Raw genomic sequence first — 70,947 nt, 5'->3', positions numbered from 1 at the left:
CTCGCCCCAGGTTATACCTCTAGAAGCGGCACGGGCAGGAGTCGGGCGGCGCCTTTGATCGGCCATCCTCCAGCCCAACTCTCCCTCTGGCTGAGTTCCTTTGGGGTACAGTCCGCATCTTTGTATCGCCTGCAACACGCCCAGTGCAGGGCACGCAAGGCGCCCACTAGGCGCTGAATGCATTTACTGCATGTACCTCTGGGGGGGCACAAGGAGCCCGGCAGCCCTTCTGAAGAAGTCCCCCATCTAGTGGCTGCGACAGACACTCAAAAATAAAGTATGTGTACCGGGAGTCTGGCATGCTTCTCATCTCAGAATAATATTTTTCATGCATAAAAATAAATACATATTCCTCAAAAAAGCATGCAGAATTACCATACTGATCCAGCCATTCCACTCCTAGGTATATCCTGAAAAGTATGGAAAGCAGGGACTCAGAAAGATTTGTACATAACATTATTCACAATAGTCAAAAGGTGGAAACAACTGAAATGTCCATCAGCAGATGAATGTATAAACAAAATGTGATATATAAATACAATGAAATATTATTCAGCCTTAAAAAAAAAGACATGAAATTCTGACAACTGCATCAACATGGATAAACCTTGAAGACATGATGCTAAATGAAATAAGCCAGACACAAAAGGTCAAATTTTGTGTGATTCCACTCATCTGACGAATCTAGAGTGGTCAAATTCATAGAGACAGAAAGTAAAATGGTGGTTAGGGTGGAGGAGGGGGCTATGGGGAATTAATGTTTAATGGGTCCAGAGTTTCAGTTTGGGAAGATGAAAAAGTTCTAGAGACAGTAGTAGTGATGGTTGCACAACATTATGAATATACTTAATGCCATTGAACTGTACACTTAAAATGGTAAATTTTATGTATAGTTTACCATGGTTAAAAATACATAAGGCAAAGCAAAGAAATTATATTGAAATACAAATATCAAAATATTTTTTAGAAAACTAAATATTTGATGTAATAATATGTGGGCTTTTTTATTAATGCATAACATAACCAGATTTAATGGATAATCTAATAACTATCTTCCTGTGACATGAGAAATATATATACATGTATATTTGGTCTCTGCCCCTAGGTCCTGACATAGAACTCCTAAATCCTTTGGAATTTCCTGGGTGATAGGAGCATCTTTTGTGTGAACAAAGTGACTCTTGGTGAGCTCCTGAATAGCTTCAGGATGGCGGCTGGTCACTGGAAAGACTAAACCATGATTACAAGCTTGGAACTTTCTATCCCATCCCCCTCCTTGAGGGAGGGACAAGAGGCTGCAGATTGAGTTAACAATCAGTCATGCCAATGTGATGAAGCCCTCCATATAAATCCCTAAACTACGGGGTTCAGAGAGCTTCCAGGTTGGTGAATGCATATACATTCTGGGAGGGTGGCTGCGGTCTCCAAGGGGACAGAAGCTGCTGCACTCAGGACCCTCCCAAACCTCACACAATGTATCCCTTCATCTGGCTGTTCAACTGTATCCTTTATCCTATCCTTTAATAAACTGGCAAATGTGTTTCCAAGTTTTGTGAGCCATTGTAGCAAATTATCAAACCTGATGGGGTATGTGGGATCCCCCAAGGTTGTAGCCAAGTCAGACAGAAGCGTGGGAACCTCAGGGGCCCATGACTGTGACTGGCATCTGGAATGAAGGCAGTCTTGTGGGACTGAACCTTTAGACTTGTGGAGTCTGATGCTTACACCAGGTAATTGAATATAATGATAGGATTCCCAGTTGGTATCTGGAGAGTTGGAGAATTGGTTGATGTGGGGGGGAAATGCACACATTTGGTGTCAGGCATGTTGGAAGTAAAGAAAGAGTTTTCCCTTACTACCACAATGACAAAGTAGGGATAAGTGTAAATATTTCAAAATAGCTGAAATCACATAAGATGAGAAAGTCACAGATATTGCTGACTACTGTAAGTTTGTTGCCTGCATTCTTAATGGAAGGAGGTGTTAAATTTCACTTCGAGGTTAGTGCAAATAAAGATAAAAATTTTGATCCTTCCAACTTCCCAGGGTCCTTGAGTTCGTCTCCCTGAATTCTATATCTGCTGACATCTAAGGGGTCCCCAAGTCCCTGGTTAAAGAATCCTTGAGGGATGTGTCTAAGGAGCAGTCAGACCTTAAATGACTGTGTGCTGCCTTATAAGGATCTTCATTACAGCACTGGAAGAGATTGAAAGCAACAGAAATGTCCATTAATAGGAAACTGGACATTTTGGTACATCGTAAAGCACAGCCATAAAAGCAACTGAGGATATTTCTAATGTACCATATAGTAGGAGGTTCCCCTCTTGAAAAAAGCTAAATGATGAAGAGAAAAAGAATCTACATAGGTATTTCTTTATACAGAATATCTCTGGAAGGATCCATTAGAAAATGGTAACTTTGCTTGCTTCCTAGGAAGAGAAAGGGTGGAGTTCAAGAGTAAGAGAACATTTCCACCGTATTTCTTTTTATATCCATAAAATATTGAACTACACTAAATATATGTGCATGTATTACCTATTCATAAATAAGTTTAAAATTAAAAGGTTTGTAGTACGTTGGACCTGCCAGCATGCCTCAAATACCCTACCCGTTACCTAGTCCCTTTGCGAGAAAAGCCACTGTGGTACCCTACAGTTAAATTGGCTAACCTTAGATCACGTGACCTGGTTATCTTTGATTGGTCAAATGGAGCTTCACGCTCAGGTCTTTTCTGTTGGGAAATTTGTATTTGAGACACAAAAACATCAGTGAGTAAAGACACACTAAGATTTCAGTTGGTCTTACATTTTCCTACATAGCACCCTCCCAGAGAGGGTGGAAAATATAAAAGCATTCCCCACTCCTCTCCAGAATTATATATAAGGGAAACTTGAGACCCAAAAAGGTTAAGTGCATTCATCTATGACTGAGTCAGGATTGTTATTCCGGAACTAGGCCCTTTCACTTCCCCACAGTCTTAGAGCCAAAATTGGCCCGGGGAACCAATGCTGAGGACACACATTTCCTCCAACAGCAGGAAGGGAGAAGCCAGGTTTTCCTAAGAGCCGTGAGAAGCAAGCCAGAGGCACTGGCTCTCATCTGCCCCACAGATCCAACAGGGTTGGTAGGGTCAGAGAAGCTCTTTGGGACCTGTGCTTAAAGCAGGAGGTTACAAGAGGGAGCAAAGCCAGCCTCCCTTGAAGGAAGGGTAGGAGGACCCAGGAAGGCTTCCACATTGAATTCAAGGGACTCAAGAGTGAAAGGGTTTCTAGATTCAAAGTTTTGTTTATTTGCATATTGACAGACCTCAGTAACTACATACACTTTTTTCAATGTTACACATACTCCTTTAACTTTACTAATTCACACACTCATCTGTTACCATTTGATACCTCTGTGTGCAGGGACCAATTCCCGTATGTGTATCTCATGAGGATATTCTAGAGAAATCCGATATTTCAAAATCACATGTATCTCTTCCTCAGATAATAATAACTAGCATTTATAGTGTTCTTACTCTGTGCCAGACACTGTTCTACGTATTTGTATGTATTAACCCATGTAATACTCACATCTAGCCTAGGAGATAGTGCTATTATTGTCTCCATTTCACGGATAAAAAACCGAGACACAGAGAGATTCAATACCTTGTCTAAGTTCACATAGCTAGTTCTTGAAGGAGCCAGGATTTGAATCTGGAAAGTCTGGTTCCAGAGCCACTTTTCTCTGGTTTTCTCTGGTCTCGTAAAGCCACCTGCTTTTCCTGCCACCTAGTCATCATGTGCCATTTGGCCAGTGGGCTGGGTCCTGCTCTATCTCCCTAGAGATTGCTTGGTTCCCGGCTCTCCCTCTGCTACCTTTATCCATACAGGAGCTAATGAGTACACCTCAGGGTTCTGGCTTTGGCCACCTCTGGTTACCTTTGGTCCCCTCCAGTTTCTTCACTGACTCACCTTCTCACACTCTCACAGACTTACACCTTCACTGTGCCGAAGGCCAGGGACAGACATTTAGTTGGTTCTGTGGTCCCCATAGCCCAGGTGACTGGGGCCTGTGCCTGCCTACCGGCTGGAAAGTTCAGAGAAGTATGGAATGGAAAAGCTGGGGAGTGTGGTATTGTACTTTCTCTGGACTTGGCTGTGTTGTCTGCTGCCCTCTAGTGGTGTCAGAGGAGCTGGAGAAGCCCAAAGCCCGGGCCCCTTCAAAGCCTGTAGAAGGTATGACAGACAATTGGGGTCCCCACTGCCTGTCTTAGAGCAAGCACCAGGAGGGCACGCCCCCAAAGTGAGTGCAAACACACACACACACACACACACGCACACTTGCACACACTCACAACACACACTACCCACAGTTGGAGACATCAGCATCTGGGCCTCTGTTTCCCCTGCCTGGCCTGTCTACAGACGATGGTTGTTGTGTGAGAGACACCGTGGAGTCAGAGACAGGCAGAGACAGGCCTGGAAACCCAGGTCCCTCTTCTTTTCTTCTCTTCTCCTCCCCCTGTGTAGCTCTTTCCCTACCAGACCCCAGCAACAAGAGAAGCAGAGTGTTGGGTAGGAAGTTTCGAGGACATGTACCTTCCACCCCACTCCACTCCTGACACACATAACGTCACCACTTGATGTCCCCTCTCTAAGGTGCCCACATCCTGACATTAGTCAGCAGGTTCATTGCTGGCATCTTACCTCTCAGGTCTAGGTTCTGCAGTAGGTGAGCCAGAGCAAAATTCTAGTAAGAGACAAACCACAAGCAATAAAAACAGTGCCCACTGCTATGCCCACACAATATGTATGTCCTTGAAAGCTAGGCCTCCTGACCCTGTTTCTCTGCTATGCCTCTGTGCCCCCTCCCAACCCAAGCAGCTGCCCTGGTGTGTCTGGCTCTCCTCCCCCATCCCCATCAGGTGCCTGGGGCCCCAACTCAGGTGGCTGAGTTAGAGCTTTCTAGTGAGAAGTCCTCAAAGGGCTCTAGTTATTGCCTCAGTGTTGTCTTCAGCTAAGTTGCTAGAAGTGGAGGTGAGGAGAGGGTGTGAGGTTGGGGAATGACAGGAAAGAACAACGTGAGGGAAGGGGGAGTTGGCACATATCACACGAGACCTTTGCAGAGCTCTCTCTCTCTCTCTCTCTCTCTCTCTCTCTCTCTCTCTCTCTCTCTCTCTCCACACACACACACACACACACACACACACACACACACACACACACACACACAGTAGAGCTCCTGAGCAAGGTTGTCGGGAAACAGTGGCTGATGGAGGTCCAGCCAGGGCTGGAAGCTCCTCTTCTTGGATCAGAGGCAGCCCCAGGACAGTGGAAAGCCATGCATGTTTGCCTGTCTTTAGCATAATGCTGATCACTGGAGCCATGGCTGGAATGTCTCCCTGTCTTTATTTAAGCAGCTGTGAGTGGTCATCCATGACAGGAATTTCCAATTAGGAAAAAAAGGGACAGCTCTCTCTGACAAGCGAGCTCCCCTCCTCAGGAAAAAAATAAGAGGGTGAGATGATTATATCAGAGAACTAAGGAATAGTACCAAGAGGAAAGTAGTTCTTTCATTTCACAAAGCAGGCCCAGCATCAGCCTATATTTGAGTATCTTGGCAACTCAGTCCCCCATGACCCTTGAGGAAATTTTTCCTAACACTGAGCAGATTGGTGGCTAACATTTGTTGAATATGTCTTTGTGGCAGGCCCTGAGCTAGGTCTTTTCTAGAAACTCACTTGTTCAATATTCACAAAAATTAGGAATTGTTTCCCTACCCATCTGACTTACAGAGGAGGAACCTGAGGCCCAGAGAGGTTAGGTAACTTGCACAAATTCACACAGCTATCACAAATTCACACACCTCACCCCAGGCCAGGTGACCTATGGTGCTGGTATGCCCAGGGCACCAGACTGTCAGGGCTATGGCCAGGAAAGTCACGGGCCACACGAGACGAGTTGGTCACCCCAGTCCTCTGTCTTCCTGGCACTAGCACCCCTGGGCTTACCCACTGGGATTCTGTCACACAGAACGTCACGCACTGGTAACCAGTGCCAGCGGAGGACTCCAAAGACGCGGAGGACAGCAAAGATCAGCACAGTGCCAGCCTCCAGAACAGAAGTCCAGACACTTCTGCCTGCTGCATTGTAGTGGTGGAGCTGCCCAGGAAAACACAACACGGTCAAGCACTGGATGAAACAACACTTGACTCACGCCGAGAAGAGGCAGCGCAAGTTCAGCTCTAGCAGTGGGCGTCCCTATGCCAGTGGGTGCAGGTGACTCAGGGCAACTGACCTCTGTGCACCCCTCTTGTGCCACAGCAGGACCCCCACTCCTCCTCCATGGAGTTGGAAATACTGAAAGCCGGGGCATGCCTGAGGGCCTTTGATGGACAGGCTGAAGCAGAACAAAGGATCACTCGCTGAGCCTGAAACAGGGAAAGACATTCCTACACGAGGCAATAAGCCCTGTACAGACTGTGTGGGCTCCTTATCTCTTGGTGAGGAAGTGTTCCAGGCCCAAGGCCCATTCTCAGGCTGCCCAGTGAGGGCTGAAAGACTTCACACATGAGAATGCCTTTCCCAAGAGATGCACTGTCTCAGGTTATCCACTCTTCAGATCTCCCCCCTCTTCACACACACACACACACACACACACACACACACACACTCCCCTCAAGTGGTCTCCTTGTAGCCATTCCTCCTGGGGAACACTGTCACAGCCTTTTGTCTGCCTCCTCCTGCTTTTGCAAACTTTTCATGGGCGGCATATCCATCACCTCCCCTGTTCTCCGGTGGTGTGTGAGTCAGGCATTTACAATAAAGGGGAATGAACATGTGTAGGCTGAGGGGTTGCTGCCGAATCCCCTCTTCTCCTTTCCTAACAGAACCTCTATATTGTTTAGAGCAGCAAGGGGCCCTGCTTTTCAAACAAAGCAAAACAAAACTCTCTGTTATCAGCCTCAGCCCAACCACTGGTAGGAGGAGGAGGAAGTACGATGAATATCACATGCCAACAACACAGTGTGGTGCCCCGTGGAGATCCCTCCTTGCCTGGCCATTCTCCCTCTCGGTCACGTGGAGACAGTCGGCGGTTTCCTTCTCCTTCTGTGGTGTTCTTGCCTCAGATGCAGAATCCCCAGCTTCATCCATTGCACCCGGCCACACCTTTCCACCTGAAAAACTCCTACTCGTTCTTCAAGACCTAGCTCAAGTATTTCCTGAGGAGGCCAGGGAAGTGTGCTCATTTCCATGTCCCCCGTATCCAGCACAGGGCCTGGCACACAGGAACCATCCTGCCCACAGGGCTAGCCCCTGCAGCCCTATTTCTGCCAGATCACACTACAACCCTTGGAGCTCCCCGTGGAGCCCAAACTCATCAAACAAATTCTCTTTCCTAGATCTGGAAAGAGGGCCAGAGAGCCCACACTTGAATAGTATGCAGCACTTCGCCATTAAGCTGTCAACTGGTGAGCCCAATGTGTGATGACAGCCAAGGCCCTGAGCTGAGGTGTGAGTCGGGTGATCAGTGGGGTGTGGCCTAGGCCTTTCCGATCCCAGTTCAGGCCCTTCTTACCCCAGCTTCCTCCTCACCCTTGATTTCTACAAGGCACCACTGACTTTCTGTCACTTGCAACTCAAGAGTCCTAACTGCCCCCGGGGAGGAGGTTCCCAGACTTGACCTGAATTTTGGACCCCACCTGTCCCACTGCTGACATACTCTTATCAAACCCTGAGTTGGGCAGTGCTGGGTCCCGGCGGCATAACGTAATGACCTCAGACTAATGGAATCAGGCTCTTTGGGCTGAGATTCAGGAAGCAGCAGTTTTTCAACTTCCCCACTTGGCACAGGACAGCCCCATTTGCACAGGGTTTCCACACGGCAGCCAGGATGGGAACCACTGCCATAGGGCAAAGCTAAGCACAGGGAAGTCTAGCCTGCCCTTCTTCTTTCTTCCCTTCCTTCCAGCTCTTACAGCAAAGGGCAATCCCCTGGGGCTTTCCTGGCCCTACCCCTTCACTCCACACAAGACACTGAGTCATGTTCTGGAACCCTAAAGAACCCTGCTCATCCTGGCCCCCTACCCTGCACAGACCCTTCCCCCCCACCCTTGCCGCACAGTGCTCTTCCTGCCCCTTCTCTCTGCCTGTCCAGTTCTTACCAGTCTTTCAAGACCCACCTAACACTCCTCCTCCAGGAAGCTTTCCTGAGTTCTTCAGCCCATTCTAATCCCTGTCTTCTCTGGTCTTCTGTTGGCACCCAGAGTCCACAGTCCCCACCAGACTCATTTACTGCCTCCTCCTCACTTCTGGGCTTCTTACTGGATTCTCCAGGAGTAGACCCCTTGCCTCCCGGTCTGTCTGTGAGACCCATGTCTGCCCACTCCCAGCCCGGCCAAACCCCAGGCTAGGCATGTACGGGAGAGATGCTTGGAAGCCAGGGCACTGGGTGCCACTCCCAGCCCCTCTCTCTCACCTCCCCATTCCAGGGTTTCAGTGGGGGGCCCATCCTTAGGAGGGTCCCAAGAGAGTCTGGTCACATGTAGCAGGTGATTTCTCTCTCACACACACAGATACAACTGTGGCTGTTGGAATGCATAAACTGGGGAAGGGGATTAGATTACCTCTCCGTTTCCTCCTAACGCTGAAATCTCTGAGCCCAATACACCAGATGAGATGTCCGTCCCTGCCAACCTGCCTGCCCTTCCTCACCACCACCCTCCATGCCCCTTCAGGGTGGGCAGCAGCAGTGACACGGGTTGGAAACCACAGCCAGAGGTCAATTAAGAAGCCAAAATCAGTGTGTGACTTGTTTTAGAGCCCCTGGTCTGGCTAGCTGTACGGCAGCGGGGGCGGCTCTGTGGGTGGATAGTGACGTGAAAACAAATCTAGAGCAAATCTCTGCCAATCAACAGCAGCAGAACCACATGTACAGAAAGCAGTTTGCGTCTCCTTGCCAACTCTATCTGCAGCCTTGACGAGAGTGGAACAGGCAGCTTCTCCCCAGAGAGCCTCAGGGTCAGGCTAGGGAACAGGGTGTTACAGTTTTTTGAGGCTGACAGGCGACAAACCTCAGAGTATCTCGAGTCCTCACACCCAGAAGGGCATGTTCGCAGGGAGACCCCACACAGGCAGCATGTGTGGGGCCACAGAGAGGCCCACAGGTGGACACATAGGCACATGGGACTCACTCACTGACGCACACAATCAGGAAGCTACTAGAATGACCTAGACACCAAATACACACAAGTACAAGCAGACCCACAGACGCAGGTTCCCCGTGAGACACACAGACACAGGTGTCACCCCTGACATCATCCTGAAACACCCAAATCGATCTTCCCAGGTCAAAGGAAGCCTTTGGGTCATCTGGAGTGGTGGCAACAGTTTTCCCCATCCATCTGCCTTCTTTCCCTTTCATCCACCCAGTTTCTCCTGGAGGCCTTCGGAGGCCGGCCAGCTCAGCTTCACCTCCTGATCCTACAAGGCTCTCTGTCCCAGAGCTGTCGGGTTTGGGAAATGAAAGGCAAAGGCTGAAGCGGGTTTTCAGCACTTTTGCTGGGGTCTGCAGCCTGCCCCTTCCATGGAGAGGTGAGCAGGAGAGGCCCCCAGTTTTCCCAAGGCCCAGCCCTGGCTGCTGCACCATGCCAGGCCTCCCAAAGGACAGTCTGGGCAGAGGGATCCTAGTCTGAGTTCTCTAGTGTCCCTGTCTGGTGTGTCAGCAGTCCCATCACACCGCCTGCCAGCAGGTGACACGCACATCAGCGCATCCCCAGGCAGCCCTGCGTCTGGCCACTAGGGTGCAGCTTCAAGGCCAGCTCTGGGCTCTGGTCCCAAGAGCAAGCCTGGGTGCCAGAGTCCTGTTTTCTCTCCCTGGGCAGTGTCCCATCTTGTTGCTGGCTGCTATGTGGACACAGCTGGATTAAGGGTGCCTACCTGGTGATGATGCCAGGCCCTGCACAAGCAGGGGGGACCTCGGTGTGCTAAGCAGTGGGACTGGATTTGGGGAAGGATCAGAGCTGCCCCGCAGAGCTGATCTGGGCTTGTAGGTTCTTACTAACGGCTGTCCTGCTGTCTGAGGACTGTCAGATGGTACTCCAGTGGTAACGTCTTCTTTCCCTCCTGTCAACAGCACACACACTGGCAGCATGGTAGAATTCCAGGTCCTCTCACTCTCACTCCCACTCCCTCTGTCTACAGCCCTCCTCCTCCTGATATTCCACAGGCTGCCTTCTCATTGTTTAGGTCAAGGTCACTGCCTCAGAGAGGCCCTCCCTGATCACACTCTAAAATAGCAACCCCCATCCCATTTCCTGTTTTACCTTTCCTCACAGCACTTTATACTACATGTCGATATAGTAGATGTTTGTTTGTTTGTTTTCTGTCATTCCCTCTAGAATGTAAGCCTCATGAGGGCAGGGACTTTGGCCTGTTTAGTCCCAGAATTCCTAGCACACACAAAGTAGGCATGAAGTAACCACAAAGTTTGCACTAAACATGCTGAACGAACACGAGCAGGCACGTACATGCATGTGACAAACAGGTCCTAAACGATGAATGTTTAGGCACCATGCACAGGCACACATGCACACAAGCTTGCAGGCAGAGGCGTGCAGGCTCATGTGTCTTACTTGGCCCAGCTCGCCAGAGCCCAGGGGAAAGCGTTATCACCCCAGTTCCCCCACCCAAGCAGCCTCCAGCTGGACTCCACTCAGCCCTCCTGGTGCTAACTCAGCCTGACACGCTGGTTGCACGTGAGGCTTCCTTTGGAAGCTGCAGCAAGACAACCACCATTGTGAGGGCTGCTAATTGGCTCTGTGTTGGGCCTTGGGTCACCGCTCGGTCAGCCATGGCTGACACCTTCTTCCCACTTATCTCAGGAAAGGCGCTGCTGTCCCCTCTGCTTAGGCCTCAGCCGGCCACTGAACCGCACTTGCCTGGCCACATGGGACCTGCTGGGCCAGCAAACCCTTCTGATGGTGACCCCCACCCCATTCACTCTTGGAAGAGAACAAAGATAGCTCAGCAAACAGGACTGGCCTTGGAGTGGGCATTTGCCCAAGAGGTGTGTGATAACAATTGTGTGAAGAAGGCCCCAAGCCCAGATATCTATGCGTAACCTGTTACAGTACCTGAAATGCCACCGTTAGCAGGACTGTCTTCCAGGTCAACTCTTGTTCTCCCTCAGGGTTTCTCTTAAAGTGCACATCCCCTAATTGTGGGGGGTGGAATGGGTCCAGAAGGGTGGGAAGAGGAAACATCCGTAGCTGGAATATTACAATTGATTCTTGTTTATTCTATCTGCCAGGGCTCTAAGCTTGATATTGTTATACCTTCGACACCCCATTTCCAGGGATTTGCAGTGGATTTCTTTCAGAGTAGAGAGGCAGCTGTCCCAGCCCATTGTCATTATATGTCTGAGATATTAGGGTTCTGAGGAAGGTGAAGTGGCTTTTCCTCAGCCAAGTGGGATCCTTAGTGGGTGCTGGTTTATCTGACTTTCCTTCCAGTGGGCTTGAGTGTGGAGAGTAGGGCAGTTCTTGGGCCACCAGAAAGCTCAAGACCTGGCTTCCTATAGGTAGGTGCTTACCTCACTCCTACTTTTCATGCCTCCAGAGACTAACTTGTACCCATTCACACTTTTGCCAGGGCCCAAGCCTCTTCTCAACTTGGTACTAGAATACCTCTCACTCTCCATGCCCTCCTCAAATCCTGCCTCCTCCAGGAAGGCTCCCCTACTGCTGCTCTGGCCTGATCGTGAACCCGTGGCTACATCCTTGTCCCATCTGCCCCATTCAGGGGATTGCAAAAGTCAGGGTGGATTTGGGCCGTGGAGTGCCTCTCCCACCTTTCTTCCCGCAACGCCCCAGCTGGTGGTTCCTGCCTGCACAAAACCCATCCGCTCAACAATTCCAGTGGCCTCTTCTGAGCTAGTCCAGCACTCAGAGAGAGGCAGGGTGCTGGGGAAGGCCCAGAGCAGCTCCAAGCGACACCTCCCGGGTGGGGCGTCTGGCCCCTGCTCGGGGTCTAGAGAGCGAAAGCCGCCTTGCCCTTCCTCCTTAGGGGCCACAAAAGACTGGGAAGACCAAGGTCTCACTGACCCAGAATCTGGAGGAGGATTCTGGGCTGCCACACGGGGACAGAGGAAAGAGGGAGGAGGAGTGGATGAGTGCCAGCCCCATCTTCCCATCCTGGGAGGGCATCGCTTTGTCCATTTTCTCTAGGCTTGGGCCTCTAGCAGAGGTGACCTGGGTCCACAGAATGATCCGAGGCTCCAACCCAGAGGGAAACAAAGACCAGGCCTGAGGCCTTAGAGTGAGTTAAAAAGTCCAGCATTTAAAAGCCAGGGGAGGGGTGGCCCGATGGTTCAGTTGTTGGAGCACGAGCTCTGAACAACAGGCTTGCTGATTCAATTCCCACATGGGCCAGTGAGCTGCGCCCTCCACAACTAGATTGAAAACAACAAACTGCCGCTGAGCTTCCCGAGGGGCAGCCGGATGGCTCAAATGGTTAGAATGTGAGCTCTTAACAAGGTTGCTGGTTCGATTCCCATATGGTATGGTGGGCTGCGCCCCCTACAACTAAAGGTTGAAAACGGTGACTGGACTTGGAGCTGAGCTGCGCCCTCCACAACTAGATTGAAGGACCACGACTTGACTTGGAGCTGATGGGCCCTGGAGAAACACACTGTTCCCCAATATTCCCCAATAAAATTTTTTTTTAAATCCAGTGGATTATTAAAGAAAAAAGGGAGGGAAACTGAACAAGAATAGATATGAAACTTCCAGCTGGGTTATCCTTAAGATCTGCCCAGGGGATTATAGAATTGGTATCGGGCCTCCAGGACAATAAAGTGGGTGACCCTATAGATCTATGTTCTCTTCCAGAGTTTTCCAAATTGCAATTAACAGAAAATGTGTTGCAGGGGGGTTAGAAGGTGTGTGGGGAACTTAATACCTCTTGAAAGACAAGATTCAAGATTCCCCCTCGGTGCAAATAACCTTGTTTATTAAGTCATTCAACAGGACAAAACATTCAACAGGACAAAACAGGTTTCTATCCCTTGGGGTTTTCTGAGATTGAATGTACTAATAGACAGCTGGATTCTCCAAAGTTAGGGTGGGGCAGGTGAACTGCAGAGGATTCGGTGTTCTCCAGGATCGCAGGAGCCCTTTGTTCTAGAAATGCTAGTTAACATCTCCGGAGGGGACACCCTTTAAGAAACACTACTGAAATGATTGATGGTGTAATATTACTATTATTGGCTGTCACGTGTAAATGATTCTGCTCTCCTAGGGTGACCAGCTCATCCTAGTGTTACAATCAAAAGGCCCACGTCCCTGGAACTCCCTCACTTCCAAGCAAACCCCAGCACTGGTCTCACCATTTCTTAGCTGGGACTAAAACAGCAGGGATTAGGGCCTAGAAGCCCAAGGAGTCCTAAGACCTACAGGGCACCCAGCAGGGGACTGTTTTAATTGATTAAGCTCCTGGCCAGCTTTTCTTCTTCTGTTCAGTCTCCTCTTGCAACTGCACGGCACACTGGCCAGGTCTCCTAGCAGATAGAGAACGGAAGGAAAGCTGCCTGGCCCTACCCCCTCACCTCCATGAAAGACACGCTGAGTCATGACTCTGGAACCCTAAAGAACCCTGCTCATCCTGGCCCCCTACCCTGCACAGACCCTTCCCCCCCACCCTTGCCCCACAGTGCTCTTCCTGCCCCTTCTCTCTGCCTGTCCAGTTCTTACCAGTCTTTCAAGACCCACCTAACACTCCTCCTCCAGGAAGCTTTCCTGAGTTCTTCAGCCCATTCTAACCCCTGTCTTCTCTGGTCTTCTGTTGGCACCCAGAGTCCACAGTCCCCACCAGACTCATTTACTGCCTCCTCCTCACTTCTGGGCTTCTTACTGAACTCTCTAGGAGTAGACCCCTTGCCTCCTGGTCTGTCTGTGAGACCCATGTCTGCCCACTCCCAGCCCGGCCAAACCCCAGGCTAGGCATGTACGGGAGAGATGCTTGGAAGCCAAGGCACTGGGTGTCACTCCCAGCCCCTCTCACCTCCCCATTCCAGGGTTTCAGTGAGAGGCCCATCCTTAGGAGGGTCCTAAGGAAGTTAGGTCACATGGAGCAGGAGTGCTCTCTCTCACACACAAAGACGCCACAGTGGCCGCTGGAATGGATACATTGGGGGGTGTTGCAAACCCTTAGGATTCTGGGAGGAGGGAGCTCAGCAGGAGTCTTTGGGGCACTTGGTAGGGAGTGGCAGAGCCAGTCAGGATAGCTGCCTGCCCTGGAGCTAGTTTCCCAGCCTCTGTTTTCCTTACTCCCCTTCCTCCCCCAGGCTGAAAGGACTGTCCTTTCAGCTTGGCTCTCCCAAAGGCCTTGACTCATGCCAAGTCTTGGGCTGTTTACCAAAGCCCAAGACTTGGGCTGCCCAAAGGCAGACACTTAATGCTTGCTGAGGGGGTGCAGCCAGGCTCAGCTCCAGGAGACAAAGCCCCAGAGGGGTCTGTCCTGAATTCCCACCTCCTCCAAGGAGCCCACCTGGCAGAGGGACGTCTGATTCTGGAACTGCCCTTGCGCTTGTCCCTTCTCTCTGTAGCAGCTGGTGCTGGAACAGGTGGTGACCTGCTCTGAGAGGTCCCTGCCCAGCCCCTACTGGCCCCATCTGCTCCAGTCTTTCCCCACCAGCGATCTGAACATAAAGGAAGGTCCTATCTAGACAGGCACTTGTCTGGCCTAGGGGTTGGTTTACCTCCTCTCTCCCTCTGGAGGTTTCCATCCCCCAAGCCCAGAAGGCTGTGCTCTCTTCAGCCCCTTTCCCAACAGACAGTCCCTCCAGGCCTGTGGAAGGATAGTGATCTTCAAGGACTCAAAGTTGGTGCCAAAACACTGAGTTTCTCCTCATTTCCCAGGTTTGTCTGTGAAGCTCTAGGGTTCGCAGATATGGAGCCATATCTTTATAACCTTTATGTACATTATATAGATTTTTTTTAAAGATTTTATTGGGGAAGGGGAACAGGACTTTATTGGGGAACAGTGTGTACTTCCAGGACTTTTTTTCCAGGTCAAGGTGTCCTTTCAATTTCAGTTGTGGAGGGTGGTATTCAGCTTCAAATTGTTGTCCTTTCAGTCTTGTGGAGGGCGCAGTTCAGCTCCAGGTCCAGTTGCCGTTGCTAGTTGCAGGGGGCACAGCCCACCATCCCTTGTGGGAGTTGAACCGGCAACCTTGTGGTTGAGAGCCCACTGGCCCATGTGGGAATCGAACCGGCAGCCTACGGAGTTAGGAGCACAGAGCTCCAACCGCCTGAGCCACTGGGCCAGCCCCATTATATAGATTTTTGTATGGGTCAAATATTTCACTAGAAAGAAATACACTTCATCCACAACATGGAATACTACTCAGCAATGAGAAGGAATTGTTGAAACATGCTACAACTTGAATAAACCTCGAGGAATTACCTGGCTGAAAAAAGGGTGCAAGCTGTATGGTTCTAGTATTTATATCACATTCTTGAAATGACAACATTTTGGAAATGGAGAACAAATCAGTGGTTGCTAGGGGCCAGGGTGGGGATGAGGAGAGGGAGGGAACGTAGGTATAGAAAGGGCAACTTGAGGGCTCTTTGTGGAGATGGAACTGTTCTGTATAGTGACTAAGGCGGCAGATACATGAACCAACACAGCACTAAACACACACACAGTTGTAAAAATAGACACAGGTGACACCTGGGGAAATTGGAAAGCCTGATGGACTATCAATGTCAATATTGGGGTTGTGATATTGGGGGGAAATGGGATCTCTCTGTAGTATTTCTTAGAATTGCACATGAGTCTACAATTGTCTCAATAAAAGCTACAATTATTTATCTTTTTAAAAAGAAGTACAATTTTATAAAAGGGGGACTCGGGGTTCCCCACGTTTGCTAATGGGCAAGGCAGAAGCCTGGAAGAGATGCCTCTGCTCCCCACCTCCTGCAGTGGGGCTCCCCAGGACCACTTCCAGAGGCGACCTTTCTGGAAGCATTCGACTTTGGGTCTGATGTGCATAATCCACCCTTCCCTGGGTCCTTTGACTCTCTCTCTGGAGACGTAGAATGTTGGTAGCTCAGAAAGTGCTGTGTATAGGGCTTCAGCTAGGCGCGGAAGAACAAATCCTGATACAGGCGTGGAACAGGCTTGGGAGTGGATATCAGTGAAATGTATCCTGTTGGCTTTACACGGCACAGACTTCTTAGAAGAAGCTCAGCCTCACAGCCCTTAAGCACACACACTTACTTCTGGATTTCCTGCAGTACCACAGCATTGCAGAAGTGACAGCTGATAGAACTGGGAATTCTATGATCATTTGAGCACCAATGATCTAATCCATCATGATCTAAAGCATGTACCAAGTGTCCCTCATCCACAGAGACTTGAGGAGGTCTGGTAGAGTCGAAAAAGCTTTAGAGTCAGAGAGAACTGTGTTCAAACCCCAGCTTGGCCCTCTCTGACGCCCCTGACCTTTGGGAATTTAGGCCTCTATAAAATGGCTTTGACTTTATCTTACAGGGTGTTGTGGAGTTAGGTGATATGACGCTCCTTCTTTTTTATTTCTGATTCCTGAAGATGGCAGCCTGGAGGGAAAGTCCTGGAGCAAGGGAGGAAGGAAACATACCTCCTTCCCCCCCAGTTGATACAGGCCAACGAGTAGCACCCTCCCTCGCCCCTCCCACTCCCGCCACTGAGTTCTCTTTCCTATAGAAAGTTTCAGTTTTCTTCTCCTTAAGTTTCCTTTTCCCCAGTTTTTCAGCTCCTACCCCTGCTTTAGATAATTACCTAAAACTTATCATTCATACGTGTTGATTTGTAATCATTGAAGCCTCATGTTCTCTCCTACCTGTTCCAGACCCAACGCCTGGACGATTAACGACACCTAAATGAGTGGTTGAATGGCGCTCTATAGAGCTAACGGATTTATTAATTAAAATCTATTTTCCCCATTCAGGGGCTTTGGGGATACAGAGGATACCCCCGCAAGATTACCAGTCGCAACCAAAGAAGCCAACGAGGTCTTCCAGGCGGATCTCGGGATCCCTTCCGGTCATCTGAGATCAGACAGGGCGAGAGTTCCGTGAATCCTCCAATAGGAAGCTCTACGCCCCTGCCCAGCAGGAATCAGATACAGCAAAACAGACCTCCTGTCCCTCCACTTCCTATAGAGATTGTATGGGGATCATGTCTCTCAAGGGGAAACCAAGGCGGGCAGTTAGAGATAGACATCAGGTCTCTGCATTACCGCCGAAAAGACTCCCCTTTCCGCCCAAAACGTCTCATTGTAATTATCTATCCCTATGAGGAACAAATGGGTACAAAATACCCAACTAGATTAGACCAATCACACCTGCACAGTAAAGGCCACAACGATCCTCATATCACCTGGGCCTTATTATAGCATCATAATATGCCTGGAAGTTCATTAATATCATTATAACAGACTGAGTTCTGGGAAAGAACATGCACAGCCTAAAAAGATGAGGTAATAGCCTCTTATCAATCACAGGTGTCAATCAAGTGGTCCCACGCCCGGAAAGGTACAGCCCATTCTAGAGAAAAAAGGATAAAAACGCCAAGTCCTCCCCAGTCCAAGCCGTTTGAGCCTCTTGAGGCTTGCCTTTGCTCGGGGCAAGCTCCAAACCTTTTGGAGTGTACTTTTTCCTCCTAATAATGCTACCTTGGGACCTTAAGCCATTCTCTGCGGCTCGGGTCTGCTATTTCTTTGAAGTGTCTATCTCTTCTAATAAACTACTCTTTCACCACTTTATTTCTGTGTCTCATGCAACTCTGCTCGAGACGCCAAGAACTCGCACCAAGAACAGCCCACTCTCCGGTAACACAACCCCCACCCAACCAACACCTGACAAGGGGACAGGTTCCAAAATGGCAGTGTGGACTGAGCCCCTGGAGGCTTCATGGGGCCTGGGGAATCTCAGGAGATTTCAGGAGACTAGATGCAACGGATCTGATGGGAAAACTGCCCGTCTCAGCAACTGCCCGTGGCTGTCCCTCCTTACTGCTGCAGGCTGTTTAAGAGCGGCCCTCAGATGAAAACCCTGGGACCCAAGAGGAGGACAAATGTTCAATCTAAGTTGAAACCTGAAATGACTGAGGAGACGTGACAGGCAGACAGTTTACAGTCGGTTGTCCACACCTGCTTCTGCACTCTGGGGCCCCTGTGCCACCCCCACCCCTCCTGGGTTGTTCCTGGCCGTCCTGCAGGCCTGAGAGAATCCTTCCTTCTCTTAGAACAGCTACTGGCCCCACCTCCACCCTTAGTCAGGCAGCCCTCACCCCTTTCTCTTTCACTGTGGGAAAGTCAACTCCAGCCTTGTCTCTGCCCTCATCACAGATCAACAGAGGGAGAGGTCAGCATGCCCACCCACTTGGTTCCTTCCCCTTGACTTGGCTCTGCCCTGCCCCTTATCACTTCCTTGTTTTTGGCTGGCCTGGGCCATTGCCCCAGCCTTCTTATTGTCTCCCTTCTCCAGGCTCTTCCCTCCCATTTGTCACTATGAGGAACCTGCCAGATTAATTATCCTAAAGCACTGTGGGGACAGAGTCCCAGAGAGCAGTTTCCAGGCTCTAAGCCTCACGTGGAAAGGGGCTGGCTCAGTTATTAGATGGCCATCAGCTGTGATCAGATGGCTGTCCGCTGTGACTGGGTGGCCATCAGCTGTTATGGTTAGCCATTAGCCAGTAATATAACTGCCTTGTCTAGGCTAAGGGGTAGGTTGGTGGTTGGCAGAGAAGCGGATAGTGGGTTGCAGATCGTGTGGATCCTGCTTCCTGTATTTCCAACCCAGCCGCCAGCGAGAATATAGTGGTATGAACCCCCTATCCATGGCTCTGTTGGTTCTCCTTTTTGGCCTCACCATATCCTGCGGTCTTGTGCGGGGAGCGGGAGCTGAGACCCTGCATGACAAGCAAAGTGCTGACAGGATCACACATGTACTGGCAACTTCCCCATACAGGACAGATGAGGGCTAAATCCCTTTGAGGTCCACTAACCACTAACTATTTCAAATTTCACTTCAAAAGTCGTTCTCTTCCCCCATCTGGTCTGAGAATTTTCTCTGCCATAGAATCTACTTGCTCCCTACTTTGGTTCACAATGGGGCATTTACTACCTCTCATGGTTGTGGTACAGTGCTTTAGAGTTTATAAGCTCTCTCAGAACTGTTATATTTATACACCTCTTATCATGTGTCCCATACTGAGGTTAGCCCTGGAAATATAATGATGAGTAAAGAGATGTGGTGGGGCAGGGGGAAAAAAACAGATGTGGTCATGCTTTCATGAACCAAATTAACATAACCTGTTGAAGACCTTGTGGACAAAAGTCCTCTGCCCCAAAATCATAAGTAGATTTAGAAGAGAAGATATTTTTCCACTGACCCTCTTACGAGTGCCCCTCCCCCATGGAAATATGGCCTCCCTGAAGGCCTGGGGACAAAGCAGAAAAAATAGAGAACAAGACTGTGGCTTTCAGTTTCTTAGAGGACTTTTCTAACCTCCTGATCATCATGGAAACAGCTGCTGAGATGTTACAAACCCAGTACAAAGGGTCATTACACTTTTACAAAGCCATATAAAGGTTAACACTCATCTGCATTGCAACGTCTTTATTTCCTTCCCATTACAGGAGCTACCCTCACCCATAACAAGCAACAATTATTATTTGTGTGAGCTTTAACTAATTCCTTTGATTTCAGAGCCTTAGTTTCTCCACTTGTAATACGTGGTTAGAAATCTCCGTCATTCTCATAGGGTTGTTGGGTTGATCAAATCAGATAAAAGTATGTCAAACAGCTTTCTAGAACTATAAAGTACAACATATAGTTAAGACAGGGGATTGTCATGGTCGCACTAAATCTTCTATTTTACGATTTGGATCTCTGGTATAATTTAATTTAGCAAGTGTAATTTAGCTTGGGACTTTTTGAAAGCTGTCTTTTCTTTCTTTGCCTCTTAATGATTCTGCTTCCTATACATTTACTATGCAGACCAGTTTCAATGTTTCTATTTACTTCTGGACCAGTGCTGGCCCTGTGACTTAGAGGTTTTGCCTCCCTATGGGATCCACTCCTGGCTGCAACTGAAATCTACATAACATATGCAAAGGTTGTATAAACGGCTTAACTGTACATTTCCCCCCATCCCAAGGGACATAGCCGAACTCAATAGAAAGTTCCTTCACTGGCCAAAGGGATTTACATCCTGGTTAGAAAATATAAAACTTGAGACTGTTAGGCCAGGAGCAGAAACTGCCTCAGGCCTGGAGAAATTGCCCGGAATACGCTGAATAGAAACCATCTTATTTAGAAGCCATCTTGTCCGCCCTCTGCTTGCTTGTGACCCATTGAAGAGGAATAGCCTTCTTTACCTCCCCCTATAAAACTCCATACCCCTGTCACTCAGGGAGGTTATGGTCTTTTCTAACCTGACCTCCCACTGCTCAAACACAGCAAATAAATTCTAATACACCAATTTTGGTCTCCTGAGACTCATTCCTCCATATTGTTATTTGTAGTACTATTAATAGTATTATTACTAATCTTTTATTCAATGCGATTTTATCTTTAAATCAATCCTATATCATTGTTTCATAAACAGGCACTCAGTGACTTTGAAATATTCTGGTCCACCTGGATGGATAGGAGACAAGACATAGAACACCACTGTACAATAGAAGTAGGTGATCCACAAATATGAGCTACAGTATAATTTAAAGTTTTTCTAGTAGCTACATTAAAAGGATAAAAACAGACTGGCAAATTTAATAATACATCATTTTAATCCACTATCTCCAAAATACTATCACTTAAATATGTAAACATAAAAATTATTGGAGACATTTTTACATTCTATTTTGACACATCTTTAAAAGCCTGTATTTTACATTTACAGCATATCTCATTTGGGACTAGTCACATTTCAAGTACTCTATAGTCACATGTGGCTGCTATGTTGAACAGTATAAACTAATCAGTAATATACGGGGGTACCAACATATAATATACTGTATACCAAAATGTATACAAGTGGACACTGGTCAGCATTGCTCATGCAGTAGTTTGCCATAATCAGAAGTGTCTGGAGGCTGATGGTAACTACTTTGAGCATCTCTTGTAATTGCAAAAGTCAAACGTGACTTGTATTCATCTTTTGTTATCAGTATATATTATTACAATTTTAGTACAGTTTTCCTTTCTTAAAATGTGTATGCATTTTTTGGCACCCTCTGTATATAAAAATTAAAGTACTGCTTAATGGTTTCCAACATTCTTTTTATGTAAAAAAAAGATTTTTTTTTATTGGGGAAGGGGAACAGGACTTTATTGGGGAACAGTGTGTACTTCCAGGACTTTTTTTCCAGGTCAAGTTGTTGTCCTTTCAGTCTTAGTTGTGGAGGGCGCAGCTCAGCTCCAGGTCCAGTTGCCGTTGCTAGTTGCAGGGGACACAGCCCACCATCCCTTGTGGGAGTTGAACCGGCAACCTTGTGGTTGAGAGCCCACTGGACCATGTGGGAATCGAACCGGCAGCCTTCGGAGTTAGGAGCATGGAGCTCCAACTGCTTGAGCCACCCAGACAGCCCAACTTTCCAAAATTCTTGATGTTTAAATCCCATGTTAGCCTGACTAGATGGATGTTTATCATCTCCATTTTTGTTGATGAGCAGCAGCAACAGCAATTATGTGTAATTCACCCAAGATCATCAGCTCGTAAATAGTGAACTCAATCCATGTCTTCAGACCTGAGCACTTTCTCTTTTTACTTCCTTTTCTAAACAAGCAATACAAAGGGAAACTTGAATATTATCATATCTAGAGGTCCCAAGTGCATGAAAAGGCACAGTTGTTTCAAAATCCACCTACAATCTCCTCCCTTCAAAAATCCTGCCCAGTTTAATCCCACCAGAATCTGTTAGTGTCATTATTCTAAAAATATATGTGTGCTGGATTAAGCAACTTCAGTAAGGGTGATCCTGTATCTTTTGTTTTGAGATTTAACCCTCTAGTATAATTCGATTTACCAATGTAATTTAATTTAGGATTTTAAAAAATCTTTATTATTATTTTTTTCTTTTCTCCTTAATGAGTCTGTTTGCTAGATGCTGTATGCATACCAGCAACCCTATTCACATTGACTTGGAAGATATCTTTTCAATATCTGCATAAGAGCCACCCTCACCTCTGAAACCAAGGAGGCTCTGGGAAGGGCCTTCTTTTCTTTTCCAAATCACCCAGGAATTGCTGGACCACCTCCTCTCCTTTGTCCTGCCTCTTCTTAGGTGTCCATCAAATCTTCTGGCCATGTGGGAAATGGAGAGATGGCCTTTGGACAGGAACCTACCATCCTCCTGGAATGCTGGCATTTCGAATAAACAAACCTGCTTTTCTTCCCACCAACCTTGTTGAGACATGTTAGTTAGCATATTGTTAGGTAAACAGGGAAGTCCCTGCTAGAATAAACAAAGGCAGCCAGATCTTGGAACTCTAGGTTCTAAAATGATTTATTTGCTCCAGGGCAACCATGTAATTGCGTTCTGGGGATAAGTCGGTTATTTTGTAACTCCCTTCAGGCTGGACAAACAGAGCAATTCTGATAGACAAAATCCATCAGAAGGTACCAACTCCCTTCCCCAAGCATGCAAGAGGAATAAAAGAGCTTTTTGCCTTAGCCAGTGGGCATCCCAGTTTCGGGTACCCCTCTCATGAGAGCTGTACTTTCTCTTTAATAAAAATCTTTGCTCCTCTACCTCTCCTTCGGAGTCCCCGTTCTTATTCTTCGGGTATGTAAGATGACGATCTCCAGGCACTAGACACCAGAATCTTATATCATTGTCTCATGAGGCAACAAGCAGCCGGACCGTAACCCAGTAAAATTTTCAGCTCTGATGTGCTATGGCTGTAAATGATATAAGTGAGTGTAAAAAAATCCTACTCCACTCTCTGATATTCTCTATGATGTAGTGGTTTACTTTTTAATTACTCTTGGGGGTTACATTGTAGAGTTTCAGCATCCCAAATAGGTAAGAAATGAGGTAAAGATTCCTCTCTGTTAGGCCATATTTAGGTCAGGAACAGGAACCTTCTTATCTTAAAAGCCATCTTTGTAACTTGTACCTGCGGCTTGTGTTTGCCTTAGACCTGGAGAAGCTGCCTGTGTTAGAGCAGTTTCCGGCGATCACAGCCATTAGAAACTCTCCTGTCACCCCGACTGGCTTTAACCAATCCCCTAGCGCCACAATAGCAATGGTGCGAACCCTTTCAAATCCGGAAGACCGACACTAAATAACAAACGCCCAACACCAGCGAGTGCTCGGTCTTTGGGAACGATCCCACTGAGCCCGCCTGCGAAATAAAGCTGTGTTCTCCCTAATCTCTGCATGCCACTTGAGTTTCTCGGTCCTTGCCGTTTCCCGCAACACTGGAATGTAGAAACCGTCTTACCCTGTCTTGCTTTTGTACTTTGTCTCTTAGAGGCGTGTGATCGGAGGGCCTGTGCGATCAGATGGAGGCCTGGGAGCCAGAGGGCTTGGTCATGCCCTGAAATCCTTTGTTGCTAGAGACAATGCAACAAAAAACCCCTGAAATATTGAAGGGGGAACTTCCTTTACCCCCTCCTATAAAACTCCATACCCCTTTTTGCTGGGGAGGTTATGGTCTTTTCTAGCCTGACCTCTTGCAGCTCAAACATGCCAAATAAATTCTAATAGACCGATTTTAGTTTCCCCCTGACTCATTCCTCCGGCTGTGCCTAACAATCTCTTCTAGTTGAAAAAAAACCACCTATACACCAAATGTTCACATCAAAGCATAACCAGACTTAGATGGCTATCAGGGAAAGAGGCTCCTAGTGCAGGATTTTTCTATAAAAAGGTGGGGTGGGATGGGTGGGTGGAGTTGGCTCAGTGGTTAGAGCACAGTGCTTATAACACCCAGGTCACCGGTTCAATTCCCACATGGGCCAGTGAGTTGCGCCCTCCACAACTCGATTGAAACAATGACTTGACATGGAGCTGATGGGTCCTGGAGAAACACACTGTTCCCCAATAAATAAATAAAAATTAAACTAAATAAATACATAAATAAGATGGCAGGTACCCAGGAATAATGTGGGGGGAGGGGCAGAGCGGGAGGCCAGGCCAGTTTGAGAACTGCCCTGAAAAGGACTGGTCCTTAGGTTAATGTTCCCAAAGAGATGCCAAGGGCAGCTGAGCCCTTTCCTGGCACACAAAGCTGCCCCTTGTGAGAGCCCAGAATCCCCTGGAGGAGCGTGTGGAGGCCCGCAGGAGCCCTAGCTTGACTCCCAGACCTGGGTAGTTTTTCTCCCCTTCACTCTCCCATTCCCTTTCCCTACCCTGTGTAAGGAAGCGGAGCAGGATGGCGCCCGGAAGCCAACGAAAGGTTTGTGAGATCGCATCTGCTAGTATGCCGGATAGTCTTGATAGGGTAGGTAGACAGAAATGATCAAGAGGAGAAATTTAGCCCTGGTTAGAAAGCCCCTTGCTGTAGCTCCTACTTGGATCAAGACCTCTGGCAGCTGTTCCACGGGGTTCCATGCTTACACATACCTCTAAATCAAATATATATATGTTGTTAAAAGTCAGAGAAGGGGGGAACGTATCCTGTTTGTCAGGACCATCAATACCTTACTAGCCAACAGGATTCTGGGTTTTCACATACCCCAAAAGGATGTGTTTACATATGCCCCCAAAACCAAGTGGATGAGTTTGCACAAGCCCTGAAATCAAAGACATGCATTGCTAAATGCCAGAAGACTAGGCACCTCAGGGGTAGAAAGAGATAAGCAAAAGGAGAGGCGGGAAATTCTACCCACAGAGATAAAAGCCTTCCTACAATGTTAAGGCGGGGTCAGCCGCTCCAGGTATCAGAGTGTACTTTCTTTTACTAATAAACTTCTTGAAAAAATAAATAAAAATAAACTTCTTGCTGTTTTATTCTGCACAAAATTCTGTCTTTTGATTGAATTCATTCCTTTAAGAAGACAAAGAGCTGAGGTTCAATGTCATGTCCCAGCAACAGCCTATGTCCTCACAAATATCCTTGTTGAATGAATTCAAAAAGGGTCTGGATGCCTTTGTTAGAAATAAATTATAGATATTTATTCAAGGCTCTTGGAGTTTGCAAGCTGGGAACACACCTACGCAAAAACCCAGAAGTGTTCCAAAGAAGAAAGGGCAAGTTAAAAGTTCTGATAGTAAAAATATACATTCTTGAGAATAATCAGCCCCACATTCTTAGCCCCAGGATTGGTCCAGGACAGTCACCAGATGTCAGGCAGTCAGGATGAGGGATGCCAGGTGGCCCAGAGACGGGTGTCAGGAGGTCTGGTCACATCCAATGGTCTGGATAATGGCTATCAGGCGGATGTATAGGTGAGTTAGTCCTTCGCGGGGGTAATTAGAGGGTTCCCTGGAGGTCCAGATGGATAACCAGGCATTGACACTGAGCTGGAAAGCTAAAAAAAAGTTTAGGTTCTCAGGGTGGTTAGAAGAAGAATGAAGTCTTTCCTCAAGCCTCAACCTCACGTTCATAATTGTAGCAGCCTGGTTAAAATGACTGTAGTTTATGTATTCCCTATCTTCACTTTCGTCAGCCTCTACAAAGAAGTAAACTGGGAAGCTGACCGCCCCCTCCTCTGGACCAAGGACCGCCCCCAGGGCTTTTCCCCTTCCCCAGCCCGCTTCCAGTCTCTCCCGCTGACGCACATGCACACGAGTGCAGCGGTGAAGTCTGCGCGCGCACGTGTCACTTCTGCCCTCGCCAGGCAGGTAGTGGGTTGGACATTCTAATAACTTTTTTCAGGCTCTGCGATCCACCTGACTTCAGTGCGCCGCTCTCCAAGACCACACCCTCGTGGGGAGGGGGGCGGAGGCCTGGCTCTGCGCGCGTCATTCTGTTCATCACCGTAGGACCTGCCACCCACAGTCAACGTGGCTCATAAGCAGTGCGCACGCGCGAGGAGGGGAGCCAGCCACTTCCGGGCACTGAGGGGCGGACAGGGCATTGACGTGTCCAGCGGGTCCCTCTCAAGCACCCCTTTCTGGTTCCTCCGCTTGGCATCCCGTATGCGTCTCCGGAGGCAGGGGCCAGGAGGTGGGCAGGGGCCAGCAGGGACCTGAGGAGCCGCCGAGGACCGCACTTAGCGGCCCCGGGGAAGTCGTCGGGGGCGGGGCCAGCCTGGGGCCTGCAGCGCCACGCCCCGCGCACGCGCACGCGCAGTGGGAGGCCCCTGGACCGCGCGGCGTTCACCTGACGCGGGGCGGGGCCAAGTGGGCGGGAGGCGGGAGGCGGGCAGGCGGGCGGGCGGGCGGGAGGGGGGGCAGCCAGCCGCCAGATCGGCGTCGGCGTTTGCAGCAGCATGGCCGCGCTCTACGGGGGTGTAGAAGGGTGAGTGCGGCGGGGCGGAGGGAGTCCGGGCGGGGTGGCCTGGCAGCGGCTCGTGCCACCCCGTCGCCCAAGGGCAAGGCGGGAGCAAGGTCGTGGGCTGGTGGCCCCCGCCTCAGAACCCGGCCACTGAGCTTTTGGGCTCCAGGGCCTTGCGGTGGAGGGTCGTGTGTGCGCGCGTGCGGTTGTGGACCTTTCTGGGGCTCGTGCGTGTGACATGGCCTCCCACGAACGACTCACCCCTCCGCTCCCCGCTGCAGATGCTCCTTTTCCTCATTCCCGACCCCAGAGCGAGTTTTGCAGAACAGGTGTCAGGTGTGAAGTTGCTGGACTCGGGGTGGGGAGGGGCAGTGCGGTGGAAGGAGGGACAGACATCTTTACCCGAGGGCATCTGGGAGGTGGAGCCTCTGGGAACCCGAGTCTCAGCCTGTCCCGATGCCTGAAACTCCGCCATTGCGGCCCCTCCAGGCTCCTCACCCGTGATGGAGCCCTCGCTCAGTCTTACCGTTTTCCCGCTCGGAAGCTTGTCTCCTGGACTTTTGTAATAGCTCTGCCGCTCGGGCTGCATTTGGGCAAGACGTGTGCCCTGTCTAGGCTTCAGTTACCACACGTGTATAAAGTGGCAGGAAAGATGGACGAGGTGATCTCCACGTTCCCTGCCGGTGACAGCATCCTGTGAGTCTGGGCGTGTCAGATCCGCAGGATAGAGGGTGGCTGTTATCTCAGCCTGGACACTTCGAATCTGAGGTTTATTTCCGTAGCAGCCACATCTCACTGCTGACCCACAGACCCCAACTTCTTTTTTTCACGTGCATTGTCAAGATGGATCTCCCCCATCCTGTATCTACTGCCCTTTAAAAAAAAAAAAAACTATAGGAGTTTGCATTCATCCCTGTTATAGTCATCGGTAAGATATGACCCACTTTTCCAGTTTGTCAAGAGATTCTTTGGGATGTTGACTCTGCCACCTCCGGCATTAACTTCCCTGTGAAGCTTCTTGTCAATTTTAAGTTTCATCAGCCGGTCTTCAGTGTCCTCTTCTGAAATTCCTAAAAGTACCGCTCAATAAACATACATGGCACCACCACAGCCCTCCGTCCACACTGTTATTTACCCCAGTAATAAGCATTTGACTGTTTAGTTGCTTAAGTGAGTATAAACTCTGGTCAGTGTTTCTCACAAGGGTGTCTTGAAGACCGTGGCAGCTGGAGCTAGGTCTTGAAAGGCAGCCTTTGGCTTTTGAGAAGCAGAGAGAGGTGCCATTCTTTTCAGTAACATTTACTGAGTGCTCGGCATGAGGATAGATACGTGATCTGGAGCTTGTAGTCTAGTGAGGGGCAGGCAGGCAAACAACTAAACACACTCTTAATACAGAGGAATTCTTAAGAGTAACGAGGGCACTGACTCGGCTTACTGGAGCCATAGAGGTGGGTCACACATCAGAGGTTTCAAGGACTAGATGACATGTAAGTGGGGCTTTGCAGGATACAGAGGACATCCCCAAGGGAAACTGTGGGACATCCCCAAGCAGGACCTGTGTTTCAGTCCAAGAGCACAGCAAACACCCAACCACAGAGGTGGGTTTGGGAATGGGGACTGGGTTTGCTGAAGCCATCTCCAGCACACTGGCTCTATGACAAGGACTGCAAAGGCTTAGCTGTGATTGCAGGTTTTTCTGAGCAAGACTGAGTGCCCCCTTGTGTTCTGTAGGGGAGGAACACGGTCCAAAGTCCTCTTACTCTCCGAGGATGGGCAGATCCTGGCAGAAGCGGATGGACTCAGCACAAACCACTGGGTAAAGGCACACTGAGGGGACCAGTGGGCTTGTTTGTTGTTTTATTCTCCGTAACTCCTGTTGAGGCGGTGGCTGGGGGCTCAGACAGCAGCCTGTAGGGCAGCACAGGTTGCACAAGCCTTTCTAACTCCGCCTTCCCTTGATTGGGGCCAGCTGATCGGGACAGACAAGTGCGTGGAAAGGATCAACGAGATGGTGAACAGGGCCAAACGGAAAGCAGGGGTGGATCCGCTGGTCCCTCTGCGTAGCTTGGTGAGTCTGGGGTAGAGCCTGGGAATTCAGTTACAGCCACACTGAGACAGTGAGTTTGAACGAGGTGAGTCTGCCATGACTGCAGAGGGAACGGTTTGGGGGCTTAGTGTCTGGTCTAGAAACTCACGTGATCTCATCCATCACGGTGGCTTCAGTTGTTAGCTGCAAGTCACAACAATGGGAAGAGCACAGGGCTTTGGCCTGAGACCTCAGTTTGTCATTCAACATGTGTGTGACCCGAAGCAGGTTACTTCTCCAAGCCTCAGTTTCCTCATTTGGAAAATGCAGATAACAGTAGCTACGTCAAAGTTGTCGGGAAAGGACAATGACATGACACATCCCAAAGTGGTTAGAGTCTCACCCACAAGCACTCATTAAATGTTTGCTCAGGCCTGTCTCCCAAGTGGCTGTAGTTCGGGCCCCTCCCTGGACGTGTCCTCAGTGAGGTGCTCTGCAGGCACAGCCAAACCCCAGGTATTCCAGGCCAAGCTTATCGCCTCAGCTTGCTGCTCTGCCTGCTCTCCTGTTAAGGGCCTTGCTGTCCGAAGCTCCAAACTGGGCATTGTGAGATTTCCTTTCTCTGTCCACTCCCAGTCCAGGTTCTTGCAGCCCAAGCCTTCCAAGGGATTATTGTGTGGGGTGGAGGGAGGACAGGGGCTCAATAAGCAGGGCCCAGAGGTAGAGAACAAGGGGCAGATAGCAGGAAGGGAGGGGTTGAGAAAGCCGGGTCTGGGGCCTTGCTCACTCGCTCATGTCTTGCGTGGCCTAGGGCTTATCCCTGAGCGGTGGGGAGCAGGAGGACGCAGTGAGGATCCTGATGGAGGAGCTGAGGGACCGATTTCCCTACCTGAGTGAAAGCTACTTAATCACCACTGACGCGGCTGGCGCCATCGCCACAGCTACGCCAGATGGTGAGGAGGTGACGGGAGGGGGAGGTTGAGAACTGGTTTTCTTGGGAAAGTCCCTTAAACGTAGTTAGCAGAACTTGTCTTACAAATATCTGGAAGTTAATCTGCATCATATCCCCCCCTCCCTTTTCATTAGCTTAAGTCCCTGCCAGAACCAGGACTGGACACGAGGGAGGGCAAAAAGGGTATCTTGATGGGAAGTACGGAGTGGAGTCAGACATAAGACTTCATCCCAGAGGAAGGGGACCCTGAGGCTGGCTAAGGAAAACTGTAAGTGTTGAGAAGTGGGAGGAGCTCTGATAGGAGTATAAAAGGCATTGGTACAAGATTGGCTTTTGAATCTCAGCTCTTGTTTTGCCAGCTGTACCATCTTGGAGAAGTTACCTCTGAGTTTTAATTTCCTCATCTATAAAAATGGGGGCACTTTTACTGATAAGGTGGTTTAGGGTATTGAATGAGTATCACTATGAACAGGGTCTAGCACCATCCTTGGCACATAGTAGGTACTCAGCAAAGCAGGTAGGCTTTTGAAGGCTGGCTAGGCAAGGAGACAGACTCACATTCCTCTCTGTCCCACAGAGAAGGGCTGCATGTGATTGGGGTTTTTCTGAGCCAGGCTCTCTCCCTTCAGCAGGAAACGAGCTAGGCTCAGTTTTCTCTACAAGACTGGGTGCTGATGCCTTGGCTTGGGGCCGGTGTCTGTCCTCAGAAACTGCTCTGTGTAGGACCTTGGCCACACTGAGCCTCCCGTGCCCTTTCCCCAGGTGGCATCGTGCTCATCTCTGGGACAGGCTCCAACTGCAGGCTCATCAACCCCGATGGTTCTGAGAGTGGCTGCGGCGGCTGGGGCCATATGATGGGGGACGAGGGCTCAGGTGAGCTCACGCCGACTGGGCTTGGCTCAGAATCCTGGACCCTTCCCTTCCTGCAGCTCCCCATCTTCTCTCCCTTGCCTTCAGCTCGCTGATCCCATGGGGCTCTCTGGGGACAGCTCCTGAATCTGATGGTTCTGAGTACAGGATAACGACTGAGAGATCAGAGAGGTGCAAGTGCTGGGCCAGTGGCTGCCCTTGCCCTTGCTCTTCAGCACTGATTTGCACCCCGGATTCAGGTTCAGGCCTCAGCGTAATAGCTGTTGCCTACCTGTGTTGACTTTTGGAATTCCTAGGGAGGAATTGACACTTACGAAGGTTAAAGCCGTAGAGGCTGGGAGATACTGTACCAGTCTGCTAGTAGGAAAGGCGTATGGAAGTTTCTCCCACTGTCACCTCTTTATAGGTAGCAGATGGACATTTTCATAGGGTCCCTTGAGGTCGAGCTCATGGCAGTGATCCAGTGGTTTGTGTGACACCTGAGTGACCTTTAGTTTTGGGTAGCAGCTGGTGTGACACAGCGTCACCTGTTCTGTTTCCCCCCTCCAGCTTTCCTGTGGGTCAGTCAGATACATTTTAATTAGGAGCCCCCAGGCTGGGAATTGGGACACCTAGTTGGGTGTACTATACAAGCTGATCCCTAACCCTGTCTAGGTCTGTTTCCTTCCCCGTGAGCCTGGGGAGGTGGCCCCATCTTCTAGCACTCTCTGCTCTCCACAGCCTACTGGATTGCACACCAAGCAGTGAAAATAGTGTTTGACTCCATCGACAACCTAGAGGCAGCTCCTCATGACATTGGCTACGTCAAACAGGCCATGTTCAACTATTTCCAGGTATGCGCCGTGCCCCTGGTAAACATGCAGCCCTGGCATAGGGCAGTGGGAGACTGAGCAGGAGTGCATGCGGGAGAGGGCCTGGGTGAGCCAGAGGGTGGTCAGGGTGAGGCACAGGTCAGAGCTGGAGAACAGGATGCAGAAGGATGTGAGCAGTACATTCCAGGAGGGGGCCGGCCTGATGAAGGGGTCGGCTGGGGACAAGTGCTCAGCCGGACTTCATTCTCAGCCCTGCCCGGGGGTGAAGGCAGACAACATTTTGAGTTTGAATGAGAAGTGCAGGATGAGCTCAGGAGACATAGCTCACAGACACAGAGACAGCAGGCAGCCTAAAAGGTGTGTTGGACAGTGAGCTGCTTCTGGCCTGTTTGGGTCAGGGAGGGGGGCCATTAAGAGGTGGACAGGGCGAGCTCTTGGGGAGGTATACCTCCTACCCAGGGTATTGGGGATTGACTTTCCTTCTTGTCTGGGCTGTGTTCATTTGTAGTGGGTTTGGAAACAGTTATTGTAGCTGAGCCAGAGGTAAAAGCGGGAGAGGAGAAGGAAGAGCAGTTTATGTGATGGACATCTCTGAGTGAGGGCCACTTAGGTGAGCTGGGGCTGGGGCCAGGAAGGGGATTAGAGATGCTGGAGAACAGACCTGTGTTCTCAAAGGCTCAGGGGCTGATGATTAAAGAGAAATTGTGGCCTGGGCCAAGCAGAGGGAGAGGGCGGGGCGGAAAGAGAAATTGTTTCCTATGGCCGTTGCTGTAGGACGTGGAGGTGAGCTGTCCCGATTCAGACCATGGGTTCTAAACCCCACTAATGTGTCTGTCACTCCCTCTCCTACCCTTTGGTCATTCTTACAAGGTTGTTACAAAGATTAAATGAGATAGTGTGGGTGACATGCTTACCGCTGGAGGAGCTCGAATTTTAGCTCCCCCTTCTTCCATCTTAATAACATATCTGGGGGAATCACTGGCACCTCAGGGCCTTCAGAAGTTGTACAGGTGTGTAAGTTTGTTGGAATGGAAGAGGAACCTGTGGTCAAATAAGTTTGAGGGAAACAAGTAGATTTCTTGGTCCAGGACTTCTCAGAGCCTTTAATTTGCTAATGCGCATTGTGACTCCCTAAGGGGCAGTTGCAACATGCAGTAGTCCTTAGATTCCTTTGACTAAAGAAGTCTTTTCAAGAGCACCTCAAGGAACTACAGAACTCACTTTGGTGAACACAGATCTGTGCTCTGTGCTGTGTGCAGGCGAATCTGTAAGGAGCAATGGCATTCCTGTTGGGAAAGAACTTTTCTCAAATGAGAAATCTCAAATCCTTGTACTCTCCAGAGCTTAAAACACAAACATTATTCCAGCTTTTCAAACAGTAGAAACATCAGGAAGGCCGACTCGGGTGGGCAAACTGGGCATTTTCCTTTGCTTCTGATGACTATTTATGCCCTTTCTCTGTCTCTCAGGTGCCAGATCGGCTAGGAATCCTCACCCATCTGTATAGGGACTTTGATAAATGCAGGTTTGCTGGGTTCTGCCGGAAAATTGCAGAAGGTACTGGAGGTGGGGCAGGGGTTTTCCTGGCTTTGTTCCCCGAAGACCTCCCAAGCGGGGGTGGGTAAAGGTCAGGTGGGGACTGGAAGCCAGTTTAATTTCCCTTTGACCAGGTGACCTCAGCTCTCTGCCACCATGCACGGCCTTGTTACTAGTGGCCTTGAGTGAAGACAGAAGGACGCGCGAGTTGTATTGACAGTTATTTTATACTACCTATGTGTCTCTTGACAGCTGTCATGGCTTGTGCAGGTTATATGTCTGTGACCAATTTATGAAGCAGTCTTCCCTTGGGGAAATCTATAACTTTTTTTTAAATTTTAAACCAGTGAAGCCCAAAGAACTAGGGACCCTGGAGAGCTTAGGCATATTTGGTTGGGTGTCAGGAGGAGCTGAACTCGTAAGGCTTGCCTGTCTGCGCATTGCCCTTTCTCCACTGGGTGGTCTGGTCCGTAGTCCCTTCATTTGGATTCCTGCAGCCTCAGGGCATTGTAGGGCCCTCTTAGATCCTGCTGTACTGAGGCCCCTTCAGAGCAGAGCTGGGAAGGGGCTGAGCAACAGGAGGTGGGTGGGGGCCCCTGACAGGAGCACCAATCAGCTGTTCAAGTAGAGTTCTGGGTCCCCAGAGCTGAAAGACCTTCAGGGACAGACTCAGTAACCCAGTGTAAGCTGGAGTACGAACGAGGTGCCAGTGTTCTTCTCTAGTGCAGGGCTACCCTTCTCAAGTGCGCGGAACAAGCCACCTCTGTACAGGACATCCCTCCTAGGATAGAAGTACCTGGTAGGGACGGGGGAAATAAGGATGGAGTGGCAGCTTTGGTGTGCCATGAGGTGGGCATCCATTCGTGACTTAGACTTGGCTATGGGTACTCCCACTGTAGCTGCCCGGCAACAGAGAGCAAGAGTAACAAGTGGGGCTCCCCAGGTACTCACCACGCGCTTCGCTCTCCTGTCCCCCAGGTGCTCAGCAGGGAGATCCCCTTTCCCGTTACATCTTCAGGAAGGCTGGGGAGATGCTGGCCAGACACGTTGTGGCAGTGTTGCCTGAGATTGACCCGGTGAGTTGACTGGGAAATTGAAGGCTGGAAGCTGCTGGGCCAGATTTGGCCCTTTCCCACTGGGGATGAGACTGTCCGTCAAACTCTGGAAATTGGATATGATGGTAAATGAACTTGGGTTTGAGAAACATTCTGTAGAGTCTGTAGCACCAAAAATGCTCTTTGGGCCACTACCTCCCCTCCATGGCTGGTCCCGGGTCTGTTTATACAGCAAATGGCTTTGATGTGGTACATGTGCTGTCCCTCTTTCAGGCAGGTTTCTGCCCATTTTCCTCCCTTCTCTTTCCTTTCTCTACTGTTGCCTAACGCCTTTTCCTTTCCCTTCTCTCCCATTCATTTATGAGTCTCCCTATTTTCCTCCCTTTCTTTTCTTGAGTCTACGTTCTGCTTCTTCACTAGAGGGAGAGTAAATGGGATAGTGTGGGGTGGTCTTCGGCACTGGAGAGGCTTGGTGCCCCCCAATACGCATTTCTGCTCTCTGCCCAGGTCTTGTTCAAAGGGGAGATCGGCCTCCCCATCCTGTGCGTGGGCTCGGTGTGGAAGAGCTGGGAGCTGCTGAAGGAAGGTGAGCGGTGAGGGTGAAGGGTGGCGCTGCAACGCAGCTGGCTCGGGAAAGCCGCCAGGCCACTGATGCCTCAGGCCACCGCCCCTGACCTACACGTGGCCAGGGAGCCCCTTTACAGTGTCCTGAACTCTTAACAAAGATGTTCTTTTCCAAAAGGTTTATTAAAGAAGCACCATTTTTTAAAAGTTAAAGACAAATCTAACTTAAACTCAAGAGCTTCTGACCAGCATATGGTGATATCCCTAGTCAGCAGTCTTAGCCAAAAAGAAAGAAAAGTGCCTTTTCCCCCTGGTGGCTTTGTTGCGGGCAGCTGTGTGGTTTCCATTAGACATTCTGAAGTCGCTCAAGGACCCCTGTTCTAGCTTGGAGTTGCCAGCATCGGGTGCTGGGTAGCTGGCGCTAGCACCCCACAGCCGTCACTGGGCTCACATACCTGGTGTACCATCGGTTGGCGATCTGGTGTGTGGGTCCCTCTGGGAACCCCACAGGAATGCCTTGGGGCCGGGGGCCCTTCTCGCCCTCCTCTGTCCCCCGCTTCTCCCTTGTCTCCACCACAGGCTGCTGGTCTCCTCATCCTGTCCTCTGTGTTCTTTCCCCGCTGTAGGTTTCCTTCTGGCGCTGACCCAGGGCAGAGAGGTCCAGGCTCAGAACTCCTTCTCCAGCTTCACCCTGATGAAGCTACGGCACTCCTCCGCCTTGGGCGGCGCCAGCCTCGGGGCCAGGCACCTCGGGCACGTCCTCCCCATGGACTACAGTGTCAATGCCATTGCCTTCTACTCTTACACCTTCTCCTAGGGGCGCGCCCTGGCTGCACCCGCTCCAGGCCCAGTGGACATTGGGTGCTGGAAGGGAGGAGTTCTTTTCTCCTTTTCCTTTTTTTTTTCTTTTTAAGAAAGACACATATAGAAGAAAATAAACGCACTTTACTCACTCCCCAGTTGGATTGTGAAGCACACTTGCTGTACGTCCTCAGTGCACCCGTCAGCAGGTAGCCCCGCAGACTCAGAATGGTTTTAGCCCAAGTTTACAACCCCACCCCCATGTGCTCGGCCTGCAGTCTGCTCAATGTGCAGTTGGACATATCATTTATTTGTGCCTCCCCTTACCCCATGTTAGCGTAATTATATGCTGCTGCTGCCAGTTAACCTGTGACCTCAATTTTCTCCTATCAAAGTGGGTAATGATCCCTGCTGAGCATTTCCAGTGGAACGAAATGTTCTCCCTGCAAAACAATACTAGGAATAACCTTACACATATCACACCCTCTTCTGATAGTCCCAGTAGGATTTAGGGGACGGGACAGTTCTAGTCTGGGAGCATTTTTACCTCACTGGATTTGGGTTCTTAAGAGTAACCAGCACATTTTGTAGTTTTCCCACATGAATGAGTTCTTAAGAGGTTAGAGGATGGCTGAGATCTAAGTCCAACTAGACACAACTAGGCGGCCTGCTAGCCTGGCTCTGGTCACAGCACGGTGCTTTGCATCTGTGGCCTGGCGCCGGGAAAGACAAACGGCAGTGAAGAGCAGACGTGATCCCTGTTCTCTAGATCAGTAAAGACAAGTCTGAAGCTTCCTGTTCCGCTGCCCATGTTGCCCAGTGAAGACTGAAGACAGTTTTGATCCACAGTGGCTGCCTCTGTAGGTGTCGAGAGTGTCAACTGTTAGCAGGCACGGGCCATGTCCTGGACGTCAGTTCTTAGACGTACGTGCGTCAGTTCCTCTAGGGCTTGTTTTAAACTCAGATTTCTTTCTCCCCCCTCTACAAGGTGTCTGAATCGATAGGTCAAGGATGAGATGGGGCGTTTTCATTTTTGCTAAACACCTTGCATAATTTCTGCTGCATAGGTGCAGGACCGGCATAGAGGGAGCTCTACCCCACAGCTTGAGTTATGATTAGGCTCTTGGAGGGGTCTTGGATATTTGTTTCCCAAGTCAGGTGACACTTATTTCACGGTGTAGGACAGAATGGCAGCAGCTCTTGCCCAACATAACAAGCAGGACCTTGGAGCAGTAACTCTAGCCAAGTCCCTCCTGCAGGGACAGCCAGCCATCTTCGCATTTAGCTGGTCCAGATCACTGGGGGCCAGCTGTTAGCAAGTCTCCAATACGTCACCTGGGGGAAAGCTGGCAAAAAGAACAGTGACAATGCTATGTGTCATTGTCCTAATAACACTTAATGAGCAGTGAGCTTTGGAGGATTTTTTTTTTTTACATGATCTCAGGATCAAGCAGTATTTTGGATTTAGAATCTAAAACTTGATTGGTGAAGAATTTAGAATAGACCTACTTACGTTCAGGATATGACCTTCACTCTTCCTTACCATTGCTAGGCTCTACTATTCCAACTGGACAGTGGAGGATTTAGAGCAGAGCAAGGAGCACAGGAATTTTTTAATTCTAGCGCGTGAGTTGAATAAATGTTGAAAAAAATGAAGGCAGTATTAAAGTGCGTAAGGTTAGATACCTTTCCGGTTCTTTGGGCCAAAGGAGGTGTGATGAGGTAGCTTACTCTCCAGTCAGTAATGCTGTCACATGGGTTGCACTGCAGAAAGTCAGTGGTTTGTGACGAGTTTCCCCTATGATTTTAAACAAAATCTTCCCTAGTAAGATACTAAGAGCAAGTAATGGGATTCCGTACTACCAAGGCCCTGGAGATGTATATATTCATCTCATCTGAGCCTGTAACAGCGAGAGAGCTTGGAACGAGAGCTGGAGATGGACGCGGCCGGCACTGCCTTAATCTACCTGTGCGATCTCGTGGACAGCAAGCCTCCTCGGTGCCATTCATTCGACAGACATTTATCACATGTCTTCTGGCAGTGATGGTGCTCTAAGGATTAAAAATGAGTACACCCTTACACTATATACCAACTGAAAGCTGGTGAAAATTTATGGAACTGCACCTTTATAATATGTGTGCTTTTCTGTAACAGACTCAAGTTTAATGAAATTTTAAAAATGAGTCAATACACCATTCACATCTTCAAGGATGTGAATAGTTCAGTCCCTGTATATATGTAATTATAGTATCTGAAAAATTAGCAGGTCAGCTCCAGTTTTTTTTCCTCCTGGTTTTAGGAAGGAGGCAAAGAAATGACAGCACTCAAAGTAAAACCCATGGGCTGTGATCTGATCCCATGGTCTTTTTACCATCTGATGAAGCCCCTTAGAATCATCAGGAGGTTCAATTTAGGTGTAAACTGAAGAAGTACGCATCACCAAACGATCTCCACAACAGCAGGGACAGCGTCTCCTTTGTTACCCAGCAGCCCTGGTACCTAGGACATTGCTTGGGACCTAACAGGCTCTCAGACTTGTTTAGTTCAAAGGCACGTACAGAATCCCTTGTTTTCTAGATAGGAGTTTTGCCCAGAAACAGGAAAAATAACAGCTATCCAATTTCCCTTCAAGCTCAAGGATTTCCTGTCACCACTTCTTTGTCAAAGCTGTTCAGGTTATTGCCACTTGCTACCATGTATTAAGTGCCAATTATATGCTAATATTTTGAAATTAAATTCAGTATAATTGTCACATTAGCCCCAGGTGAGAGGTGTGGCACCTTTACAAATAAACTGAAGTTCAGGCCAAAGGCACAAAAGAAAGTGATGAAGGTGAAATTCACTTAGGTTTGTGACTTCCACGCCAATGCTTTTACTACCTGTCACACTATTTAGAATGGAAAATTATGCAACTAAAACTATGATCAAGCTCTAGACAAAAAAAAAAAAAATCACAAACATACCACACATAGAACGCCTTTAATATGCTATATAATGACCCAACCTTATGAAAAAGGGTACCAGTGCCAGCAAATGCATTTTATTTTATTTTTTATTGAGATTTTCAACAGCTGCTCTTTGATTTGTTTATCAAAATTTTTAAAAAGTAACTGCCATTTTTGATATTTTTATGAAAATTTTGAATTGTAAAGCCCTGCTCCTCCCCCAAAGAAATATTAGTAACTACCATGTAGTGTTTATTTAGAAAAAAAAGGAACAAAACAGCTTTCAAACACTTTTGAAACGGATAAATGTCCAAAGTCAGACTGGGGCCTGTTGGAGGTACTGAGCCGCCCCTGGGCACCATCGGCTCTTCCCCGCCTGCACCAACAGAGATGGGCCTTCCACAGACCCTCTGGGGGCTTGTTGTTCCACAAGCTCCCCTCCCTTTCTCCTCTGGACCTCCTCTGCTAGCGGTCCTCCTTCTTCCCTCCAAATCTGCCCAACAAAGGCAGCATGATCTTTAACACAGGTTCAGCTTTGTAAAGGATACTGTAGTTAGAAGGTTCGGAGATTGCCCCAGCCAGCCGGGGAGAAAGAAATCTCCCACACAGTACTGATGGTTCATTTTCTTGTCCGCTCAAGCACATGCTCATACTTACTAATTACCAAATGCTTCAGAAGTCCTGACATGTAGGCAGCACAAAAGTTCCATATAAAAAAGAAGTTGCAAAATTATAAAAATTTCTGCAGTAGTTCAGGCTCCTTGTGTGGAACTTCGGATGACAAAGCTGGTTCTGATAAGACATGCACAGCAGCTTCCCCTAGAGTCCTATGTTCTGAGGGGTTCCTTAGACCACAGGAGGTTGAAATCCAAGTTGAAAAGACTTCTTGCTGACAAAATGGGGCGTATCTGTCAATGGAATACTATTCAGCAATAAAAAGGAACAAACTACCAACACAAGTTATATGTCATAGATGAACCTCAAAATATGCTAAGTGACAAAAGCCAGATGCAAGAGACCACATCTTGTATGATTTCATTGATACGACATCCCCAAAAAGGCAAATTTATAGACATAGATTAGTGTTTGTAGAGCTGGGATCAGGGATTATCGTGCAAACGGGTCTGAAGGATCTTATTGGGGGGTGCAAATGTTCTACAACTGAATTATGGTTATGGCTGCGCCACTCAGGAAGGTTACTAAAATCACTGGGTTAAACACTTAAAATGGGTGAATTTTGCACGTAGAATATGCCTCAATGAAGTTGTTGAAAGAAAAGTCCCTGCCTCCCAAACCACCCACCAACCAGTGACATTTCTGAAGGTTCACAATTAACAGGGTAGGACTATCACTTAGTGTTGAGTTACAGAGTGAAAACACTCTGATTTTATAATAAATTGACTAGAATTTTTCTTCATTATTTTAAAATAAAAGGTAGCCAGTAGGAAGGCAGGATTGGGGACGAAAGCTCAGCAAATCTCAAAAACAAGACTCCTACTCACAGTAACAACAAAATCTAAGGGGGCTTTTTCTCTTGGAATAAAGATGGTGCGTCTGTCTCTTTGTAGCTTTTTCTTCTGTGCTCTGGGGGAGGGGTGGTGAATCTCTTGGCGGACACCCTGTAGAGATCAGTGCACTCAGCCTCTTATTCCTCCAATCCCCCTAAAAACTAGATTGACTGAGGACAGCAGTAGGGGATTGGGCAGAAGGTCAAGGAGCCAGCAGGAAACCCGAGCGTTGCCTTGGGTCAGCCTCCTACTGCCCTGTCCCTTGTCACCATTCGCAGCTTCAAAACGGGAGAAATCAAGACAAGACTAAAAACAAAGGGAAAAAAAACCTTTCAAAATTGTGACTAACCAAGTCTATGGATGAAATTCAAATGGCGGCAGAGCAGTGGCTGCAGAGAGCACTCTGTGAGCGACACGGGGTGGATTGACCAGGAGAACTAAGGTTCCCTGTGGGCCTTGATGGAGAGATGATTCACGTGGGAACCACGAGCAGAGGTAGGAGGAGATGAGGTTCCTCATACACCAGATCCGGGCCAACCCTTCTGTTCTCTCTACCCACCTTCCAAACTAACGAGGTTTGCATTGTCCCCGAAGAGAGTGCTGGGGGAAACACAGTCTTTCCCAATAGGTGGACATCTCCAAATTTTGGTCACATGTCAGATCTCTTTTGCCTGGTCCCATACCTCAACATCACCTAAACCAAGAAACATTATGAACCTGTAATGCTGGGACCCTCATCAAAGAACACTTGCCCCCTCCAATCACAGTAGGTAGATTCCTCGGCTCCTGATGTTTTTACAGTGTTTGCAGCAGCCCCAGTGTAAAAAGATTCAGTCAAACTTTTTCCTTTGGCTACTTCTTCACACGACTTTCTTCTCTGACATATAACTGCCCAAGTATTCAACTGACCTTAATTTCCCAGCCTCTCGGAAATCAAGACAAAACTCTGACACTGTAGCAATACACAATTTGAAAAAATGCTTAGCATTTCACTAAAAACATTCTTGAAACCATAGTTAGCTTTATAACACTAATTTAAAGGATCCCAGCTGTTTTGACTTTAGAAACCCAAGGTCTAGCCTTTTCTTTATGACCCTTTTTTGGTTGACCTTATATTATCCCCAAAATTCAACTGCTGCAGTCAGAAACTGGCCCAAAGACCCAAAGTTGCAGGTGCATGGGCCTAGAAAAACTGAAAAGAGATTGTCTTTATTTTTATGTTTCTCCTCTTGAAAAGCAAGAAATAAAATAATTTTCATCTTGGAGTTTCAGAACCTAATAATCACAAAAATCAGAATGTAATCACTAATAAACTAACACCAGGACTGGCTAGAATTGGAAACTGTTAAAATACGTGTTCTGTTTCTATAGAAAATCTCAAACTTCTAGTTGCCAAGAAAAAAAAGTTTCAACAGAATAGCAACTTAAATTCCACACCAAAGCGATCACTTACAAATATCAGCCTCACCTTTAAAGGGTAAAGGTGTCCAGTGTGGCTTGTACCCAGAACCCCTCCTATGAGGAAAAATCTTGAGATAGGCTCCCAGCCTTCCCCCAGTGAAGGCCCAACAATTACCACATGAGTTTTCTGCTAAGGAGCTGGCAAACTGTATAGCTGAGGCTGTGCTCTGGTGACAGCTGTGCTCCCACCCCACATGAAGCAGATGGAGAAAAAGGGTGGAACCACTGGAAGCAGCAGCCTGCACAGTAGAAAAGTGGTCACTGCTAGCTGCTCCCTGTTCCTGGAGTCGGCACACTCTGTGTCTGAACAGGACTGGAAAGTCCAGCCTTCAGGTCCCACTGCTCGTTTGGCAGGACGTTTTCTTAGTCCTTACCAAATACGCCTTGGGAAGCCATGCTGAAGATTGACATCCAAAATGGAACCCCACAGCAGATGGGAAGACGAGCCCTTTGGACTGCACCTAGCACTTTAGCCTGTCCTGGTGTCAGAAGAGCACGACTTCTTCAGGATGAAGAAATGGCTCGATCCGGATCCCTGGAGCACTTTCCAGACTGGGAGCCACACAAGAATCCATTGCACTCTTTGTGATGGGGACACCCATGGTCTAGAAAATGGCTCTTTCTGCAATCCTAACACATTTCCAACAGCTTTAGAATTCTGAGCTTGGACAAGCTAACGGAAACTGAAAGGGAAAAAGCATCCCTAGGAGAGAAGAGAGCCCTCTATCTCTGCACTGTTAAGGTCCTCTCTTTATTAGAAGCAACGACCCAAGCTGAAAGCTGGAATAATGAAGTTTACGTATTCATAGCTCTCCCTGAAAATGAGTCAGAGTCCCATCCTCTCAAGGTAGAGGCTTTGGGAATTAATGTGCAAGTCTGGCGATACAAGCTCCTTAAGCTACTCTTACATGACACGTGACCTAACAAGGAAGGCCAGTTTGCAAATAATGCCATCTTATAGACTCAAATGAGGAAAACTTGTGGGTTCGTATTTGAAATATGATCTTAGGCTGTGGCCGTTCAAAAAGTCAACAAGGGTCTCATTAAGAAAAAAAAAGAAATTCTTAAGCTTTCCAGACCCGAGTCCTTTCGTTCCAACCTCTGTCCCATATCCACATACTGAATTTGCACAGACTTTATTTCAAGTTACGTGATCTTTTCCTGATAGGCTTATCACACAACACAGCAGCAGTCAGACGGAAGCCACTGTCCTCAGGCCTCAGCAAGTCCTCATCCTGGGAGAATGGACACGTTCTCTTTTAGACCTCATTCTGCCACCTACATCTTTACACACAGGCAGCTCCTGGCGCCCAGTTTAGTTCCTTAAAAAGCCCTGCGACTTACAGGCAGGAAAGACAAAGGGAACATACCTAGAAAGCCCAACCTAAAAAACTCGCAAAGCTGGGCGTTGTGGGAATGACAACATTTTATAACTGCTGAAACTATCCCCGTGAGTCACACAATTACCTGGGTCGAGTGGGACTCACTCTCCTAGGCTTGTGTTCTTTTTTTGAGTTTTTTGCATAATTCTGTAAACTGGGAGAAGCACCCAAATTATGAACTGAACTTTTTGCTAACGTCCTGAAAAATCTATTTACTTGTAAAAGTGCATAAACCTTTCTAAGGGAAGTAAGATACCAAGAGGACCAAGTCTTCATGGGGCTGGAAAAAAACGGTTGAAATAAATGTAAGACACAACCGACAGACTCCAGGGTGACTTCTCCAGGCTGAAGCCGACGGCCAGCACAGCATACTGCTCACACACCTTTGGTAATAATATCTTAAAATCAGAGCAGGGTTGGGGTGGAAAGGGAGCAGGGACCAGACACCATGAGAGACAAAAAGGCAAATCCACCCTCGTGCTCTTGTACCTTGTAAATGAGTTTGATGATTGCTGTAAACAGAGGCTGAACAGTAAGTAGCCTTAACAGTAACTATATGACTCAAGTGACGAGAACCATCACAGTCCTCCCCTACTGTTTACAACTGTCAGCAACCACCAGAAGAGTTACCGTAAACCAGGACAAGTCTGTGTTTTCCTGAATGGGGTTCAAGGCAGGAGGACACGGGTAGACCATTGGCAGTCCCAGTTCCTCGCAGGAAACCCCCAGGGCTGGCGGAGCGGGCTGTGTCCTCTGGTTTGCAACACCTGCTTCTTCCACTAGTCCCTCTTCCCAGCCAGCCTAACAGACTCAATGAGTACTTCTCCAGGTGTCCACTGCCCTCGTAAGTCTACAGCAGGGTGAGAAGGGCGTTCGTCAACACCAGATTTTCTTGGTCAGCTTATTTTGTTTAAACACAAACAGCAGAACATTCCTGATGAAGGGGAAAAAGAAGATTCCAATTTCCTTAACTCAAAAAGCCAAATGCTAATAATAATAATAATAATAATAATGACAGGAAACTGCTCATAATGAAAGTCAGTAGAACAAAAGGGAAATACTCAGAGGCTTGTAGAGTAAGACTGAACACGTTAGTTCCTGCAGTCACAGTGTCAAGTTACACGACTAGTCCCCGTCCCCTCTGCGCAGCCCTCTCCCGCCCCACCCCCCGTCTTCAGCTCTGCCATTTTGTGCAGCACTAGCCCCGGATCTGGGGACATATAAGTCCTCCTCAAAGCTTTTCTGTCAGCTCAGTACTTCACTCCTGGAATAAATTCCTTGGCATCCGGGTTCAGGTTACTTTTGCTCTGAAATAAGAACCAAGAGATAATAAATCCCACAGCAAACTGCACTTTAAAACATTTTCTCCCTGCTTCCATTATTACCAGTACCTTCCTCTCAGCCTCAAAGAGACAAAAAAATAGAATTCCCTGCAACTCAGGCTGTTATCACTGGGTTGCTCTCAATGGCTCCTGACATGCTGAGCCCTGACCAACTTAATTTTCCCCTTTCTGCTTTAGACTCCTGCTCCGTTCATGCTGCTTTCAGTAGGGGCTTGCAAGGTTGACTCCACAAATAACTTTTCAATTCACTGAGTACCTTAAATTGATGAAAATCAGAGAATTCCATCAAACCAGTTTGGTTTTATCTATCTATCTATCTATCTATCTATCTATCTATCTATCTATCTATCTATCTATCTTTTTTTTCTTCATTTTGCTGTACTCTCTTTGGTGCTCTACTTCCTTGTGAATACCCAACACCCTAGCAAACTGCAGGGCACAATCATTCAGAACATGAGTTGAGTGAGAACTAAATCACAGAATTCCATCAGTAAACATGGAAGGCAAAGAATTCATTTATCTAGTCTTCTAATTTTAAGCGGAAAAATGGCCTCGTAGGAGTATGTTCCTTCCAAAATGAACAATTTTCATAAAGGCATCATTCAAAACTTTAAGTACAGATTTGAGGGACAGTAAAAGAAAAGACTAGCAGCAAACGATAATTTGAAACCAAGCCTTTCCATGTTCAAATTTTTATCCCTAATCTCAATTCTCCTTTGAAAGCCCATTGGGGGAAATGAAAGCTGGTGATGCAACAACATTGTTTTCACAGCGCTTTCTGAGGTGAAATGCATCTTCCATGCACCCGCTTATTAATGTCCACGTGATAAGTGAAGAAACAGCGGCTCACAGGGCTCTAAAAACTTGCCCAAGGCTGCAGGGCCAGAAAGAAAATCTGTGACTCCAAATCCCATATGCTTTTCACTATGTCACGTGTGGAACTACATACGGCTCTTACCAAAATGTCTTCAGAATCATGACCATCACTGACAGACAGTCCATTTAATTGTTGTTGCAACTGTCCCATGGCCTGCGGCAGGTCCCGTGATGGAATGAACCAGTCTTGGTCTTCTTCATCCAGCATCTCCTGGAAGCAGCGGTCCAAAAAGTCTTGCTCCTGCAGCTCTTCCTCCACCTAGCAAGCAACGGTGAGGAGCTCAGACCTCCTGCCCCGGTGGGATTGACTCATCCCTTCTGGACTTTTCTCCACCTCTTTCTTTCAGAGGTTATCACTCTGCAATTAAGTGATCTTGTAGGAGATCTACTAAGAATTAAGATGCTTCTAATGACTGGCTGGAGGCAATATAATTTTTGATTGTTTTCAACCGAATCCCATCAACAATAAGACTGAGGAAATAGTTACTCAAAACAGCAGAAATCCCAGGTCTTTACAGATCTTCTAAGATCTCTAATATGTGACACAGGTATTTCCCATTCCTATAGCATTTAATGAAAATCGGTTTTAAAACTTAAAATTTTTTTTCTCAATCTTGTTAAGAAGCAGCTCTTTTAAATTTCCCATTTTACAACTATGAAAAAGGTACAGGAACTATGTAACTAGACCACTACCTGGATAGTGGAGATTAAATCAAAACCAACTCTCAGCTTCTGGCCCACTTTTCTGGTAATTAGTCCCCTAAGGGAGAACCTTAGAAAGATACTTAAGAAAGAACACTTTTTGGCATACCAATAGAAAATGATGTCATCAATGTAGTATTCTTTCAAAACAAGACATCAAATGAATATTTAAACAACTCCATGTTTCTTAAAGATTGCTCTAAACTAAAGCAGTATATACCTGGGATTTTACCCATTTGTAGACATTGTCAACTCTTATGAAAGAGTACGATTCACTCTGCGGACTGATTTTTAACAGGTCTCCTGCTTCACATTTGGCCAACCCTTTTCCTGCAGGCTGCCTGGTGACAGAGTCACAGCTTACTCATGCCACCACCAGAGGGGGTCAAGCAAAATTAATCACCCAAACTAGCCAGGACACTTAACCTCATGAATTCAAACGAAAAGTCACTGATAGCAAGACTTGAAAATAGTATTTCAACATTAAAATTAACCACACTTTTTTTTTTGACATCTCAAGTAAATTAGAAAGTTATGAAACACTTAAAATTACAATAACCACAAAATATTTTCACACCACAAGATTTAACATGACTGCTCAAGATCTGCCCTGACTCTCCCCGAGAGTGTTACAGAGTGTTCCCCCTTATTAAATCTACCCTTATTCACAGGCACAATCCTCAAAAATGGTTACCTGGGCACAGGGGTGTGATGGAAGCATGGTCTACGTGCTACTTACACAAATCCCGACACAGTGAGCCACTTGGAAACGGAAACTGCTGGCTGCCCTCCCTCCCCACCCCAAGTTTGTTTTCTTCTTCCCACAGCACCAGCCTCTTCAGTTAAAACCATATTTCCCATCTCTCATGCTGGGTATGGCCATGTACCTATTCGTCATGTAATGTCCTCAGACGGGATGGGAGCACTTTCCATCACTTGGTTAAAAGGAGATCCCTTGCCTTGGCCTTCAGTTCTCTCCCTTTCCCAGTGGCTAGACTTCCGCTACTCAGCTGATAAATGCCCTGGGGGTGGCAGAGCAAAATGGAAGGGGCTGTGTGGTGGTACCTTGCGCCGTTAATGTCACAGAGATAGAAGACAACGAATTGCTGCTGAATCTTTGCCGGCGCAGTCTAGCCTTCTCCCACCTAACACACTTCTCTAGCAGGTTCACCTTTTGCCAGTCCCTGAGTTCCTATCTGGGGCATGCCAGGCTGGCCTGGCCACACAAAGCTGCTGTTTCCCAGAAGTCTACACCAGATCACCACCGCATTAGATCCTTTTTTAATCAATGTGGAGGAAAAATATCAGTATCTTCCCCCAAAGTACTGTCTGGTCTCTTACCATGCTTCTTGGTCATCTCAATATTTCAAAACATCATCATTCAAAACTATAACCGGGTGGCTCAGGTGGTTGGAGCACTATGGTCCTAACGCCGAGGTCGCTGGTTCGATTCCCACATGGGCCAGTGAACTGCGCCCTCTACAGCTAAGATTGTGAACAACGGCTCTCCCTAGAGCTGGGCTGCTGTGTGCTGCCAGGAACAGCCAGGAGCCAGCGTGAGTGGCCCACCAATGACAGCGACCCACTGCCTCAGCTGGCTCATAATACCAGCATGGGGGGTGGGGGGGCCCGCAAGGCTCATAATACCAGCATGGGCCAGGGAGCTGTGTCCTGCACACTAGTCTGAGAAACAACAGCTTGAATTGGATTGGGCGGGAGGCAGAAGAAGGGGAGGAAAAAACAAACTATAAATACAGATTTGAGGGATAGTAAAAGAAAAGGATAGCAGCAAATGATAATTTGAAACCAAGCCTTTCCATGTTCAAATTTTTATCCTTAACCCTAATTCTACTTTGAAAGCCCACTAGGGAAAGTGAAAGTTGGCCTCCATGTGTTTTTAAGTTATTCTAAAGCTAACAAAGCCATTTCTTTTGTAATAGGCTGACAGTAAACTATTATAGCTTTGAGTTACACATATCATTGTCCTTCCACTTCTTTTTTACCTGTCTGTTGAAATCTTCTTCATTCTCCATCCACATATACTCCGCAAATGGGTTTTCCTTCTCATCGTGCCCATTTAACCCCTGGTCCTCTTTGGATTTTACACTGGGTGATGCATTCGCCACACTGGATCCATTCATCATGATAGAACCTAAACAGAAGCAAAAGAAAGGATAAAATGTTACAAGGATCAAGGAGATGAAAACCTGTATGTTCCAGATTCTTCCAGAAGCTTCAGAAGTTCTAAATCAAAGTTATTAACTATAGATTAACAGAAACTGCTAGTCTGTACATGTTATAAAACTAACCATAGCTTGCAGTTATCAACTATACAGATGTACAATTCCTTACGAGTTAAAATTAAAAAAAAAAAATTGTCTGGGGTTAGTTAGCCTTTCTAGGCAAGTGGGGGTGGTGATGGGGGTGGAATCTTTTCAAGGCAATTTCTGTAGGTTCTGGAACCTAATGAAGATCACATGGCTACATTAATGTTTAAATAGGTAAAGAAAATATGTTCTTAATGAACATTGTAAGTAACTGCCCCTCATTCTGATTCTCAAGCTTGGTTTTCTTTAGAACATATTTCAAAAAATAATGCATGTTCACTGTAGTGATAAGCAAAAAGGAGAAAACTAAGGCCACCAGTGGTCTAACAAACCAGAGTTAAGAATGATTCACAATGCGGTGCATATAACCTAACTTCCCCTATGTGTATGCAGATACATAGACACACATACACACATTTCCCAAGTATCCATTCAGTAATAGCATGACGCGCCATCATTTGCTTTTTTTCATTTCTATGTTAATATAGCCATACTGTCTTTCGGGATGTTTTCAATGTTTCTGTATTATAAAGGTTGCTTTAATATTCCAAATCCAGCTCCACAATAACTCCAAAAAGCTATAGGAGGGAGGGAACCAGTTCTTTATTTTTACCACTTCCATTTGCAGCATAACAATGATAGAAGCAAGTCTGCTTTAAATGCCAGGGCAACTGCATAAGGAAGTGGGTCTTCCTCAGCACAGAAACTCTTAAAGGTCCCTCTCCTTGCTGGGTAACAGGTTGTATAGTATTACGTCTCCAAGGACTCATTTCACAGTTGTTTATAACCAGCACAGTGATTTGTCCTTATCGACACAGAAATCATCCACAGAGAATCAGAGTTCAGTTTTCTAAAATATCTGCTTTTGCCCAAAAAGTGAATCCTGAGTGCACATGGCTATAAGGAGAGAGGGAAGGCAGAGGAAGAACAAAATAAGCTTCCTAAGTCAAGAGCACAGCAGAGTAGAGAGCAAATTGCAAGATGCACTCATTCATGAGAAAGGGAATGGAAAACTACCATCATCTCAACATGGGAATGTTACCCAATTTAACGTAAACACTTTAGGGAAGTTGAAAACACTGAGATATGGGGTTGCCAATACAGGGAGAGTGGTTCTCTTACAGTAGACTATACGGTGTTGTTATTTTATACCATCCTGTGTTTTCCAAACAATTTGAAAGCTTGGTTTCTCTAAATAGCAGAAATTCAACAACTTAATTTGTGTAGTGTTTAACAATGTATAAAGTACTTTCACAACCGTGTTCTGATTAAGGCACATAATCTGTCCAGACTCACTTTAAAAATTCATCCAGGCAGTGCTATGATAAAACCAAACGAGGTACTAGATTCAGGGGTTCAGCAACCTGATTCATTGGGTTAGTTCAAGAACAACAGTGGTTAGTGGGCCTACTGGGTGATCGTGAACTGGTGCTTAATGTGCCCCTTGACTTTTGTAGTGGGGTGGGAATGGGGAGATTTTGATGGAGACTGGTAACTACAAGGTAAGGCTTTTGGGGAACACCTTTCCTCTGGGAGAAGACACCAGATCAGAGCATCATTGCCCATAATGTCCCTACTTCCAGAATTTCATGTAACATTGTCTTTCTGTTCCCAGCTCCTGTCCTGCTCACCAGCTACCAGGCTTGCCCTCCGAGAGCAGTGTTTCTCTAACCCTCCTATTTTGACCTTTTATGTTCAAAATATTCACTATCTCACTTGATCCTCACTCAGACCAAGGCATATCACGATGATACTATAGCGTAGTGGAGACAAAGAAAATACCCCCAAAGCTTCCAGAGATGGGGGAAATGCTTGGTTACATAAGAAGGAACACCAATCGGAATGGCTGACATGTGTCAGCCATGGCTGACATGGGAGAGGCCCATGTGACAAGGAATTGAGAACTGTTAACAACCACGTGAGTGAGGTTAGAAGTTCATCTTCCCCCAATCAAGCCTTCGGATGTTGGCCCAGCTGACAGCTTGATTGTAACTTAATGAGAGACTCTGAGGTAGACGCCTGACCCACAGAAACTGCGCCATAATAAATATTGTTTCAACCTGCTAAGCTTTGGGGTAAGTTGTTACATAGTAACACATAACTAATACAGATGTTCAATAAACAATCACCACTAGCTCTGCCACACAAACTACCAGTTGTCACATCCTTCCTCTTATGGAGAGGGCAAGTGTGCAGTTCGAAAGAGCTCATTGCTTGAGAAGTTCTTTAGAATTAGTCCTCAACGGTAGACAAAGGAGTTTATGTCTGGTCTGTGCCTATATTACATTAGGAGATACAAGAACTATTTGAAACTTATACTCCCTCTACCTTACTTTCTCTCATATACATAGCAAACATGCTGACAATGGAAAATAACAGTCATCGTTTTGGTTGAATATGGGAAAGCACGTAGCCCTATTCATAGTCAGAATAGAGGTGCTGAGGCCTGCCAAGCATTTGATTTAGCATTTTACTATAGTCAAGGGTTCGTGTCTGAAATACCTGGCTTGAAATAGGGGACTCAGTGCCCAGCCATAAAGAGCCTCAAGACGTTTAATGTATCTAGGATATTTCTAGAATACATGTTTCATCAGTTCAATACTTGGAACACCCACGACTTTCAGATCCAACAGGCTCATAGCAAAAACTAGCTATTCTTTGAATCTAAATGAGATTTGGAACTTTTGACTTGAATTACCTGCAAAAAGTCTATTGAGCAGCGGATATAAAAACTAGTCTGTACTATTCTGTTTCCTACAGTTTTGTTAACTTCAGTCTGGTTAATGCCATTTTTTGAGTTAAATATTGTGGATAAAAGTTTTAAATTTTATTTTACTTCAGATACACTCCCACGAACTTCAGCTTTTGTCCATTCTTAGGATATCTAGATGCACTTAGATATATCCAAGTGTCTCTCCTACGCACTGTGCTTTGACATGCCACACAGTCTTTGCCCTGGTCGTCTTTACATTCTCACAGGACAGACACAAGCAGATAATTAAGAATAATTATAAAAGGAGAGGTAAAAGTGTTTATTAGAAAACTGCAGGAGGATCCAATTAAGTCCAGGAGCAGGGGATGGTTAGGAAAGGTTTCCCTGGGCAAGCGACACGTACCCTGATACCTCAAAAAGAGAAGAGAAACGAGGGTAAAATCCAAATGGAGGTGGTACGACTTGCAGGCGATGGGAAGTATTAGATCATTCTTTCAAAGAGTCCAGCTGCCAAAGAACAGGACAGGAATGGATAGAAACTGGAGGGATGAGAGGTCCCTGGAAACTTCATTTTTAAAGACTGGAGAGTCTAAAGCATGTTTCAATGATCACAGAAATGGTCTAGTGAGGAGGGAGAGGCTACACATACAGGTGAAGGAAGGAATAACTGAGAGTGTTGGCCATGGGAAGGCAAGGAGGGGGCACTTATTTGTTTATTTTTTTGAATAGCTAATACATTCCCATGATTCAAAATCTAAATGCCTGGGATTCTTAATTAGTAATAGTTACAAGGTGGGCATGAAGTCAGAGTTGAGGGAAGAAGAGCATCGAGAGAGAGATTTGGTCCATTAGGAAGCCACGTGAAACGTCCTTACTCCACGGCAGGAGTGTTCACCTCCCTGTTGGCGGGAATGCTTACGTCCCCACATGGAAGTCTCCCTGCCTGCACAGTTGCTGGGTAAACCTTCCAAAGTCCAACCTTGACTTTCTTTTTGTTTCTTCTTCTAATGTTTCACAGGGTCCTATGTGGACACACACAAACACACACACACATTTTAAAGCTACATAAGCAGTACAAGAAATAATTTTATAACGCCGTTTAAATTCATGTAGAACATAATTTTGTGCCATGTCATACTTTGCACTAAAACAATTTCTGTCTCCTTGTTTTACAAAGTAAATAAGCTTTATCAATCATTTGGGGAAGATAAAGGTTGAAAATGAGGCAAGATAAGTAGTTCAGCTTTTATGGAGGGTGGGGCGGGGAGGACAGGTAGGATATGTGTCTAGAGATTTTCAAAATTCCAGGTCAATCTCTAATTACAATGATCTTGTCCCCTCTATTTCTATGTCCTTTGTTCTCAGAGAAGCTGTATAGACTTTACAGGTCTATACAAAACAAGGAGTCATCACCCTGCTAAGCTTTCCTATATTCACCTCAACACACAAATGCTCCATTAGTTATGTTCCATTTGATACAAGAAAAGTGCTTGTAAATAGAATGTCAATGCCCCTGTTAAGCACACAGAAAAATGAATTTATCTACAATTAGAAGTTGACAAGAAGCTTTCAAAAGCTTATTAGCTGACGAGTCAAGAGGAAAATCATTTGAATTCCCTAATACTAAAATACATTAAAAACAAAAGGAAATTTCAAATAGAAGCATCTTCTAACATAAACTCAAGGCTGCCAGATTAGAAAGATGATAGAACACAATCTCTTTTCTACTATTTAAAATGTGTCCTATCCTGACCTATAAATTTGACCTACTGATGAAGTGGACTCTGAAAATCTGGATACAGACACTCCGGGAAGAATGACAACACTGAACTCAATTACTGCAATAGTCTAGCCTCTAGACCAGAGCCAAGAATACAAAATAGAAGCATACTCAGGAGTAAGCATACATAGCATACTTAGGATTAAGAATGCATTTAGCAAGTATCGAGCAGGCACATTTCTATTCAGTGGTTCTCAATCTCTACAGAGTACATCAGAATGACCTGGAAGTTTTCCCACATGCCATTCAGATATTAAGATTTGTTATAACTAAACCAACGCCCAACATTTGTATTTTTGCTTATTAACTGCTATAGGTGTTTCTGATTATAGAAAGACTAAAGACTAAGGATAATTCCTCCAATAAAGTGGCAAACTCTACGTGGAACAGTCCAAATCCCAATTACCCTAGTTCCTCTATGAGCAGTTCCCAAATTAGTGTTCTACAAAACACCAGTCTTGTGAATGCTCTTTGGGGGCGGGGGGGAAATTCACTGCTCTGAGAAGTCCTGTTTAACTACCAAGTATTTCCCAAATTAATTAATTGCCTTTATTATTACATTTTTAATCTAACACCTAGTAACAACCCACCAACTTTTAGAAACCACGCCTCAAGGATATTCAGTGGCATTACTATTATCCCATTGGAAATGTACAGAACAGACACAAAATGCACTCCATAAATCATTTGAAGGCACTTCCAAAGCCCAGTCACTGGCAAGCTCTCTGCACCCAGACCTGCCCTCAAGTTCCACTCCCACAGGTAAAGGCCATCCATTGTCCTCCAAGTATAACACTGAATGGTGGTCATCTCAGGGACCTTGACTTCTTCATATCCAGCTCCAAAAGGATAGATGCTCTTAACGGGAAATACCGGGAAGTGGAGTCTTTAGCACATAACACTAATCAAAAACACTCCTATGGGCAAATTATTACATGTGAAATATGTGTCACTTTTCTCAATAACAAAGGCCTCTAAATGTCTTAGACTGATCTGATAATAGTTCAACTTGTTTCTTAAATGCATAATAATATCAGAAATGCCACTGCAGAAGCCCGAATACAATCTCTGCCTGAGGTCTCTCCCACCCACCCCCCATTTGATTACACATATATTCGAGTGTATATGTTATACGTATATACATTATTTGTTTTGGGAATAGTTTATTTATAACCTTAGAAGTTTTTCGAGGCAAGAGTCAAGTCTTACAGCTTCTAGCATGCCTCTGTATACTCAGTAGGTCCTCAATAAATAATTTGGTGACTCACTGCCACTTCTAGAATGCTGCATTCTAAATCTCATTTCCTAGGAAGGAAGCCCATGCCCTTAGGGGCTGGGATCTGCAGCCCAGCGCTCTACATTGAGTATGAACACTTCTCCCCAGCCAGTGACACGTCACTCAGGAATCTGTTGTTGATAGGTTCAATTACTCTTGAGGGGAATAAAACTACTTCTAGGAAAAAATTTTTTTATATGTTCTTGTTTACTATTTTAGCATTTAATAACACCAGGTAACTATAACATTGTCTTCATGAGCTGCAGGCTAGGCATAAGAGCTAGCCACAGTGGAGTTATCTAAACTGGAAGAAATCCATGGATCCCAAGAAAAATCACCAAAAGAGACCATATGTTCATTTTATCTGATATCTTCCTGATAGAAAAGAATTGTTTACCACAACAAAGTGGGGAGAGGGCAGCCAAGCAATCTCAATACATACATAATGAGGTAGAGAAAACTGTATTCACCAGAAGTCTGTTCAGGAAGGGTACCACTATGGGTGGGAGAAACTCCTTGAAAATTCATTTGGGGTAGAAAGAGAGTCCTTGAGGGACCAGGGTAAGGATAGAACTGTTCCATGGGATGAAGGGGAACATTTCCCAGGCTAATGGGGGCACCGCATAAAGAAGAAAAAAATGACTCAAGAGTGGTACATTTCAGATAGTGCAAGGTCTCACACTAAAAAGGTAGTCTCTACCTTAAGACCTTCCATTTTCAGTAAAACTACTAGGAACATATAAAGCTTAGGAAGCTATGGATTTTTCTGGTGTGCAAACCACTGAAGAGGCAGACTTTGATGTCTAAATTGCAAAGATGGAACTGAATTGGAAAAGTAGGTCATGGATAGGGAAAGTATTTGAAACAAATTTACCCAGACCTCTAACGGAAAGAGAGGGCACCATAGGACAATTGAGTTATAAATAGTAAACAAGTAATCTACCCAAATACAAGGGAAAAATATAAGGGTAAAATAACAGCACGTCTAAGCATTTCACTAACATTCTCTCTTTTAATCTTCACAACAATCCTACGAGATAGTTGCTGTCATTATCCCGGCTTTTCATATGAATTCTCCATCTTTCAGAGATTTATTAAACACCTTGCCTACGGTACGAATAAATGCCTAGTAAGTGCCAGAATTGAGGCTTAAGTTTAGGCCCTACTGTCCCCAAAATCGATGCTCTTATCCATTACCCTACACTCTTACACTCCCACTTTAGTTCCAGAATGGCTATGCTATTAAACTCTGATTTTTCTCAAATATTGCTAATGGGAGTGAGGGAATCAGGCTGAAGGAAAATGCTATTCAACAAGACGAGGTCTTTGAAAAGAAAATATGAACAAGGTTACACGACATGCTAGCTAGTGTGTTTAAATCAAAACAAACTATATTCTCTACCATAAACATTCAAACTTGTTACTAGAAAGTTTTCTAAAACACAATATAGATTTAGGGGCCTCATTCCCAGACATTCTGAATCATGAACTCCTAGCATGGAGCCTGGGAGTCTGCATTTGAAACACCTTTCTGAAGTAATTTTTTGTAACCAGCTGGGCTCTATGCCTCTGACTCTACTGGTGCTGGTCCCCAGTGAATTTCCACCAGCCTGTGGTGAAATAAGAAAAATTGAGACCACACAGTGTTTTTCATAACGTTAAATTCATTCATTTAAAGAATTGTCTTTTGCTTGGAAATAGGCCTTCCTGTGTTTTTTGGTGTTAAAATATCCTTTTAGAAAATGACATTAATAAGGATGTTTCTACCATCTTTACACAGTTAAAAAAAAATGGTAATCTTATGTTATCCTCAAAATATTTTTGAAAATTTACTGGTCTGTGAAAACCTAAAGAGAATGAACTAATCAGACAGTTTTGAGGGCACAAAGGAAAAACCGAGAGTTGTTAGATGGGCGGGGGGGGGGGGGGGGGGGGGAGGCGGGGGTTGGGAAAAGGGGAAAGTGAAGGGATTAGGAAGCAGCTGGTAACCACAAGATGGCCTCAGGGTTTTTTTGAAAATTAATTTGGGGAACGTATTCAATAATGTTGTAAAGATTTTGTTGGGTATCTGATGGACATGCGTCCTATTTGGGAGACCACTTCAGAGATAATGTGGATGCCTGACCATGGCACTGTACACCAGAAGCTAAACATTAATGAATGCCAACTATAATTTTATATATATAATGGGATGGCTCAGTGTGAGGTCGGAGGGATAATGGATGGGGGGAGGGGGGTTCACAGTATGAGGGATATAAATGATGAACGTCTAAGTATTACCTTGTCTTGTACACCTGAAACTAATAAAAAAAAAAAACTGAAAAAAAAAACAAAAACCTAAAGATGGAGTACCTCTGATCTAATCATTCTTGGAAATTGTTTTTGAAGTGCAGCCACGCTTGAGAAGCACTGCTCTAAGTCTACGGGACCTAGTTCTACTCTTCTTTTCCTCACCCAAGGTCTTCTCTGAGGAGAAAAAGGAGCAAAATGGGAATGTTTCCAAGTAGGGAGTCTGCTCAACCCAACTGTTTGCAATTCCTCCAATAGTCAATGCTGGGCCAGCTGATCAACTTGAAAACTGAGGCTGTTAGAGTAGAACAACAGATGAGGCAGACAAGCGAGAAAAACCTGTTGAAGCAAAACTTCTCTGTGAAAAGGTGTGGCCTCCAGAATTTGCTTTCTCTTCAACTCAAAGGTTCTATATGATGCCGAAGTTCAGAACAGGTGTCTTTGTCTTTAGCATAAATAAATAAATAAATAAATAAATAAATAAATAAATAAATAAATAAATAAAATAAAGTGTGCGTGTGTGTGCGTGTGTGTGTGCGCTAACTATTCCTTCATAGCTGTCTCCTATGTCTAGCTTCTATGCCAGATCTATGATTCTGGCCTTCAGTTTTCATTTGCAGAGGAATTACAAGAATTACAAGAAAACAATGACAAATGACTAAAACAATTAAAAATAGCATAGTTGATGTTTTATGCAGCAGAGTGTATTCTCCAACATTCCAGTAAGAAAATTCCAGTGATTTTTTTTTGGGGGGGGGGAAAGTTTGTCTTCTTTTCTTAAGTTACAGTTTTAAAAAATCTTAAGAATGAGCATAGATAATATCTTTTAGATTTCCGGTCAAGGTGACGGAGTAGGTAAATGCTGTGTTTACCTCCTCTCACGACCACATCAAAATTACAGCTAGACTACAGAACAACCATAACTGAGAATCACCTGAAGTCCCGCTGAACTGAAGCCCTACAAGTGAGGACATACAGAAGAAGCTATCTCGAGACGAGTATTCCTTTTTGATACTGCACTATGATTGTACAAGATGTTAACACTGGAAGAAACAGAGTAAGGAATACAGGGGAAATCGCTGTACCACTTATGCAACTCTCTAAATCTGGAATGTTGAAATCCATGGGATTATTTAAGATAGAACTGATCTAGCTTGGGATATGTTAAAAGGGACATCAATTTTCATGGAAGTGTTTCATTCTTCAGCCACTGGGGAAAAGAAAACAAAACAAAGCTTAGGTTCTAATCAGGCATCTGATAAATTCCTGTTTGTGTCTGCCATTTCAGGGGATTGAGGAGGAAATGGGCAAATTACAAATGTCTGGTTATGTTAATATTTCTTTGGAAGCAAGGCTATGTTAGTATCTATTAGCTATTAAAATAAGGACGTATATTTAGAAGTTTACATTGCAAGTTTTCCATTGTTTGGCACATTCTATAGTCCTCTTCAAAGAAACAGATTTGATAACACTACCAAATATAATCGGAGGTGGTACAAAGAGTAGAAGATAGCTTCTACTAGGATATAATTCAGTTAAACACAATCAGACTCCTGTCCTGCTCATGGTTAGTAGTATAGAAGAAACATCACAGATATTCATAAGGACCTGGAACGCCTAACGTGCCTGAAATGAAAGTGAGTCATAAATGTGAGAGATTTGAATATGTCCCTGGTTGATCACAGGTGTTATGTTCTCTCCTCAGAGAAGAAATGGACCCCTATCCAAAACAGTTAGGATCTCAAAATTGATGACACTACACAAATATCAAAAGGCGATGTAGAGACTGATTACTAACATAATGAGGGAAGGCTTAAGCCAAACATGTCTAAAAATGTCTTGAGAGAGCAAGGAGGGGTGACTAGTCTTGGTTTTACTGGATTTAGAGGGTGGAGGTGTGGTGAAGTTTCCCTTCTAAAGACCTGGGATCGTATGGCTTGAACTCGATGTCAGTGCCAAAGGAAGAAGCACCAGGATTTCTTGCTGGTTTGCCCAGATGTATAGTATTTATACATTTTTTTTCAATAATATGTATTATCTTCTAATGTATTATATAATTTGCTTTTAAAAAATATATTTATTGTTTATTCTCAGTCTTTCCACAACTACATTAACATTGCGGGAAGTCTGGATATTTAAAAAAATATGTATATCTTTTAAAGATATAAAACTTCCAATTTAATAAGCACTGAAAATTCTTTGCCAGTTAAAAACACTACTGGACCCTTCTAAAGCAAGGCTAACTGGTAAGTGGTGGGGGAGGTAGAAGGGACATATAAATAATCCCTATTTTCATGGGAGTAATCACTAAATCCTATTTGATCAGAATTCCCTGGTCTCTAAGCCTTGTAAATAAAATGGAATTTCTCACTTGATATTTGGCTAGGACTTACAATCATGAAAGGAGAATTGTGTTGTCACTGTGTATTGCTAATTACCCGAACTCAACACTCTACCGACAGCAGAAGGCTGACTCTTTCATGACTTGCTCCATAACCTGTGCACTTCTTATACTCCCAGACCAAATTATACTCCCAGCTTTCGTTGAGACCCAGATTTCTAGTATTTACAGTTAGTATACAGCCATAGTTCTCAAAAGATAGTCCCTGGCCCGGCAGCAAAATATCGCCTGGGATGGGAACTTACTAGAAATGCAAATTCTCAGGCCCCACCCCACACCTGTTTAATCAGAAATTCTGGGTGGAGTCCAGCAATCTGTGTAGTAATAAGATCTCCAGGTGATTCTGAAGCACGCTCAAGTTTGAGAACCACTGGTATACAGCAAGTAGAAAAATGTGTTTCCTTCTGTAGGTCAAAAGCCAGGAATAGGTACTGTATATTCTATTTGATATGAAATAAAAACATCCAATTAAAAGACATAATCTCACAAATCCTTCTCTCAATTCAATGTGTTTCATTTTTAGGAGTTAAATAAGAAAACAAAGTGCAATGAGAAATTGCATCTGAAATGTATATTTAGGCATCAGTTCCCATCCAGCTGGATTTCATACAATACTACTTACATTCTCCTATATCTGAAGTTCTAAAAAAGGATCTTCATAAATGTCAGCCTCAGACACTCTGGGAATTCTATAATAAAACATCAATGAGGTCTGAATATATCAGACTTACTAGAGAAGTGGAATTATTTGTTCCACCTTAGAATTGCATTCAACAGGGAGGTCAAGTATAGGACCTCTTTTTTCCACCTTCATACTTCCAAATTAATAAAATTAAACCAGAATACCCCATTCTTCAAAAGCTTCTAGCGAGGCAAAGTTTTACTGTATAACTTCTTGCTTTCCTTGAGAATAAAGCAGAGCCCTGATAGGCACATTTGGTGTATCTGCAAGGCTGCAGAACTAAATACCAGGGGTGCCAAAAAAATGTATACACAAGACTTGTATTTGTCTTTTGTTATCGGTATATATTGAGTATTACAATTTTAATACTGGTTTTTTCCTTTCTTAACATGTGGATACTTTTTTGGCACCCTCTATAGTTACATCTCTTCAATAATACAACAAAGGCCTTGTAAACCCTCAGATGATGAGTGTAATACCTCACTACTAGCATAGGTAATAAAAAGACACCACGAACGCCACTATGAAACAAAAATCAGTTCTCGGTAGATAATAACATTCAGTTCTGCTCTTGCTTACACTAAATTCACTATGTTAAACCTCACTTCCCTGAGATTGTGGCATTTTAAATGTTGAGCAAGGCCATTCTGTAGTCCACACACCACCTACTTTCGAAAACCAGATAATTCCTATGCAACTGTTTCAGAACACCAAGAAATGAAGAGAGTGTTCTAAGGATTAGTACACAGGTAGCTCAACACATTAAAGAAGAACAAAAATAGCACAAAAGAAAACCATAGGCCTATTTCTGTGCTCCAAATATATAAGTTCAAATAAAACATTAGCAAATAAAATCAAGCAATTTATTTAAAAACAAAACAAAAACACTTTAATCAAAAAGGAAATGCAAGATGGTCTAAAATTAAGATACGTAAAACTGTATTTTATTATATGAGGCAGGGGAAAAAAAACTACACAAGCATCTCACTGTTTGCCAAAAATCTGTTTAATAAAATCAACATCCATTTAAAGAATTATTTTAAAAAGGAATCAATATTTTGAAAAGGAATACAATTAAGCTTATGATAATGTAATCGGTATGCTCATGTAAGCATCTCTCCGTCCCAAACCTTTTGTGTATTCCCATTAGACAGGAAAGAGATTAGGAACGTGTACTATCATGACCACTGTGTGACTTGGAATGCTCCTACCCAATGCAATCTATCAAGAACACAAGGTAAGAGATAGAACTATTAGACAGGAAGAGGCAAGGTTATCCTTTGCCAATATAATTTTTATTTTTCAGCGAGACTAAGAATCAACCGAAAACTATTAGAAACAGTAAGAGAACTTCATAACAAGACTGGTTGCAAGATAAACATACAAAATAAATAGCTTTTGTGTAAACCAACAACAAGTTAGAAAAGATAAAAGAAAAAAAGACCCAAATTATAATACCACACACACACACACACAAATCTAAAATTCTTCTGAATAACCCTAATAAATGTATAGAACATAAAAGAATTTACTGCAAAACATTTAAAATGATTCAAATAAATTGTAAAATATTAACTCTTCCCAAATGAATCCACAGTCTTTGTTAAATTCTGATACAAACTCCAAAGAGAATTTTTCAAAAACTTCACAAATTGATTATAATTTCAAGTGAATTAATAACTGCATACGAATAGTCAACAGAATTTTTAAAAAAGAATAGAGAAATGTAAAATTAATTAAAATAGTGTTGAATGAGAATAGAAATAAACATATCAATGGAACAGAAAGCCCAGAAATAGGAATTTTGTTTATAAATTGAATTTCAAATAGTGTAGAAAGAATAACCACTGGGACAACTAACTAGTTAGCCATCCAAAATTGAGGGTGGGAGGGCAAATAAAAAACAAACTGCCTACCTTCCCACAAAAATCAGTTACAAAAAAAAAAAATCAGTTACATACAGATTAAGGTTTAAAATGTTAAAAAAAAAAATACAATGTTAAAATAAGTATTTTTAACTTTGGGATGCGGGGAAAGTCTTTCTTAACAAACCACCAAAGTGAGAAGTCAAAGAAGAAAACCAAATTGATACATGTGAATATAGAACAGAAAAACAAATGCTATCGTTCAGCAAGATAACAAAAATAAAGATAAACAGCAAATTACTTTCTGGGGGAAGGTGTCTGCAGTCTTAAAGACAACTAAAAGCTTTATGTCCTTAGCCTATAAGGAAATCTTTTAAAAATCCTTTACAAAAGACAAATGCTTCAATAGAAAATAGGCAGAAACAAGCAATTCTCACAAAAATAAAAATGGCCAATAAGAATATATAAGATTCAAAGGCACTAGAAATCAAAGAAATGTAAATGTAAACACTGTGATTTTCTGCTTCTAGATCAGCAAAAATGACAAATGTAGGGGGGAAAGTAGAATTCTCACTCAATTGTGGGTGGGAGTATAAACGGAAGGAATATTCTACAAGACAACTTGAACATTTATATTAAAAGCGCTAAAATTTTGTATTTTTTTTCTCAAGAAATCCTGCTTCTAGGAAGTCCAGAAATACTTGCTCAAGTCTGCTAAAATGCATGCACAAGGAATTTCACCACAGGGGTGGCAATGGTTAGTTAACAATATATGTCCTGCTGTTAAAAATGATGCTAAGATATATATACTGCTATGGAAATATTCCCAAAATATAGTAAGTGAAAAAAAGACTATGTATTATGATTCTACTTTTAAAAATGTTTATATGCATAAAAAAGGTCTAAAAAGCAAACAACTACAATGTTTGGAGTGGCAAATTAAAGATTTTAAAAAATATTTTGTTTTTTGAGTAATTACAAAAGAGAACATAGTTTCTTTTATAATCAGGGAGAAATGTTGTTTTCATTTATATATATTTAAACCTCTTTTTTATGTCTTCCTCATGTATGTGTCACATACTACGGGCTTGCCTACCTGCTTCTTGAGGTAATATCAGCCCATTTGGGGCATGTATACTAGACAACACTGCTCTACCTTCAATTTTCTTTTAAAGGTTCTGTAGTAAAACACGGAAAAACTATAATTAGGTTAAGTTTTAAAACATGAAAAGTGTGATTACAATAGTATGCATATGAAAAAAATACTATAAGTGAATGTGAAAAAGAAAGCAGCTATTGAAGCAATGGGGACTGCCATCTGGAAACGTTTTAAATTGTTTTATTGCTCTCAAAGTATTTTTTAAATATACAAAATTGAGTAAAAGAAGGAGAAAAGGCTGCCAACCCCTTCCTGGGGCCACTCTTTCAATCTTTGCTACTGTTGTTATATATTCAAAAGATGGGCAACCCCTCATATCCTTTTAACTTCTTTCTTATAACCTCATTCATTCATTCATTCACTCATTTTTTGAAAAAGTAATACAAACACATGATTCAAAAAATTTTAAATATATATATAAAGTCATATGGTGAAATCCCATTTCCACTTCTTATATAACATTTTAGAATTTCTTTTTTCAATTGTAAGTAAATGTGAAAGTAAATTTTTATTCGACCTTTCTTTCTCAACACAAAAAGTAGCATACTAAACACACTGTTCTATACCTTAGTCCTTTTGCAAAAATCACATCTTAAAACTCTTTTACATGAGTACATTGAACTTTCTCACTGTTTTTTACAACTATGCAATAGTCCATGGTTTGAATGTACCAAAGTTTATTTAGCCATTTCCTTATTGACAAACACTGGCGTCATTCCTATCATGCTAGTACAAATAATGGCAAGCATAACCATGTACATACATCAAGTTCACTTCTGAATATGCCTTTAATTAGGCTTCTGAAGTGGTTGGTTCAGGATATGAAGTTACCACTAGGTCACACGTTCACCAGGCTGAGAAGGTATCTCCCTTTCTAGTTATTATATACAGCAATACGTAGCAAAAAACTTAACAACTCCTTGAACCAAGCAATTGTACTCTTAGGAGATCTGTCTTTATTATAAAAATAAAATGACGAAATAAAACACCCAAGGGCCTGCCCGGTGGCTCAGGTGGTTGGAGCTCCATGCTCCTAATTCGGAAGGTGGCCGGTTCGATTCCCACATGGGCCAGTGGGCTCTCAACCATAAGGTTGCCGGTTCAAATCCTCGAGTCCTGCAAGGGATGGTGGGCTCCACCCCCTGCAACTAGCAATGGCAACTGGACCTGGAGCTGAGCTGCGCCCTCCACAACTAAGACTGAAAGGACAACAACTTGACTTGGAAAAAAGGCCTGGAAGTACACACTGTTCCCCAATAAAGTCCTGTTCCCCTTCCCCAATAAAAAAAAAATCTTTAAAAGAAAATAAACCCATTTCTATAAAAAATGCACATATATGTATATAGCCAAGAATATGCAAAGAAAGTATAAAATACATCCATCAAAATGTTAACCATTGTCTCAGTATGATGAATCCATGGAGGGCTTTGTAGTTTCCTCCTCTTTTACCCATCAATGCTTTCTAATTTTACATACTGTTTTTGTAATATAAATTTAAAAACTAAAAATATTGATTTAAATTAAGCTGGGTACACTCCTTCAGTCTGTCTTACATTTGTGTAGTGCTTCAGAGTTTACATAGTATGTTTGCATGCATTATTTAACTCTTCACTAAGCCTATGTATCTTCATTTTATCAAAATGGAAATAGAGGCAACAGATGGTTAGGTAGTTGTGCCCCAGGTCATTCAAATAGAAAGCTGGCAGAGACAAATTTCAAGTCTAGGTCTTCTGTCTTCAGATTCAGTGAGCTATCAAAAACATGATCATTGCTTCCTCAATTTTAACAATTCCTCAGGAGTTAATCACATAATCAGAAGTGACAGACAAATTAAAATTACCCAGCATAAGGGCCTCGGTCCCTAATGCTTATATGATCAGATCTAACTGAAAGGAGAACATTGGCATACAACCCCCAAAACTCCAGAGTCAGAAGAGGGTATGGATTTTTAGTATGTTCCTAAATAAAATATCTAACTGGCAAAATATGGCCTAAAATAAATGCATAATAAAAGCAGCATCCTCTCAAGTTGGAATTCTCACTTTCAAGACGACCTTTGCCTGGGTCCCCTCCTGCTCTGGTTTTGCAATACCCAGGAGTATTTCCAATCACCTTATGGAATTTCAAAATATGAATAAGCCATACTTTTCGGAGAGGGGAGGTTCATTATATAACTTTTTTTTTTAACTCTGGGACTTATTGACTAAGATGACAATAACTTGGTTAGAATATATCCCTTCTCTCCAAATGTTTCTCCTTCATTCCTATAAGATTATACACATTATTTTACAACACACATAGAGACCACTGATAAATCATGGTTTGGTAAAAATATGTTTTAATTCATCATTCTTCAAACTATATCTCATATATTAATAATTCTGTTCCAAAAGATGTTTCAGTATGCTGTGGGGACAGAGGTAGGAGAAGCCAAGGTTAAATTCAATGTACTCTTTTCGAGACCCACAATACACAATGGACATTAATATAATAAAGGCTGTAGCGAAGTCCCGCATTACAGAAACCTTTGGTTAAACCAGCTTATTCTGGCACAAAATTCTACTATGGCCACAACTCTTCCCATTTTCTGTTCAGAGCAACTGTTTGAATACAGGTAACTATTAATGGAAACCTGTAACAGATATGGCAAAAATGGGTAATTCGTAAATCTTTCCTACCACAAAAATAATTCTTCCAAAAGTCCCTAATTTCAGTCTATTGAACTCTTTCCACCCACCAAAGCCTAGCTCAATTATCACTTTATTTGAGAAATCTTCCCTCAGTGCTTCATATATTACTAACTACTTCTTTCTCCTTATTTAGATAGCATTTTATTCATACATTACTTCCCTTATCACATGATAGATCAGTTCATCCGTCTCCTTGCTGGTTTATGAGCTCTTTGAGAATAAAGTTTGATTATATTTTCAGCACCTTGAACAGTATGGAACATAGATGAGCTTCGTGATGAAGTACGTAGTAAATAATTTCACAACAGTGTAACAGTTCTCCCTAAAGCTTTCCCCCTAAAGCTTACCTCCGTAACTGAGCAGCTGTGGTCATGGTGAGCTCAGCTGTGGCATACCCTCTGGCAAAGCCCACTCATAGTTTTTCCCTTAGGTGATTTTTGTTTGCTGGCTTTTTTTTTTTTTAATCTACTAGGAATGTGCAGTAACCATTATTTTTTCATGTCTCTGTGCCTTTGCATCTGCGGGACTCTGCTTAAAATGCTGTCCTAAGGTTTTCTTCACCTGGACGACATTTGTATTCGTCCTTTAAGAACCGGCTTAAACAATACCTCCTCTAGGAAACCTTTACATCTATCCTCCCATCCTTTCAGGATGAGTTAGGAATGCCTCAAGTCATGTATTTGTGCACCTATTACTATATATCAAGCACTGAACTGAGTGCCAACAATAGAAGGACGCAGGTGTGGATTCAGCCTCGTGGAGCTCATAGTCTAGGAAGGAAGACAACCATACGAACAAATAACCGCACTATAATAACATGAAATGCAACACCAAAAGGAAGATTTATGGAATATTGTGACGTCTCAATTATTTTGGTAGGTGCTTTAGTAAACATTATCTAGGATCATGTTAGATAGGTATGTGAATTGGACAAAAGTCCAGGAACCTCGAAGGACGGATAGCCTCAGTTGTCTTCTGAAGAAACTGTCTCCGAGGGGTTCTTTTTGTATATTCTATAGCCTGCAGGACAGATAATGCATGCGAGTACTTCTACTTCTTTGGCCACAAAAGACTGGACCAGGGCTTGGAGCCCTGACGAAGGACACACTGAACTTGAGGGAGATCACCTAGGATATGGCTTGGCTCAAAATTCTGCCCAGGAGCGGGTCCTCCATTTTAGAAGGTGACAATCCAATCCATTCAGATACTCTTATCTTGGGACATACAATTGTTGGCTAAATAAAACAAAAGAAAGCAGGTCTCCAGAGCTCAACTCCTACTCTAAATACTGCTAAGTTATTGTTCTATAAAGTTTTGAAAGCACCAAGGCCAAGGGACAATATGGCTGCTGAGATGATTTCCCATTCAAGTTTACATTAAACCATCATCATCAAAGGTAGTATGTGTGCGCCTCTTCCTTGCAACCCACCAGGACCTAATCATCATATCACCACTTCTGAAATTTGGAAAGAGGCTTAAAAGTTTAACAGTTTGACCAAAGTCACTAAGTTGGTAGATGACAAAGCCAGAAATCAAAGGTCGTGTCAGCCTGATTTTTCTAAAATATCCTCCCATTTACATAGGTAAATGGCCTCAAAATCAAGTAACGGGAAGTGGAGGTTGACAAAGGTCAGTGGAGAGGCCCAAAAGGAAATGTTTACGCACAGAGCAGAAAAGAAATGTTCTGGAAGTCAGTGTGTTAGGGGATGTGAAGTGGGAGGGGGTGCACTAGGTTTCACCTGGTCAAGTTAACCTAGAATTCCAACATGGACCTTTACCCTGATAGCTGTCTGTCCCTCTTACTTGAATATAACATCTATAAGGGCAGGAATGTGTCCAACAGTCTAAACAGAGCTTGATTTATAGTAAGTATTCAATAAAAACTTGTTGAATAAATGAATAAGTGAATGAATTCTCAAAGAAGCTAAGGAATTACAGTGGATGGGGGAAAGGGTTACTGTGAAATAGACTCCAGGAGTCATTTACAAGTATGGTTGTTCTTAATTATTTGTGGATCCCGTATTTGAGAATTCACCTACTTGCTAAAATTTATTTTAATCCCAAAATCAATACTCGTGGTACTTTTGCAGTATTTCAGACATGCACAGAATGGCAAAAGTTTTGCGTTAGCCCTCCCATTCCCAGCGAAGGCGGCCAAGGCAATGCTCTGCTTTCTTTCAGCTCTCGTACAGAGAGGACTAAAGGACATGGACAGTAGGGGGCAGTGCAACGTAGTGCAAGACGCTGACTGGGGCCAGCAAGACTGGGTTTGATTCCTAACTCTGGCCCCTGTCAGGGAGAAGCCTCACATGAGTCACTTAGCACTTCTGAACCTGTTTTTCTTTTGTAAAAAAGAAAGAAACAAAGAAAGAAAATAGGATCTTCCAGGATCCTATTTTCCAGGAGCTGTATTTAAGATTTACGATAATAATCTATATGAGACATGTATGTATGTACATACATATTTTCCCTAGGAGCAATGGTTCAGTATTTGCTAATTAGTGAGCTGGGTGTCTTTATAGACTACATTACTGTGAATAATGAGAATCAACTGTAATTATTTATAACGAAATAACAGAAAGATAGAAAACAATTATTTGGATCGAGTAGAGGCCAGTGGCAAGCTTCAAGAAGATTTTGAAATAGAACCTCACCGGGTACATTAGATGTGGAAAAGGTCTTCAAGGAGAGAACAGCAGTTAGAGAGGCAGACCTAGCTGTGTGAAAAACACAGGAAATGGCACTTCACAAAGTCTAGAGCAGCAGGAGAGGAGACAGGGTACTGACACCAGGCCAAGTGCTGCTCTGGGCCCTGTAATCATCTGTACTGCAGAATCTCTCCCTTTGCATTTAGTGCTTGGTTTATAGGTCTCCCTTCCATTAAACTGTGAGCCCCTTAAAGGAAAGGGCTCTAGTAAGAAATCATAACTATAGTCCTTTATATTTGCAAACAAGTAATTATAAGTACAAATACAACTGAAAAGACTGTACACAAACAACTTTGGTTTCTAACTGCAGCCTTAGAGCAACTCAAAATAGTGACCAACTCACAGATTTGCAGTTTGTCCAGGACTAGTCTTTGGTGACTGCTAATAATTCTGTTATAAATTCCTTTTATTGTTCTAAACATAAACATCTATTTGTTGGAATAGCTTTAAGATCTTCCTCTTTTTAGTTTGATTTATTAACAGGACTCAAACATATGTTCCATTAGACAATGCTGCCTCCTCATAGTAAAGATTCCTTTTAATTCACTCTACTGGATTTATTTCTTTATATACAAGATACAGTCTTACCATAGCAAAATATGAGGAAGCATACTGATATACATATCACAAGTAAGATAAGGAAAACAGTAAGAATTTTTCACAAAAGCTTGCAAGATTCCGGCTAAAACACAGTGGACATGTTATTAAACTCACTGCTTACAATTCACCACTGAGAACTAGAAAAACCAATTCCAATTTATGTAAAGTCACGAAAATAAGCACTGTTTGACTCTACAAGGTTTTGTACACGTGTATTTTCTCTCTCCTGCATGCACTCTCTCTCTCTCATACACACACAGCCTAAGGGGGCCCAGCGGGCTTATCCCAATACTTCAATTTCCTCCATCCCTCAAAACAAAACCCTCACTGTCCAATACTTAGGTAAACATTTCCAAAACTCTAAAGTCTCTATCAAATCTAAGCATGGTGAGTTACTTTTTCCCCATAAAATTCTCAGCATAATGTTATTTAGGCCCAACAAAGTTTGCACTATTATCTAGAACCATATGGCTAGAACCAACACTATGGCAACCCAAACTGATAGCCTATGAAGGTGAACACAAATTCTGTGTGAAAGGGGATAGAGAATGTTATTTTTAAACCGATTCAAAGCTAGGTTATCCATAGGCTGGGTGTCATCACATCACATCCTATACAGCTAACGCACGTCCTATAATTTAGGACAGACTACAGTAGTCAGGCCCTTACTTACACTGAAAACGCCTGCCACCCAAGGGAAGCTGTTTAAAACATAATCCCATTCTATCTACTTAGAAAATAATACTACATTTTAAATTTCTTCCAGTAAATTAAATCCTCCTCATCCACATTTTCAGAATTTATCGCCAAAAGAAATGTACTGGAGCAAAGATTCTAGGGAGGATATAATGATCAAACGCCCTTTTAGGTAAGACAAGAATGGTTTACCATTAACACAACGGATTAAAGTCCCCAACCTTGGAAAGCTCCCTGCACAGTGTAGTCTGCTTCTTGTGTTCCCCTTCCAGCTGCTTGGAAGGGGCAAGTGGAAAATGTTAGTTTCCATGAGAAATTTAGGGGGTGGGAGTGGGGGAAAGGGTTCCCTCGAGGAAGCGAAGGCAAAAGAGAAGCAGCCAAGGTCCCTAACTCAAATGAAGGATCAAGAATGAGGGCTGGCATAAGGGGGGAGGTGGAAGAAGGCGAAGAAACGCCAATAAAGCGAGGGGACCCGCGAACGGGGTGGGGTGGGGGACGCACAAACCCCCCCCCCCCTTAGCGCCTGGGGAAGGGCAAACCGGGAGGCAGCGCTGGATCACTTTGCCCCGCAGTGTTGCACTGGGGGTGGTGAGGGGACGCCCAAGCCCAAGACTTCAGTCGGACTGTTAGAGGAGGGATGAGGGGGCTCAGGGAAGTTGGGGGGTGGGAGAGGACTAGCGCCTGTGCGGGCAGAAAAGGACTAAGACCCCCGGCCATCTCGAGGTGGGGCAGAGGGCCACCCCCGCTGATGCGACGCGGGACCCGCCGGCTTACCCTCCCCACAGGAGGTCGGGCAGGCGCGTGCCACCCGGCGGAAAGGGAGGCGCAGGGCGCCCCCAAAGCCCGGAGAGCAGCGCTTCTCGTGGGTCCCCTTCCAGGCAGCCCGGGAGCCCGAGCCCACCTGGGCTGATCAGAAGCCCCTCCTCCAGACCGTACTCCGCCGCTCTTCCGAGAGCCTCAGCCGTCGCCGCAGAGATCGTGGTCGCCAGAACACTCTTGGCCTCTAGTGTCAAAGCGTGAGGCACAGCACCAAGAAACGCCGCTACCACTCACCAGGTTACCTCTTACTGCACAGTGGCTCCTCACCCCGCCCCCGAACCCAAGCCATTGGTTGCTGGGCACCGCCCTATTTGTCTATTGGACCGAAGTGGATGCCGCTCAGTCACCTAGAAGGGCACGTGTTGTGTTTATTGGTCTAAATGTGAAGTAATTCCCGCCCACCCTCTCAGAAGTTCCAGCTTCTGATTGGTATTAACGTCTGTCGTTTGGCTCCCTTCGTTCTTTCCCTCCAGGTGGAGCGCCTCCTTGCGGGAGACACCGACTCTGATTGGCTGAAAGGACGCTAGGCTAGTCCTGGATAGGCATTGGGCCAAGGCATTGGGCGTCCAACCCCGCCGCATGGGGGAGGAGCCCAAGGTGCTTTCCCTCTGCATTTGTTTACATAGGCTTTCGCACCCGCTTCCTTCCATTGGCTGAGCCAGCAGCCCCTCCCACGGGTTGAGCCACTTAGTCTAATAAGGAGGGATGTGGGGGGCCGGGCCTTAGTGGGATTTCCCCAGCTGTCAACTACCGAGGGAGGAACTTTGAGCGACTGGCTAGGAGCTGGCTTTGGTGGAAAATTGGGGAGTTGGGCTCCTTGGAGGGACTGGAAGGAAGCAGAGAAGCTCTTACACATTTCTAGAAACAAACCTAACTTCGCAAGTCCTTTTAAAAACATAAAACCTATTTTCCTTCTTGGATTTAAGGTGTCTAATCTTTGCTTGCTAAGGATTTTGAATTTTATCCTTCAAGAAATGGGGATTTCTTTATGGAAGTCTTTATACATCTTTGTCTCTCTCTACCACTCATGCTAACTATATATATATAACACAAAGGAGAGGTTTAGTAAGTGATTGCACAGTGAGTGGATAAATGATAAAAATGAAAATGACAAATAATGTCAGGTTAAATAAGAATAGTTAACTATGTTAAAAATATACTTCATATAGATAATATAAAGTAAATACATAAATAATTAAATTCATTCAATATTATTGAGCGTATGCTCTGGGTATCCAGTATGAATAAGACAATGAAGGAAATGCACCCATAGTGCTTATTCTCTGGTGGAGGAGGCTGACACTAAACAAATAAATAGTAAAATGTTATGTTGTGATTAAGTGCCACAAAGAAAAATAAAGCATAGTTAAGGAGTGGTTGAGGGAATGGCTATTTTGGGTAGAATGGTTAATCTAAGAGCTGTTTGAGGAAGGAGTATTGAACAGATTGGGAATAATGTAAAATGAAGAGTGAAAAAGAGGCTGGTAAGAAGCGTCACTACAATGCACACCAGGGTCAGTAGTCACATTGCTTCATATATTTCCAATTAGTGTTATTAGGTATAGATCCTTTTAGGATTGCCTGCTCTTGTTTTAAGCTTTATATGATTAAATAATTTGAATGGATCCTACAAGAAACAGTCTCTTTTAGAAAAAAAAAATCTGTCTCCAATATAACTTCCCTATAAGCTCC

General features: G+C 45.0%; 2 protein-coding genes across 3 annotated transcripts; one reads left to right on the top strand and one right to left on the bottom strand.

The window, feature by feature from the left end:
* Nucleotides 1–26,364: 26,364 nt before the first annotated feature.
* NAGK (N-acetylglucosamine kinase) lies at nt 26,365–35,396 on the top strand. The gene is made up of 10 exons (XM_081068012.1): nt 26,365–26,440; nt 28,148–28,232; nt 28,386–28,484; nt 29,254–29,395; nt 30,157–30,267; nt 30,985–31,097; nt 32,546–32,633; nt 33,591–33,688; nt 34,175–34,253; nt 34,858–35,396. Exons 1-10 carry the CDS (start codon nt 26,412–26,414, stop codon nt 35,046–35,048), a joined length of 1,035 nt encoding a protein of 344 aa, XP_080924138.1. The 5' UTR covers nt 26,365–26,411; the 3' UTR covers nt 35,049–35,396.
* Nucleotides 35,397–38,090: 2,694 nt separating this feature from the next.
* Nucleotides 38,091–69,515, bottom strand: PAIP2B (poly(A) binding protein interacting protein 2B). 2 transcript variants are annotated; one of them, XM_081068013.1, is made up of 4 exons: nt 69,338–69,515; nt 47,254–47,402; nt 44,631–44,807; nt 38,091–43,636 (listed from the first exon to the last, which is right to left on the bottom strand). In XM_081068013.1, exons 2-4 carry the CDS (start codon nt 47,392–47,394, stop codon nt 43,580–43,582), a joined length of 375 nt encoding a protein of 124 aa, XP_080924139.1. In that variant the 5' UTR covers nt 47,395–47,402; nt 69,338–69,515; the 3' UTR covers nt 38,091–43,579. The 2 variants fall into 2 exon arrangements, with proteins under 2 accessions (XP_080924139.1, XP_080924140.1); XM_081068014.1 differs by having other exon boundaries at nt 69,211–69,507.
* Between the last annotated feature and the right edge of the window lie 1,432 nt (nt 69,516–70,947).

This window comes from Rhinolophus hipposideros (assembly GCF_964194185.1).
Source record: "Rhinolophus hipposideros genome assembly, chromosome: 12".
Classification (NCBI taxonomy): Eukaryota; Metazoa; Chordata; class Mammalia; order Chiroptera; family Rhinolophidae; genus Rhinolophus; species Rhinolophus hipposideros.
This window is presented reverse-complemented; position numbering and strand designations above follow the sequence as displayed.

Excerpts from the sequence above, each read along its gene's own strand:
- NAGK (XM_081068012.1), top strand. The coding sequence starts at position 26,412 with ATGGCCGCGCTCTACGGGGGTGTAGAAGG. Across the intron at positions 28,233-28,385 it reads GACTCAGCACAAACCACTGG|CTGATCGGGACAGACAAGTG; the intron begins GTAAAGGCACAC and ends GATTGGGGCCAG. Across the intron at positions 31,098-32,545 it reads CCATGTTCAACTATTTCCAG|GTGCCAGATCGGCTAGGAAT; the intron begins GTATGCGCCGTG and ends TCTGTCTCTCAG.
- PAIP2B (XM_081068013.1), bottom strand. The coding sequence starts at position 47,394 with ATGATGAATGGATCCAGTGTGGCGAATGCATCACCCAGTGTAAAATCC. Across the intron at positions 44,808-47,253 it reads AAGAAGATTTCAACAGACAG|GTGGAGGAAGAGCTGCAGGA; the intron begins GTAAAAAAGAAG and ends GTTGCTTGCTAG. Across the intron at positions 43,637-44,630 it reads ATGATTCTGAAGACATTTTG|AGCAAAAGTAACCTGAACCC; the intron begins GTAAGAGCCGTA and ends TTCTTATTTCAG.